The sequence below is a fragment of the Lygodium microphyllum genome, chromosome 19, assembly GCF_053477565.2.
Source record: "Lygodium microphyllum isolate KBCC chromosome 19, Lygodium_microphyllum_v1.1.10, whole genome shotgun sequence".
In the NCBI taxonomy this organism is placed as follows: Eukaryota; Viridiplantae; Streptophyta; class Polypodiopsida; order Schizaeales; family Lygodiaceae; genus Lygodium; species Lygodium microphyllum.
The window spans coordinates 60,228,676-60,300,764 of record NC_141153.1 but is presented as its reverse complement, the minus strand read 5'-3'; the positions used below and the strand labels follow the sequence as shown (position 1 = coordinate 60,300,764).

The following is a 72,089-nucleotide window of genomic DNA, read 5'->3' as shown; positions in this document are numbered from 1 at the left end:
TTGATAATATCCAAAAGTTCCTTATCATGAATTTCATAATTTATTGTAGTTGTTCACAATTTTTTAGAATGAAAAGCCACTGGCACTACAAGGATACGAAGGCATAGCAATGGCGCTTTTTGATGAAAAATAGCGGTGTCGCTATTTGCATCGCTATTAGCGTCGCAAATGTGACGCAAATAGCGATGCAAATAGCGATGGGCTCAGACGAAAAAATGCAGGCCCAAACCCGAGCACATTATTTTGCATGAACAAACGAAAGAGAGAGAAAGGGAGAGCAAACTCCATCTTGCATTTGAGAGGGAGAGGGAGAGAAAGAGAGAAAGAGGGAGAAGGAAAGCTTCTCGCCGCCATCGCCGTTTGCGAAGAAGAGGAGGAAGTGTACGGAGGGCGAAGAGGAGTTGCTATCGCGAAGAGGAGCCGCCGAATCCATCCTCAGGCCTTTACAGTGAGTGCATTGTTCCTTCTTGCTCTATTTTTGTTTTTTCTCTTTTTCTTTTACTTGTTTTTGTTAAAAATCATGTGTATTGAGAGAGGGAGAGGAAATGAGAGAGAGAGAGGAAGAGAGAAAAGGAAAGAAGGAACGAGAGAGAGAGGGAGAAAATATTAAACATAATAGGGAAAGAGGGAAAGAGAGGGAGAGGGAGAGGGAGGGAGAGAGAGAAGGAGGAAGAGGTTGTTGTTATTGTTGTTATTGTTTTATTTCTTCTTCTTCTTTTTTTTGTTATTGTTGTGGTAGTCGTAGTGCTAGTAGCGGTAGCAGTAGCGGTAGTGGTAGTTGTTATTTAATATCTTGTTTTTTTGTTTGTTGTTTTTGTGGTTATCATAGTAGTAGTAGTGGTAGTGATAGTGATAGTGGTAGCGGTAGCTGTAGTAGTTGTTGTTTAATTTCTTATTTTCTTGTTTGTTGTTGTTGTGGTAGTCGAAGTGGTAGTAGTGGTAGTGGTAGTGATAGTAGTAGTTATTATTTAATTTCTTCTCTTCTAGTTTGTTATTGTTGTGGTAGTCATAGTCATGGTCGTAGTTGTTGTAGTTGTGAGTGTAGTAGTAGTACTAATAGTAGTAATAGTAGTTTTCTTGTTCTTGTTGTTGTAGTAGTAGTAGTTTTTTTTCTTTTCTTATTTATTGTTGTTAAGTTTTCTTGTTTCTTCTTGTTGTTGTTGTTGTAGTAGTTTTTTCTTCTTTTCTTATTTGTTGTTATTGTAGTAGTAGTTTTTTTTCTTTTCTTGTTTATTGTTGTTTAGTTTTCTTGTTTGTTGTTGTTGTTGTTGTTGTTGTTGTAGTTTTTTCTTCTTTTCTTGTTTGTTGTTATTGTAGTAGTAATAGTAGTTGTTGTTATTGTTGTTTTTTTTCTTCTTTTCTTCTTTATTGTAGTGGTAGCGGTTTGTTGTTGTCGTAGTCGTAGTCGTACTCGTACTCGTAGTCATAGTCATGGTTGTAGTAGTAGTAGTAGTAGTAGTAGTGGTGGTGGTGGTTTTCTTATTTGTTGTTGTTGTAGTAGTAGTAGTTTATTTTCTTTTCTTGTTTATTGTTGTTTAGTTTTCTTGTTTGTTGTTGTTGTAGTAGTGGTAGTAGTAGTAGTAGTTTTTTTTTCTTTTCTTGTTTGTTGTTGTTGTTGTAGTTGTTATTGTTGTTGTTGTTGTTGTTGTTATTGTTGTTGTTGTTGATTTTGCTTCTATTCTTGTTTACTGTAGTGGTAGTAGTAGATAGAGAAAGTTGTTGTGGTAGTCATAGTCGTGGTCGTAGTTGTCGTAGTCATGATTGTAGTAGTAGTAATAGTAGTTTTCTTATTTGTTGTTGTTATAGTAGCAGTTGTTTTTTTTCTTTTCTTGTTTATTATTGTTTAGTTTTCTTGTTTTTTTTTTAATAGTAGTAGTAGTAGTTTTCTCTTCTTTTTTTGTTTGTTGTTATTGTAGTAGTAGTAGTTGTTGTTGTTTTTTCTTCTTTTCTTATTTATTATAATGGACGTAGTGGTAGTGGTTTGTCGTAGTTGTAGTCATAGTCGTAGTCTAAACGTAGTCGTAGTCATCGTACTCGTGGTTGTAGTAGTATTGGTGGTTTTCTTGTTTGTTGTTGTTGTTGTAGTAATAGTTTTTTTTGTTTTCTTGTTTATTGTTGTTTAGTTTTCTTGTTTGTTATTGTTGTTGTAGTAGTGGTAGTAGTAGTAGTAGTTTTTTCTTCTTTTCTTGTTCCAAGGCACAATTTCTCCATATAAGAATAATTGACTTCATATATCCCCAATTTATGACTAGCAAAGGCAATACCATGAGACGGGAAACACTCCGATATACGTTAATTTGTGGGTGGGTGGAGACTTTACATACGTTAATTTTTACTGAGTTACAAGATAAGAAATCCCTTCTCAAACAATTTAAGAAAGAAAAAAAGAATGATAACAAAAACAAATTATTTGTTGTAACGTAGACAAAATGGAAAAAAATGAAGGTCATGATATTCATGATCGCGAGAGGCGTATCTTAATCAGCGTGTCCCATGTCCTTGCTCTCAATCTAAGCTAGCAATTAGAAGAAAACATTGATTGTCTATAGAACACGTACGACGCTTCGGCGAGTTTCAATATGAGATCATTGATCAAGCGATCTTAGATTTTCAGCAAAACGGTAAGAAAAGTTTATATCAATCATGCATTGTATTTGCAAGCTAATTTACCCAAGGAGGAGTGCACCCTTTCTGGCCAGCTAGAAGAGTTCATGGGCGTGCGATGGATGGAGTGCCTGAGCCAATCCACCACTTGGAAGGTACTACCCAATCTATACTGTTAATACCAGAGGAGATAGGCAGCCTTCGAGACTTACCTACAATCTTGGAGCCTAACATAGAGGCAATGATCGATGCATTGATGCCCATGGATACCAAGACTTCTGATCCACTTAGAGAGAAAGCATTCATACCATTATATGATGGGTGCTGAGTATCTCGCCTAAAGACACTGCTTACGCTCCTAAGTGTGCAAGGCGAGCTTGACAACGTGGCATGTGCAGAATAGGTCCATAGATGGAGTTCAATGAATATCAGTGGATTCATGCACATGGAGCCACATTGACTCTACCTTTCCAGGCTTTGTCGAAGAGCCAAGGAATCTTTGGCTTGGTCTTGCAATGGATGGTGTGAACCCATTCGGTCTACACTCAACTTCTTACAGTGTGGCCTATAGTCCTTGTCAACTTCAATATCCCTGCATGGCTTTCTACGAAGAAAGGACATCTCATCCTTAGCTTACTCATTCCCGGCCGCTACAAAGTCAAAAATATGGACGTGTATCTTTGGCCATTAGTTGATGAGCTTAAGATTTTGTGGGAGGAGGGGGTGACCATACAAATATGAGCAAGCACGATGGTCGACAGTCCGCCAATATTCGAGCCATTCTCATGTGGATGATGCATGACTTTCTAGGATTCAGACAGTGCTCAGGTAAGCAGGCTTCTGTTCTCTTTGGTAATATCTATCATAGCTCATTCAAGTTTGTATTCACTGGATAGAGGTGTTGGGATAGGTCTGGTTACCTCAGGTTATCATGCATGTCGATTATGCGGGCCACAGTTAGACTCCCGAAGGTCACGAACCATGAAGAAGATGGTATATCAAGGATATGCCGCTTTCTTGATAGAGGGTCATGAACTCAAGGAAGGTTTTCTTGGATGACCTCCAACACGTATGAATGCCCAAAGCTAGTGCGAGCTAAAAATGGTCCACATAGAGTCACATCCAAATGGAATGCGATGGTTCTCAGTTTTCTACAAGTTGCCATATTAGACGACCTTACAGATCAACCACTTGTTGGATCCCATGCATATTTTCAAGAACGTGGGTAGTTGCTATGGGACCACATCACAGGAAAGAGAGACATTATAGGGGCACGAATGGATTTAAAGGAGGTAGGCAAGATGGAGGCGCTTTGGCCGCAGTTGAGTGTTGATGGTCGCTTGCAACTAGCTCATGCTCCTTGGGTTTTGTCCACTAAATAAGAGCGCATTGTGAAGCAAATAGTCAAGTCTATCTGCACTCCGATGGGTATGATGCGTTCTATCAGGTCTGCATTTTCCAAAGACAACCAATTATCAGGGATAAAATCCCATGATTGGCATAAGATATGTCAAGTTTGTACTACGAATGGATTGTAAGTGGCTTGCATATTTTGCTATTTAGAGTGTAGTCGTTGTTCATAATGCTTTCTTGTTTGTGGCAGTTTGTACTACCAATCACAATCACAGGATGCCTTACTCCAGAAATACACGGGCCAATTTACAAGTTGTCGACTTTAGTGCAATGGATCTCACAGAAGGAGATTAAGATGTCCTCTATTAAATCTGCGAGGCAGGGAGCAATGGAGACGGTCTGTCTCTTTGAGAAATACCTGCCTACCAGCATGCTCACGATATAAATATGCCTTCTTGTGCATCTTATAGATGAAGTGGAGATTTTTGGACCTATCCATACGCGATGTATGTTCTTCTTGGAGCGCTTCATGAAAACCCTGAAAAGGCTTTGTATGACAATGAGCTCGGCCAGAAGATAGCATAGCTGAAGGTTGGTTGGTGTCTGAGGTGCTAGTGCATATTTCACAATGGCTACCAATGGTGGATTCAGACAACAGTATGCTATGGTCGTTGAAGGACGATGATAGACTGACCGGAGATGTGAAGGTTGGAAATGGAGTAGAAAAAAGAATGGATGCTGCAATGGAGAAGAAAGTGAATCGATTTTGTATGTTGCACCATGCCTCTATGGAGACGTGGCTCGCTAGGTACCAGCAAGCTAGGAAAGATTTAGAAGAAGCGTGATCTGAATTTCGATGTAGTACATGCCATCGACCAATTCAATATCCCGAGGGCATGGAGGAGATGCCGTGGTTTATGTCAATATGATGGTTACATGGAGCTTTGATTCGCAGCATCTCGCGAAGGGGCAGAGGTCTCAACCAAGGAATGGAAATTCTCGAGGGGATGTAGTTCAAAGGTGATGACGTGATTAGGATTTGTTATATCTATATTTTATATAATTGAGTGTTTCAATGTATAGTACAAAATATATACTACAGCATGGTCATGCGGACGACATTTTCGCATGGAGCGTATTAACAAAATGGGCTCCACAACAGATTGTGGTATCATAGCAAGGTTTGAGCAAGAGAGCTGACAATGAGCAACAGATCCAAACATGGTTTTAGATGAGATGGAGTATTTTTGGTGCATAGATCGGATGCCGTATGCGCGCGTACTGAGCGTCAGAAAGTCCCCAAGAACAAAAGAACTCTACTTTTTGCACAAAAAACAATGAAGAAATCTTACACGACATGAACAAGAGACCAATTGGGTGCAATCTCCCCCCATGCCTTGTGTGAGCGCTCCACAAAGCATGTATTTTATATATTATTCATCTTCAAGCTCAAGAAATAGCCCAATTTATAAAATAGCACGCTTTAGCTTTTGTGCCACTAAAGAATTAAAGCTATTGGGCGCCCAAGAAGTCAGGCAATACCCAAATACAATGTCCAATACAAGTATTTAAATCGTGCGCCCATGCGGATACATGTACCCAACCCTAACCATGTACTTGATGACCAACAAATTGTAATGTCTAGTCAAGGAGTCCTTCAACTAAGGCCTGATAGGATCTTAGATGTTAGGAAAGAGACAATTAAGATCTAGAACCTTGAGAGAATGCCTTGTCCAGTGGAAAGATTATCCCGAAGAGGATGCCACTTGGGTAGATGAAGGCACTCTCAACCATCAATATCCCTAGTTTATCTTGAGATGGGGACATCTCGATTCTTCCAAGGGGGAGAGGATGTAATATATCAAATATTCTTCTCCTCTCTCAGCGGCTTTATATGATCAAATATTCTTTTCCTCTCTCGGCGGCGGGTCGTGCTGGAGGGGAGTAAGGATTTAGTAAGGATAGCAAGCTCCTCGTTGGAGCTTGCATATCCAGAACGTCCATGCAGGGCGACACGCCACGAGGGAGGAACTCCTTCCCTCCCCCTATAAAACCCTTCGCCATGAGAGCTAGGGGAGGAGGGAAATGAGCCGTGACGCCGCCAGGATAGAACAAGAGAGGGAATTTTGAAGGCTACATCTGCAACTGCTTCATTGATAGTTGCTGCTCCTTGCCCGCCCATCATCTTTATTATTGCATCCGCATAACACCAATCTTGTCTCGCGGCCTCTAATTCAATACCATATCCTGTCGCATCATATCATCCTAATCGCCAGCGCCATCCTTCTACATCTGCATCAGTCATTCCTCACACACTCCATCAACACGAAACGTAGAGAGAGAGAGAGAGAGAGAGAGAGAGAGAAAGAGAGAGAGAAGAATACACGCTATCCTCCAATGCTTCCCATTGCCACCGCTTCTTGCTCTACACATCAACTGAAGCATTCACAATTGTTAGAAAAATAAAACAATTAAACCGACAAAAGTGAATACCTAGCAATCTTCAGCTACAAAAATAAATTGGTTAAAAATCAATCCTAACCTTAATTTATTACGAGTGCGTACTCTAAACTCATAAACGTTTATTAATTTAAATATGTATCTTGTGGAATCACCCGCTATGGAATCACCCACTTACACATTAAATTAACAAATTGCCCGAAAAGGATAGGCGTTCATCGACTTCTCGCACAAAGAATCTACCTTGTGTATAAGCCCCGGTAATAAAATTTTACGGAATCCACCGCAAAACCTCATGGAATCCACCATGGAATATGCCTCTTAGCATTGGGGAGATTGCACCCAATTGGTCTCTTGTTCATGTCGTGCAAGCTTTCTTCATTGATTTTTGTGCAAAAAGTAGAGTTATTTTGTTCTTGGGGACCTTCTAACGCTCATTACGTGCGCATACGGCGTCCCATCTGTGCAGTAGTGGTATCAAAGCGAAGCTGAGATCGAGAGCTTCCAATCGCTTACCATCTCATGCCAAGGCGGAGCTCCTGGAACAATCGAGCTTTACAGTCAGTCTTGTGGCAAAGAGTCCTCGATACCAGCGTGTTCCTGGTGGTCAAGGACCCCCTGCTGTACACTCAGATCGCGAGGGACCAACCTCTACAAGGTGAAGAACCATGCGGATAGTTCCTTCATCAAGTCGTTGATTACAGATAAGTAATTTCAGCCATAGCTTTTCAAGCTTAAGTAATAAGCTTAGTAAGCTTCAAAACAAGCTTAATAAAAGCTTCATAATCCGTTTTTTAAATGTTGACGGCGGGGCAGGACGAACTGCCCGTCGTCAAATCGGTTAAAAACGTCCTCTGGTCCTCAAAAATCAAGCTTAGTTACCAAAGCTTAAAGCTTTAAGTTCTCCAAGTTTCCCAAGTTACTAAAGTCTAACAAGTTATCTCCAACAACTACTATAGCGGCAGTTCGTATTCAATTATATACGACCCACTTTACTACTCTCTGGAAGCCCCCCTATTCACACCTGTGAATTGACAAAAGCAGATTACAGCAATCAATCATCAACACGTAGTCTATACGCACAATTATTTTTCTTGGGAGACGATTGTGACATCGAATTTCGCAATCATAAAGAAAAAATACTACAAAAGCCAAACTTTAAAAATATATATATACAAGCCTTGTAAACCCGCCTTTGAGCTACGCTCATCCCGCTAACAAGGTTTCGAGTGTGTGAGGTCTTTTGGAATTTTGCAGGATGACTGATCAAAACATGGACGATTTTATGGCTGAAGGTGATCTACCCGAACCAACAATGGAGCAAAAGTTGGATTTGATTATGATGCAGCTGCAAGAGGAACGAAGAGCACGACAAGCTTTGCAAGCTCAATTGGCCAATCTGTAACGATCTACAACCAACCAAGATGGATCGCAATTACCTGAAGATCTTATACGATGTACCATCGGTGCAACACTTGAAGCCCAATCTATTTGCAAAGAAACAAAGATAAGTAAAAGAAGCTTCAAATTTTGTACTTTCAATGGATCATGCAATGGAAAGACCGTACTTGCTTTTATCAGTCAATTTGATGATTACTTCCATGAAGAAACATATGCTGAGAAAGACAAAATTAAATGTGTCACTAACCATTTAGTTGACCGAGCATCCTTATAGTGAACTAGGGTCCGCAAAAGCGTTGATTGTCCCACTACCTAAGAGACTTTCCAAAAGAAATTTTTGCAGAATTTCCTTCCTTCCCAATTCCACGAAAAAGCAATCAAGCAATGGGATCTTCCACAACAAAGGGATCACGAACCTATTTCCCAATACATTGAATGTTTTTGGAATGCTCTATTGCAACTACGAATGCTCGAAGATCTACCTGAAGCAACTCATAAATGCAAGTTTATGTCTAGCCTACTTGGACATTTTCATGCGGAAGTCAATATCTTCAAGCCAACAATCCTTGAAGATGCAATTTCCTTGGCCCATGACACTGAAGACAAAATTCGCGGACGAGACAAGTGACCACAACAATTTCCAACTAATGATAACTTTGGTTCCAAACAATTCAATTCAAATTTTCGAAGATTCAATCAAAGTCATTCTCTTCCATCTTCATTCCATAAATCTTGGACACGACCACCTACCTTGCCATCAAACACAAATCCAAACCCTAAGCCATCCCCACAATCAAATCCCAACATTCCTAAACTTCCTGCCATTACCAATAATGTATCCAAAGCAAAACCTCACAGAATCCACCGTGGAATATGCCTCTTGGCATCAATTTTGGGAACTTGCAAAGTATTGTCATGGTGGATTACCGTAGCTTCTCCATGATCCTATTCGATATGCAGTGGTTCAAAGTGGTACTTTGAAGGAGCTCGAGTAACAGTTCAAAAGGTCCATCTAGATTTCTCGAAACAGATTTGCGTGACATGTTTGTGTTGCCGGCCCATTGTGAATAGGTACATGAACTCGTGTTTTTTAATTGTATTACGACATGGTACATGTCATAATAGTTAAATCTCTCTTATACGTGATTGTGAACATGTAATTTTCTATCCAAACCCCCGACAACCTCGATGGTGGTATATTATACCTTCAGCTCCCCGAAGTGCGAGAGTATATGATCAAATCGATGTTCCAAGCATAGATGAGGACATCATGTAAATAGAGGGGTCGATACTACAAGGAGTGATACTGCAAGGAGTGGAGGCCACCGAAAGCTTGGAGCATGTAGAGGAGCCAGCATCGGGTAACAATGATGGAAATACAAGAGTCCAAGAATTCTTTGAGAACAAGGTGGACTCATCCTTTTGTAGTGATATGTCTATCGACCTTCCAGTGTATGCAAAGTTGTGTCAAGAGATTGACATGGGACCATAAGATACATCATACTTGGAGCATCCACCTACTCAATTCGTTGACGAATCACTTATAAGGGTACATAAGAAATGCATTTTAATTAAGATCATTTTTTAAAGATTTATATTACTGTGCTTTGTATGATTTATATTGATTATGCTAACATCATTTTTTGTTTGTATAGGTGATCTTTGTGGATATTTAGATCATTATAATGAGTCGAGGGATGAGCAATGAGGAGCTGCAGCAAATCTTCACGCGTATGTATCTAGATCAAATGGCGAGATTCAGAGACATGGTGGACTAGGAGCTTTCTCGGACACCATCAGGCCACTCTATTAGATCTATTTCGGCGCGATGTGATGCTTCAGTTTCTAGTAGACGAGGTCGACGCTCAGACTTGGGCCAGATGGAGGGAGTGGTTCAAGGAGATGTTGCTACAGAGATCCGGATGCAGTAAGGCTCGGGATACATGTGCTACTCCTCGCTCTTGTAGCAGTTCGAAAGAGCGCGGCGCAGGTGGTTCCTGTGGAGGCACGAACGTCTACTCCACTCACTCCGGTTTTTGCTCAGCCATCCACAAGTGGCATCGCTATGGGTGCTACTCCGATAGATACTACCCCGGTAGGTACACCAGATGTACAAGAGTCTCTTAGACATGCCCAGGAGCGTAGTCGCAGGTGGGAGAGAACCCATTTTAGGCATACCCCAGAGGGATATGCCTACCTTATAGATGATAGGTCAGGAGCCATCATCATGAATGATGAGGGGAGGAGGGTGATGGCTTGCATGAGAGAGTTATGCCAACAAGTTTCATTGGAAGAACATACTGGAGGGGAGCAAGGACTACATAATAGCATCCTTGCATGAGGAGTTTCTGGTACTAGTCGCAATAGATAGGTTTTCTACGGGCTGGATAATGGAGTGCATGTGTGCATATATGTCACACAGACGATCGGATGCACGCAAGGCACTCAAGAGTGGGGATTCAAAGCCTGAGTGGCTAGATGCAGATGAATGGCGGTGACTCAGGGAGGAGGCTACAGATTCTCCAAGACATTGGAGACAACAGAGCGAGGCAAAAAGGGCACGACTAGAGGCCAAAGTGGTCCATCATCTTGGCAGTGGCAGCCACATGACATATCTGGAGAACTTTGTAAGTTTTTATTTCGTTTTGCTTGCTTTTTTTTTTGCAATATCCTTTGTACTGACAATCGTTTTTCTAACAATTGTATTTTTTTTCTTTGCAGCACTCCATTACAAATTGTGATCCCACTGGCCTTGAGACTCGATATGCAGAGAGGCATGGTCTCACTGCATTGATCAATCGATTGTATGGACGCGGCGGCCCTATAAGTCACTCATCTTTCTTATCCGTAGTTACTATATTTAATTAGAATGCATTATTGTATGGTGGACTAATGTGTAGTTGTTACTTTTTTTGGAGAGTCCATTCAATGCTCCTTTACGGTGGGACGAGGTTTCGGATAGCGATGATCTATAGCTCGTCCTTGGATCCCTGGAGCTCACACATCCTTCTTTTTTGGTCACATGATCTGTGTAGACATTTTCTATATAGTAGTAGTATTTTGCCATGATTGTACCGGTCGTTTTCATTATGTGATCATGTATTTATTTCATGCATCAGTGTTATGATTTAAGTACACTTTATATTTTATTTTTCTTGTTACCGTCACTATTAGCGTTGCAAATTTACTGCACATGTCGCTATTAGCATCGCAAAGCGTGTTATTTGTGCAGATACCGACACAAATAGCGACGCTGATAACGATGTTAATACCGACTATTCTATGGCATCGCCAATAACGACGCTTTTTGTGACGATGGCAGAAATTTTCTTTATGAATATTTTCGTCGCTTTTAACGTCGGTATAAGGCCTATATCTTGTAGTGTGGATGAACTCAACCATCGTTGTTGCCAACTTGGGAAATGATAGCACCAAGAGCAACATCCCATCAATCTCCAAGAAGGCTAGCATTTCGATGTCAATAAAGCAATAGACACTATGCTACGTACATCACCTCTCTCTATAATATCCAGAAGGGCAGTAAAGACTTTATAGGATATTCATGAAGTCTTCTTGCCAAGTATAATCCAATGTATGCACAACGGAATATTGATACATAGTGTGAAAGCCTAGTAAATTATACCAAGGTTCACCTTGAGCCTATTTGTGACAAAGTAGGTTAATTTAACATAATTATATATGTCCTTGGATTCAAAGAACTAAAACATTTCAACCAAGTTAGGTTCCTCAAAAAATTGAGCTCTCAAAATATCATTTTGAATGTTATTCATCTTCTTAGTGTCCACTAGGTAATTTCATTACACAATTTTCAACTTTCCTCTTGAATTGCCTACTAGTTAGATCAAAGGACTGACTTCGAGAGTAGTTAAGACAATGTTATGCCTAAACTAAAAATTACTAGATCCACAAGCTATGCATAGAATGTATTTCTCAAAATATATTCTGGTTAATAAATTCTTAAAAAATAAATTTTAGTTTTACTCCACTAATTACAATGCTGAATAAACATAAAAATACTTATCTAACAATTTTAATATAAACATATTAGTGGAGTCTAGTTAAAATTTAACACTTTGATATCATGTGAGACACACCCAACCCTAAATTCTCTAAGTGAGGGTAGCTCGGTAGTCATCTAGGGACCAATCTTATTCACCACCATCCACGCTAACCTTGAGCATGCAAACCGAGGTGATTGGGCATTCCCTAGGCCTATCTCACAATGAAGCATCCAACCTCATTCTAAGAGGATTGACCTGTGGGTTCCTAAAGACATAACTTTGGTCTCTAGTAGCGATCTAACATTGAGCTTAAAGTGAACAAATTTCAGGATTCGTAAAAGATGGAGGTAGACGAGTACCACACTTTATTCAATGAAAGTGAGAAACAAGGGGGAGCTATGAGTCAACCCCTTTGTGGATAAGGCATAGTCTCACATCGGCCCCCTAAAATGGTGCTTAAGAATTTCTAGGCCTGACTCTTAGGAAGGTTACGCTTGTTAGTCTTTTTCTAAGCTTTGGAAAAAGCCACCTGACTAACTGAGTCCACCCAACCATAGGAAGATTTTACCGAGAAACCCTCCACATAATTCCCATCATATCATGGCATATTTTAGTGTTTTAAACAAGCATGCTACCAAGTTGTAATGACATATTAAAACTACTTCATTAATTAGTATTTGCATAGGATTTATTAGCACACCTTTAAGATATGGAAACATAATAGTTTTTATTTTTACTGTCATATACACAGCCACTTCAAAAGTAAGCAATGTCCTTGCCATATTCATCCTAAGCCTTTGAACACTCAACCATGCTAGGCATGAATATGTTTTTCAGGTCCAAGATCAAGATTACAACTCAAACCATGGTTCTCGAATGCCATACAGGTGACGCTTCCTATAGGAAGGCTGAATGTATCTAAGCAATGGTCAGCCACCTTAAGTAATGTGAATGCACTCTAGGTAAATAGTAGTTGATTCACCCCTATAGGGGATGGCAACATGCCTCATTCCTATCTAGTGCAAATGAAGCCACACTCCTTTCTACTTTTTTAAACAACCATTTCTTTTAAAATAATATTTTGAGTAAATCAAAATTAGCAAGTAGAAAATTTCCTTTGATTTCTCAACCAAAATAAATTCATCTTTGTATATTTGGCTGTCATTTCCTTATGTGCATGTCAATTCACTCTATTCTCTTTCTTTTTCTTTTTACTATGAAAGCATACTGAAATATTTCTGTGTGTGAATGTATTCTAATGAAATAACAAGAAACTAAATTAATTTTTTATGAAAAGAACTATAAATTACAATAATTTGAGAACTTATCTTATTTTATTAAATAAATAAATAATCCTATCTCAAGAAATAAAATTTTTATGTTACATGATTTCTATTTATGAAAAAAATTAAAATTATGACCTAATGATTTAATTTAAAAAAATATCTTCGATTCTTATTACAATTTTTCATCAATATTTTGATAATTTTGAATATCTATAATAATATTTAACTAATATTTTTAAAAAAATTACATATTTAAAAATTTTAACTATAATTAATGAATTTTAAATTTTCTAATCTAGCTTATTTTTAGTTTTACCTTTATAAAAATTTAAATACATTTTGACACTAGTTTTATTATGTTTTTTATTTTAAAAGATAAATAATTTTTTTTAATTACATGAGGATTATAAATATAAGTTTTCATGATAAAAATTAATAATAAGAACATTTTCTATTTAAAAAATTAACAAAAATATTATTTTAAAATACTTTAACTTATAACTTAATTTTTTAGAAAATTTTATATTATTTTAACTATATTCTCAAATTTCAAAGATGGAGAATTTTAAAAAAATAACGTGAGACACTACAACAAAAAGGCTTCATAGACGCGCTTGTAGACGCAATATTTGAACTATGTTTAAAAAAGGCCAGAACGTTTATTACTGCGTCTACTAGCGCGTCTAAAATTTCGTGTCTACAAGTATGCTTATAGGAAAAACTACACGTGTATATAGATGCATCTATTGACGCGCTCCGTAAATATATAATCATATGTATAAAAAAGTAGATATATTCATATTTTGTGTCTATACACGCGTGTAACTGCATGTCTAAAAAGGTGTGTACTTTGCAATTTTTTGAGGATAATAGACACACATTTTTTCTGCAATTTAGACGCGCAAATAGATGCGCAAAACAAAGGTATGAAAAAAAAACCAAAGAGTCTCTGGTTTTTTTTCCCCCATCAACATCAAATTGTATGCTTAGGAAAAACAGAGAAAGATTATTATACTGAAAGCAAAAGAATGTGGAGAGTCAAAGTCCATACATTGATAATAACACATGATGAGCGTACTATGCTGAAATATTTGTATATATTTTGAAGATTTTTACATGACGAGTTCTAGTGCTTGTGACCTCAAGCATGGTCATGGTCGCAAGCACTAGCTGAAAGTAATACATATCAAAAATGAAAACTACAAGCCAAGAGGAGGCATGCATGCATGGGGCTCCTCTACATCTCCTCAAAAGAGGCATCATCGTCGCTACTACCACTGCTGCCGTTGCCGGTGCCGGTGCCGGTGCCGCTGCCCCTGCCACCAACGCTACTGCTAGTCCCCCCTTCGCTATCCTCAACTGCATTAGGGTTCGCCTACACAAAGGATTAAGGTATATAAATACCATTACAAACAATAAATTAGAGTTACCTATACTTTTCATGTAAAAAATAAAACATACCTCTTCTGGTTGTGAAATTCTCATGGCACAATTATATTGCTCCTCTGTGATCAGTCCCTCCTCGTAGAAATGGTGCCAAGTGGACGCCCGGTTATGACCTCCATGGTAGCCTACCTCTCTAGGAGTAGGCATCCTACCAATGATATGATACTACAAAACAATTTTAGCATACAACGTATTAGAACACACTACATAATGAATTGAAACAAATTACAAAATTTAATTTAAAAAAAGAAATCAAATAATACTTACAAACTCAACCTCCCATGACTCCCTGCTACCCGATCCATAATGCGAGGAACCCATGGTTGCCATCTGGATACGTCGCGCCTCTGTATGTTGGCGACTTGTCCTTGTCTCTGCTGCTCTCTTCTTGGCCTCTTTCCACTCCCTATAGTGGCAATTGGGTGGTTGGCCATATCCAGGGCACCCCTGCTCTTGTCTCCGCAGTGACTCCTTGGCACGCGTCATAAGGTGAGACCTCTTGTTATGAAGTGCGTCTCTCACCTTTGATCGTTCCCAATCATCTGAGAATCGTGAATTCTCGGGATTAGGGTACCTTCTATATACTGCCCGCAGCACCTCTTGCCACAAACCATTTTTTTGGTGCTTGAAGGAAATCATACAATCTTTGTATGTGGCATACACGACACTCCTCAAGTAGGCTATCACTTCCCTCCCCTGAGGGTTATGCAAGATATCACCAACATCTGTGACAGAGTAGTACATTTGTGGAGGCTTACCTCTCTCATTTCCCGGTGAGGGTGATCGAGAGCCACCTCCTAGGCAACCCCCACAAAGCCCTCGACCTCATCGTGCTCCCACAGGACTCTCCCTCCTCCCTCGATGGGCACTACCCTCTACCTCACTCGATACACGTGCTTCTGCAGATGCACGTGCTTTGGTCGATCCATGTACTTCAGCTGAACCCTGTGCATCAGCTGATCTGTGTGTATGCATAGTGCATGGAGTACTTGTTAGTAGAGGTGTACCAAGGTTTGGTGTGCCAAGGTTTGGTGTTTATGCAGCAGTGCTAGGCAAAGATGTGATAGGTGTCCCAAACGTGACACTAAAAACCTCCTCTGTAGTGGGAGGGCGACCAAGATAATTGGTCATCTCCCCCATGAATTGCTCCTTGTTTGGAAAACCTCCAAAAAAACCACTAACACCTCTAGAAAACTCCGCTAAGGTGTTGTTCATGCGTTCCAACTCAGGATCAGTACTGGATCCAGGATTCCACATCTACACAAGCAAAAATCCATTACTACCCTGTGCAGATAAAACATATTACATACTATGTCTATACTTGCGTCTATACCTGCATCTGTCAGCGCGTCTATATACGTGTCTAAAAATGTGTCTACATTGTCATCTAGATGCGCCTACAGACGCATAAAGCCGGACAATATTTTGCAAATTGTTATAAAAAATGCGCAAAAAACCTCCATAGATGACAGTCTAAAGCATGTAAAGAGAGAGAGAGAGAGAGAGAGAGAAACAGACAAAGAGAAAGCAAACAAGATTGAGAGAGAGAAGAAGAACTCACCTTCTTTGCTTGTTCCGACGGGTGGTGGCTAGGTTGCAAGCTCCTTGTCCTCCTTCTCCCTTCCCTTGGTAGGTTGCTTGATTCTTCTTCTCTTCCTTGTTGTTTGGCTCTTGTTCTTTACTCTTTGGCTCTTTCTTCCTCCTATCCTCTTTTTACTCTTATTTCCTTCCCTCATTGTCTTCATGAAGTGATAGATAGACATGATTTGTGATGTCGAGCTCAAACTATAGAAAACACGCAAAAAATGCAGGAAAGCACTGGTTTGAAAAGAAAGCCACAATTTTTTCTTTTTAAAAATTATATTTGCAGTGCACATCTGTAAGTGCGTATAATTGCGCGTCTATATGCGCAGATAAAACATATTACACACGCTGATAAACGTGCAATTAGAATTCAACTTATTAAATGCTAGCTTATGGTTGTTTTTGGATCAATATGACTTTCCTAGTCTTTCAATATCAAAATGTTTGTCTTCATGTTGTAAGTATCAAAATATTTAGGGAATATGACATATATACCAAATGAAATCATATATGTCCTTATGATTCAGGTGTAATTATATCGTCATCTTCTACTAGTATGGGACATGCTGAGTCAACAAACAGTACATCCTTCAATGAGGACGGGACATTGCATTGTTGTGCTGCTGCACATCCAAGGTGTGGAATCCACCAAAAAGTTGTGTGTGTGACATTTGTTACTTTGTACATACTTAGTCATCATGTTTGCATTTTGTTCTGCGTGGGCAGTATAGTGGAGAGGGGTTTGGAGCACGAGGAACTTATCTGTAATGCTCTAGTTGGCATGTATGCCAAGTATGGAAACTTATCAGATCCACATGTTATTTTTGATACACTATCCAATCAAGATGTTGTGACATAGAGCTCTTTGATTAGAGGATATACCCAACAAGAACACATTTAGGAGGCTTTGCAACTATTTGATCGCATGAGTGATCTAGGTTGTGAGCTGCTAGCTTCACGTGCATTTGTCTTATTGACTTTCTCATTAAGGCACAAAGATTTGATGATGCATTGGAAATGTACAACAGAATGCAGAAAGTAGAAATGCATCCAGATAGTCTCATTGTGGGTATGGTTACTCTTGGACTATGCAAAGCCAACAGGAAGCTAATTTCATTAAATATGGGGGCTCTCATTGCTGGTGCCAAGTATCAAAGAGAATTTGAGGACCGCTTTAAAGCTGTACTGAAAGCTGTTTCAGGATCTGATGGCAAATTATTCTCTTCATTGATGAGCTTCATACAGTTGTTGGAGCAAGTGCTCAAAGTGGAGCACTTGATGCTGGCAACTTGTTGAAGCCAATGCTTGGACGAGGTGAGTTGTGCTATATTGGAGCAACAACCTTGATTGAGTATCGAAAGTACTTAGAAAAGGATGTTGCTCTAGAAAGATGTTTCCAACAAGTTTATGTGGGCAACCATCTATGGAGGATACTATCTCGATTCTCAGGGGATTAAGGGAGAGATACGAACTACATCATGGTGTGAGGATCACAAATGGTGCCATAATGGAGGCCTTTTTGTGCGGCCTAGGGGCTAGCATCTTCTAGAAGCTCATATTGAAATAGATGGAGAGCCTGCAATGGGCTATCTGGTTGACTTTGGCCTGTATTTTTTCCATAACCATGCAGTATTTAGATCCAAGCATAATGGCTATGGCCCTTCTTTTATCTGCCTAAGATGCAGCATTCAAGGGAAGCAGTAGTTTGGAACTCGGTATTTAAAAGAGCACAAGACTTGCTAGGCATACCTGGGGGTAGCATAAGAGCTACTGTGCTGATTGATACTCTTCCAACAGTTTTTTAGATGAATGAGATTCTGTATGAACTGAAGCAGCACTCTCCAAGGCTAAACTGCAGGGGTTGGGATTACATTTCAGCTATGTGAAGACCTTCCATGGTCATCCAGATAGGCTTCTCCCTGACCATGTCCTGGTAGGCATGAGCCAGCACTTTATGAAGAGCTACACTAGGCTTGCTGATCCGAACCATCCTATCACCTATTTTATGTTCATGGGACCCACTGGAGTGGGCAAAATAGAATTGGCAAAAGCTTTATCTGCTACTATTGTGAGGCACCGATTTTCTGTGTGAAAAGTGGTGTGTTGATGCGGAAGAGCCATATTGGGGGGGAGATGTTTTTTTTAGGAATCGAATGTTGGGGGAGAAAAATACAAACAACACTGGAGCCCAAATTTAGACCGTTTGCACAAGAGAAGAGAGATTTCCGAGAATCAGGTGAAGACAAATCCACTGATTTTGTCTGTGTATCAGCCATGTCATCATACATCTGAAGCATTGAGAACAAATAGACGCTCAAGGTCTCGGAAGAAGACCGGGCTTCAAATACAGAAATGGATCAGTCCATAGAGAGAGAGAGAGAGAGAGAGAGAGAGAAGTGGCTGCCTTTCAATCTTTCGCTTCTTGCTAGCTCCATAGACAGGCATGGGGAAGGCTTCCTCTATGCTCACACAATACGACATTGAAGGCGTCCAAGAACACTGTGGTCGCTTATAATAGTCTCTCAGCGGGAAATTGTCTCCTTCTATGAGAGGTTTCGCGAGCTTGATCACAATGGAAAAGGCCTCATCTCTACTGAGGATTTTCTATCCATTCTAGAGTTTGTTGTTAACCCGTTATCACAGAGAATGCTAAGATGTTGGATGGCTTGAATTTCAAGGATTTTTGTGGCCCTTCTCTTAGTTTTCAGTGCCAAAGCAAGCCTTCAAAAATAAAGTGGAGTTCATTTTTAAAGTCTATGATGCGGATGGCAATGGGAAAGTGGCTCGTGAAGATATTTTGGAGGTTCTCCATGACTTATCAGGCTCTTTCCTTTCAGAAGAACAAGGCCAGCAAGTAGTGGTTCGAGCTCTGGAAGAATCTGGATATGCAAATGACAACTACTTAACTTTACAAGTCTTTTCAAAGTTTTGGGAAAGAACAGGGTGAGAAAGCTTATAGATATTGGTGCTTTTGGATTAGATCGCCTTTCTGTGGTTCTACTTGATATGCAGGAAGATGCTAAAGGGTTTACTCTTTCACTATCCCTCAAGTCAAGTCAGTTTTTTGGAAACTTTATAAGGTTCATTTCCACCAGCAAGTTTTGGACAAAAGGGTTAGAATATGCCTATATTAGCTGCAAAATGTAGCTTATATTCTCGTTCACAAGCCCATGCTTAATGTAGATCTATATTTTTCCAATCTTTTTCACAATTCTTTTGGGAAAATTTCTGATGCAAGATCAGTCCAAATCAACAAAAATCATGAGACTGGTAGTGGAGAACGTGTTGTGGAGGTTGCCACTGTAAGCTAATTTGACTTTCTATTCGTCTTCAGTTATTGGCAGAAATAAAAACAGAGACTTGACATCATTTTCTCATCTTGCTTATTCGCTTGATTGATCTTCTATCTTGGAATTTCTCAAGGACCTGTGTGGTCGCAACTTTCCTTTTGAAAACCCTTTGACATCTTTGGTGAACTCGATGTGAGAGTGTCGCATTTAAAAATTTTTCAGGATGGGAGATATTTCAGCATCAATTTCAGCCTCTTCTACGATTTCTGCTTTGTCCTCTACTTCAGCTTCATCATCAACTTCTGCTTCAAGTACTTCTACGGATGATTTAAAGCAGATTTTGCAGAATATGTCTATGTATATGCAGCTTCAAAATCAGCAGACACAATTGTATATGCAGCAGCAACAGCAGTTACATCAACAACAGTTGTCTCAGGAAAGGAAACTATATTCGGAGCAAGAGAATGCAATTAGCGTGACTAAGGCGATTGAAGCAGTTGAGAATGAAAAGAAGCTATTTGATGGCCGTAATGTATCGGCTTATTTGAAGACGTATGAGATCTGATATTAGTCACATGAAAGTATTTGGTTGTCTTGCTTATGTGCACATCCTTGATGAGGAGAGGAAGAAGTTGTTTTTTGGAGTACCAACAGGACTAATGAGTAAATATTTTCTTCGCCTTGTCACACCCGCCTTGAGGGTAAAAGTGACTGATCTTTTCCTTCAAAATTCGCATTGGCAAGATTTTAAGAAGGCCCTGAAAGAGGAGTATTTTCTTGAGGACTTTGGGATGGCTACATGGCGGTCATTCCGAGAGTGAGTCTACATGCCAAACAAAGGTCTAGCTGCTTCAGAATTGATACGAGAATTTGAAGAGAGGTATAGTTAGCTTGATGCCATTGAACAAAGAGCATTGGATATTGAGAAAGTTGAGCTTTTCTTGCAACCTGCAGATCTTGCTCTTCAGGAAGAATTAGAAGAGCTTCTTGAGGATCGCACGAAGCCTATGGGTAACAACAGATTGGCAAGATGCCCATGATGTGGTCTCGACTTTGACCAAGAGGCGGATATGGAAGATTCGCCTACAGAATGGATCTATGACATCGACGCCGTATTCTGCTCCTATGTCTACTTCTACCCCTATTATTTCTTCTCTTCTCAGCTAGTTACTTGGCCTATGCCAGTGCCTACTATTTCTAATCCTCCTGTTCCAAGACCGATACTAGCTCCTTCTGCTCCAAAATCATCCACTCCTTTGGTTCCTTCCTCTCTTGATGACATAATCAAAGGCATAATGGATTTGACACTGGAGTCAATTAAAGCAGAATTAGTGGGAAAATTGAAAGAGCAATTTGCTTCGACTGTGCCTACTATTTCTTCTAGTGCTCCTAGTGCACCTAAGAGAGATCAAAGATGTATTTGGTGTGATAGTATGGATCATCAGCATTGCAGGGATTGAGAATCTTTTCAAGATGCAAGGAGGAAGAATTTGGTATTTTGGGAACAAGATGGCAAGATCTGGTTGACTGAAACAGGAGCTCCGCTTGCTACCAATTTTGGGAAAGGCAGAATGAAGAAATTAGTAGATGACATGGCTGCGCGTACTTCTTATGTGGCAGCTAGAGGAGATGCTTCTACATATGGAGTCCAGATTGAGAAAGGTTCAGAGAGTCAGTCAGCATTATGGACCTATGCTATGGAGACGGCAAACAAAGGGAAAATTCAGCAGACTGTTTTGACTAGTGCAGGTTCTAGCATCAAATCTGAGACAAGTTGGGATTCGCCTGTTGGCAGATACACTATTTATGCCTACTTGACTAAGTCTCAGGGAGCATATGTACTTGTTGAGGAGAAGCGTAAGAGAGATGAAGAGAATCCAAATGCAGCTAAAAAGACTAGAGGGGGTGAGTTTGTTACTCCACCTACTACAGGGCCGTCTTTGAGACCATGGCCAGAATGACAAATGGAGGATGCTCAAAAGAAAGAAAAGATGCAGGGACCTAGACAGAGAAAGCAACAATGTCCGATATTGAGACATCTACGGACATGTAGAAGATCTTTAATGACAAAATACTTGGCAATGAGGTAACTTTTACTTTTCTGAGGTTTTGGGCATCTCGAAAAGAGAGTTTCAAGATCATTTCCAAGAAGTCTTGAAGAGGAAAAGTCATACATTGCCTACTACTGATACACAAGGAGTTTTGATTAGGGAGTTGGATGAGGATGAGGATGAGGTTTTTGTTGAGAATGCTTCTGTTGTTCCACAGACAGAGAAGAGAGTTTAGCCTATGCATTATGCTGAAATTGATGAGCCTATCTTGGTACCGCATACTCACTTTCCGCAGAGTCATTGGGCTAGGGCAACTACTGAAACAATGGTAAAAATTGAAGAGAAACATGTGCCTTATGTTGCTTTGGTGGATCATGGTTCAGAGATTAATATCATAGTTCGTGGAGTTTATGAAAGTAATAGATGGCCTATGGATGCAAAGCATGGGTGGCGTATGAGAGCCGCCAACAATACTGCAGGTGATTTGTATGCTGCCTGTCCCAGTGTCAGGATTTCTATTGGAGATGTAGAGGAGGATTTCCATTTCTTTGTGCAGGATTCATGCTCTTACCCCTTAATCCTAGGACAGCCATTCATCATAGAGATGCGCATGGAGACGAAAGTAATGGATGATGGATCTGCTTATGCACAGATTTGCAGTAAAGATGGTATGAGAGCAGTCCAGTTTATGACTATGTATGTAAATCATGCTAGAAATAGGGATACTCTTCGAGATGCGCTTTTGCCCACTATGAGGGATTCGGGTTTTCATTAGGTACCGTTGTTCCATGAGACGACGCTGGTACAGAGCAGAGGAGGTTGGAGTTCTCGCCTCTTGGCAGTAGTGTTTTCTCCTCCAATTTTGTTGGAATTTCAGTAAACAGTTCGATGAGTTATCAAAAGATTTCTAAGTTGCCTAGAGCTGCCAGGCAGTACATATGCAGGAAGGAGAAATTTTTGAAAAATGCAGGTATTTTAGAGGATGATGAGCATATAGATGGGATGTATGATAGTATGGTTTGTGCAGATATGATGATAGAGATGGAAAATATGCTGAAAACTGATATGCAGAGTTGTCACAGTAATGTATCAGTGCAGTCCCTGGACATGTTTCATGAAATTTCAAATTTTGTGTCACAGATAGAGTCAGAGACTGAGGTGGCTCAGCAAAAAGTATTGAATGATGAAGAAATTTACCAAACAGAGTTTCCGGCTGATTATGATCAGCCTACAAAGATACAAAGGGCTGAAAACTTTCAGCCAACAGAGTTTACTGTTGAAATATTTCAGCATCTAGAGTTTAGGGATGTCCCTATGCAGTTCATAGAGCAGAGGGCTGAGGATATTTAGCCACCAGAGGGCAGAATTGCTTATTCACAGCAAGATTTAAGTAATGTAGAGGATCATGATGAAGCCAGGGTTGACACGAAATACAAGACTGTGGATAAGAAGGTGAAGCCACCGCTCTCACCTGACAGTGATCAGCAAATAGAGAGGGCTGCCAAGCAGCCAATTTTGAGGAATCCAGAGCATATAGGCCATAAATTTTCAGCAGAGACTCTTGCTGAATTGATAATTGGAAATAGTGATTTCTTGCTATTCTTAGAGAAGCAATGTTTCTAGGATATGCTTGAGCGACATGGAAGGGGGTTTACTTTTTTCTTGCATGAGATTGGATATGTGAATCTGGATATTGTTGCCCCTATGGTGATCTTTACTATTCCTCATATTCCATGGAACCTCCAATCTATTCTAGTGCCTAGGGCACACCTGCCAAAGCTAGTTGACTTGTTGAATGAGAAAATCAGGATGGGAATCCTAGAGCCATCGTCTGCACCATACTCAAATAGGTGGTTTACGGTTCTAAAGAAGAATGGTAGTCTCCGATTTATACAGGACATGCAGCCAGTAAACAGAGTTACTATCAGGAATGTTGGTATAGATCCAGTTGTGGATGAGTTTGCAGAAGCATTTGCTGGACGTGCTATCTATTCTTTAGGTGACTTGTATTCGGGATATGATCAGTTTCAGTTGGCCTTGGAAAGCAGGGATATGACCACTATGAGAACTCCTATTGGGCTTGTCAGGATGTGTACCTTGCCTCAAGGTGCCACTAATTCCATTGCGCATATGATGAATGCCATGCATAAGGTCCTTCGTGAGTACATACCTCAGATTACCATGCCTTTCTTAGATGATGTGCCCATTAAGGGGTGTGTAGAAGAAGAGAAGAATGAGAGTCTAAATGAGCAGGGATGCAAATACTTTGTGGCTGATTATATTGCAGCTTGTGAAAAGATTTTGGCCAGATTAGAAGAAGTGAACTTGACACTATTAGGGCAAAAATCTGTTTTTGGAGTAAATGAGGTTGTCATTATTGGACATATGTGTGGGTATTATGGCAGGAAACCTTCACCTGAGAAGGTGGATGCTATAGGAAAGATTACGGAGTATTGTTCTACCACTTCAGAGGTACAGAGATTCATTGGAGCATGTGTGTTTTACATGATTTGGATACCCCATTTTGCACACGTAGCAGATTGTTTATATCAACTGCTTCGAAAGGGGCAAAAACTTTATTGGGATGAGAGCCACACTAGAGCCATGCATAAATTGAAGAAGTTATTGCAGATTGTTCCTACTCTTAGGAAAGTAGATTATAATTGCGGAAGGCCTATTGTATTGACAGTTTACACTAGTCCAATTGGCATAGGTTGGGCTGTGGGTCAAGATGATGCAGATGGAAACAGGTACGCTATTCGGTTTGGGGTGAAAGACCTAAACGAGAGACAGAGGGTATCCACAAATCAAGATGGACTTATTGGGAATTGTTACGGCTCTCAAATGTGACAAGGAGTACTTTATTGGAGCCCCAGTTGTGGAAGAGACAGATGATATGACAAATAACCTTGCTGATATACTGGAAAAAGATAATGAAGAGATTGATCTGTACGCGGATCTTGATGATAATGATCATGGGTAGTTGGCCCATCTCGAGGATGCGCAGATAGGCTTTTCCTTGGCCGTGTCCTGGTAGGCATGAGCCAGCACTTTATGAAGAGCTACATTGGGCTTGCTAATTCGAACCGTCCTATCGCTAGTTTTATGTTCATGGGACCTACTGGAGTGGGCAAAACAGAATTGGCAAAAGCTTTATCTACTGCTATTGTGAAGGGCCACTTTTCTGTATGAAAAGCGGCGTGTTGATGCTGAAGAGCCATATTGGGGGGGAGATGTTTTTTTTAGGGATCGAATGCTGGGGGAGAAAAATACAAACAACACTGGAGCCCAAATTCAGACCGTCTGCGCAAGAGAAGAGAGATTTTCAAGAATCACGTGAAGACAAATCCACTGATTTTGTCTATGTATCGGCCATGTTGTCATACGTCTGAAGCATCGAGAACAAATAGACGCTCAAGGTCTCAGAAGAAGACTGGGCTTCAAATAGAGAAACGGATTAGTCCTCAAAGAGAGAGAGAGAGAGAGAGAGAAGTGGCTACCTTTCAGTCTTTCGCTTCTTGCTAGCTCCATAGACAAGCATGGGAAACGCCTCCTTTATGCTCACACAATATGACATTGAAGACATCCAAGAACGCTGTGGTCGCTTATAACAGTCTCTCAGCGGGAAATTGTCTCCCTCTATGAGAGGTTTTGCCAGCTTGATCGCAATGGAAAAGGCTTCATCTCTGTTGAGGATTTTCTATCCATTCTAGAGTTTGTTGTTAACCCGTTATCACAGAGAATGCTAAGATGTTGGATGGCTTGAATTTCAAGGATTTTTGTGGCCCTTCTCTTAGTTTTCAGTGCCAAAGCAAGCCTTCAAAAATAAAGTGGAGTTCATTTTTAAAGTCTATGATGCGGATGGCAATGGGAAAGTGGCTCGTGAAGATATTTTGGAGGTTCTCCATGACTTATCAGGCTCTTTCCTTTCTTTCCTTTCAGAAGAACAAGGCCAGCAAGTAGTGGTTCGAGCTGTGGAAGAATCTGGATATGCAAAGGACAGCTACTTAACTTTACAAGACTTTTCAAAGTTTTGGGAAAGAACAGGGTGAGAAAGCTTATAGATATTGGTGCTTTTGGATTAGATCGCCTTTCTGTGGTTCTACTTGATATGCAAGAAGATGCTAAAGGATTTACTCTTTCACTATCCCTCAAGTCAAGTGAGATTTTTGGGAACTTTATAAGGTTCATTTCCACCAGCAAGTTTTGGACAAAAGGGTTAGAATATGCCTATATTAGCTGCAGAATGCAACTTATATTCTCGTTCTCAGGCCCATGCTTAATGTAGATCTATATTTTTCCAATCTTTTTCGCAATTCTTTTGGGAAAAATTATGATGCAGGATCAATCCAAATCAGCAGAAATCATGAGACTGGTAGTGGAGAACATGTTGTGGAGGTTGCCACTATTATCTAATTTGACTTTCTATTCGTCTTCAGTTATTGGCAGAAATAAAAACAGAGACTTGACATCATTTTCTCATCTTTCTTATTTGCTTGATTGATCTTCTATCTTGGAATTTCTCAAGGACCTCTGTGGTTGCGACTTTGCTTTCGAAAACCTTTCGACAGCGTCTTCACAATCGAGACGCTTGGCTACAACGGAAAATGAAATGTATGTGTGATCGTTGTCGAGGATGTTTTTTTTTAGCACATCGAATCACAATGTCACACCTCAGCATGTACAGAGAGTGAGACCAAGAAAAAGACCTAGTAATTTTTACCACTTTATTTGCACAAATATTATTAGTCTATGTTGTGTCTTCACCATTGAATAAATCCTCCTTTTTTTTATTGAGCAGGATGCGGTACCACATCCTCAAATGGTCCCTCCAGGGCATCGAGAGGCTGCAAAGCATCGACGCGAGGAGGCAGAGTCCTCAAGAAGAGTAGAGACTGATGACGAGGATAGCAGCCCTCTTCAAATGCCGCATCAAGTTTTGGAGGAAGAGATTTTGGACAACATGGTGCACGATTTATTTTCCCATGAGGTTCGGGGGGAGGGCGCCACTAGAGAGACAGATGACCCGCTACATATAGCGTCGAAAACTCCATTGTACGAAGGTTGCACATACTTCGTTCTACGTGCATCTCTCGATATACTGAACTTACAATGGATGGAGTAGTGCTAGCTTGAATGCATTATTGAAGTATGTATCATTTAATATTAATTCATAAATGCTTCTAGACAATATTCGCGATTTCTTAACTCTGTTTGCATAATATATGCAAGTTATTGTTACAAATACTTCCAAATGAAAATAAATTACCAACTAGAAGGGAGCAAGCAAGGCATTTCTTGACATCTCTTAGAGGTATCGATTATGTTAAAATCTATGCATGTGTTAATGATTGCATCTATTTTCATGGGGATCATGCATCTACACTACAGTGTCCTATTTGTGGTGAACCAAGATACAACCAGGAGATGAAATCAATGGATGTGCCTCGTAAGGTTTTGCAAGATTTTCCTATTATTCCACGTATTCAACTTATGTTTAAGTGTGAATCTATTGCGAGACTCATGTCATGGCATAGTAGTCACCATTCAAGTGATGGAAAGTGGAGAATTCCTTCAGACACACCAGCTTGGCAACATGTAGACAATTTGTGGCCTACTTTCAAAGAAGAGCCCAGAAATTTGAGATTTGGTCTAGGATTAGATGGAATAAATCCATTTGGTATCAAAAGCACCTCATATAGTGTATGGCCAGTGGTATTGGTGAACTATAATATCCCACCATCCATGGCAATAAAAAAAGGACATGTAATGTTGTCCCTTTTGATTCTTGGAAAATACAAAGTAAAAAACATGGATGTTTACTTAGAGCCTTTGATCGAGAACCTAGAAATGTTATGGAGAGGTATTGAGGTGCAAGATGTGAGTGCATCATTGTCCTCTAGAGATTTCACTTTAAAGGGCATGTTGTTGTGAACCATGCATGACTTTCCAGGCTATGGAGAGTGTTCAGGTAGTTGTGTACTCTATTTTATTCATTTTTACCCTTAATCAAATTTATGTCATCATTAATCCACTTGTTTTTACAGGTTTAACTACATCAAGATATGATGCATGTCCAATTTGCGGTCCCTCTCTGGTTTCTTCTAGACCGACATGCTTGAAGAAGGTTATCTATGACAATCATCATCGTTTTCTTCCTATTGACCACCCCAAATATGCACCCCCCACTAATGGAAGAACTCCACAATCTCTGACCATTCAAGATTGGAAGGACACTTGGACACATGCCAATGATCATCCTCCACTCGGCATGAGTGAGTAACTAGTTTACTTCTTTTGTTTCTCTTTAAAGTACACTCCATTATGAGAATGAGAAATAATATATTGTTTGTGCCTTAGATTCTCTATATTTTTTCGTCTCCCATATTGGACTGAACTCAAGATCAATCACCTATTGGACCCCATGCATATATTCAAGAATGTTGTCTCTACATTATGGGATCACTTAATCGGGGCTCGTGATTCTGTCAATATAAGGGAGGATTTACATAGCATTGGACGTATGAGATGAGCTTGGCCATGCATTGGACCCAGAGGAAAGATCGAGTTATCGTGTCGTGCACCTTGGATGTTGTCGAAGACCGAAGAAAAGATGGTGAAGCAGCAATTATGTAGCTTTCAAACTCCCACAGGATATATGAGATGCGTCAAGGGAGCCTTCATAAAGAAAAATAAAAGAGGTGTGGAGCAACTATCTAGTTTGAAGTCTCACGATTGGCACAAAATGATTCAGGTAAGGATTTTCATGGCCATAAATATATTAATTAGTGGAATAACTATGTAGACTAATTAACAATGTATGAATATTTGCATACAGTTCATCCTTCCTACTAGCATATTCCATTGTGTTTCGAAAGATATGTGTAATATCATTTACAAGATGGGTGAGCTCGCGAGATATGTATACATTATACTTATTTTTTAGTTTACATATTACGTACATCACATAGCAAACCCGCTTGAATTTATGGACAAAACCAATCATCGTTCTCAATTGCATGTTGGTAGATTTGTGAGTTTGAAGGAAATCAATCCAAATACGTTGCAAGAGGCTCGAGTATTGTCCATTGAGGTGGTTTGTTTGTGGAGGAAACTTTTCCTTGCTCCATTTTGACTACTCAACTACACTTACTCGTACATCTGATTGATGAGATCACAATTCGTGGGGTAGTTCATGCAAGGTGGATGCTTTTTCTAGAGCGCTTTATGAAAACCCTAAAAGATTTTGTAAGGCAAAATGCACGGCCCGAGGGAAGCATGGCTGAGGGTTGGTTAGTGCAATCATCCCTTGTACAAATCTCTGAATATCTTACTAAAGTGGACCCCTCTTTACCACGATTATGGAAAGATGATGAAGATTTGAGGATGACCTCCATAATACCTCAAGGAAAAGGAAGGAGCAAAGTGCTAATGAAAGAGGAACTTCGTAAGTTAAATGTATTTTGTGTGCTTAACAGCGAAGTAATGAGCAAATGGGTGACACTATATAAAGAAGCAAGGGCAAGAAGAGTAAGCGAAAGGCAAGCATTTCGTGCTAGACATGGATGTAATGTCCTATATCCAGAACATTTAAGTACACTTCCACGTCATATTGATATAGATTGGCTACATGAAGAAATGGAGAAGATGGAAAAAGAGGAGGCCATGGATATATCGCAAGAGGAGTGGGAATACGCACGAGGTTGCTTATCAAAGGTGAGACATACTTATAATTAAATTATCTTTAGTTATATATGATATAATAATTTCACATGTTTCATCTTTAACTAAATCATTAATATGATCTCAACAATGTACTACTAGTGCACATTGTTCAATGCTATTTGGTGTGAAGGCAAACATTTTCAAACTCAATGTATAGATGATAAATACCCAAGATTGTGGTATCCTTGCAAACTTCCAGGATACCAATGGCACCATGGAAGGTTATTGTGGCTTGATCCAAGATATTTTGAAGCTTGACTTTAGGCAATTTTTTATATGTACTAGATGTGAAGTGGTTTAAAGAAGTAGTAACAACGGGTGAGCATTGCACAATTAGACGTCATCCAAGTGGTTTTGTAGTGATTGACTCTACAAAATTTCACCAAGGCAAGAATGTCACATTTGTACTACCTCAACAATGCGAGCAGGTATATTAGAAGCTATTTATTTTCATATATATTACTTCTTGATACATTCTCAAAATACAATAAATATCTAAGTTTCTTACTTTTGTTTTTTAAATGCAAGTTGTGTATCACCCCATGGTAAACAATAACCGATGGTGGCACGTCATCCCCATGTCTAATCGTTCAAAACCAATATATCGCAATGCTACCAACATAGAGATAGTTGATGAAAATCCAATAATCAATGATGATGCACATGATGATACCATGATTGATGATATACATGATGCAGTGGAAAATGATCCCCGCGAGGATGTTCAAGGAAGTGCAGAAGAGGATAACAATATGGTTGTAGATGATGATGAAGAAATTGAGCATAGCAATACATCTGAAAGTGGGATAGACTTATTTGTTTCATTGCCTATTGGTAACATAGACCTAGAGGTCGATAGTCCAGCAAGGGCTGATCTCATTGAAGATGAGATTGATCATTCATTGTAGCATATAATTAGCTTTGAATGATTGGATGTATATTTGTAATACTGAGAAAGAAATAAAGTTGGTAATGTATTCTAAAAAATACTAGCTGTTAAGATGTTTGGTCATATTTAGGGACTTTATGAGAAATGAAAAATATGTGCGTTTATTTTCGCATCTATAAGCACGTTTAAAAACGTGGGTATATAGACATGTTTTTTGCGTCTATATACTAGCGCCAATAGATGTGTTGGTAAACGTGCCTGCTATCTCGCGTGTACAGTGCGCGTCTATAGGGCCTTTCTCTTGTAGTGAGAATTATTTTGTTATTTAAAAAATAAATCATATGATTAAAACTAATAATAATATAATAAAAATAAAATAATATACATGGACTATGTTAATGATCATATTTGTGGTATCATGTCTGTTTGAGGATCCTTTGACGTTGTATGCTTGTGAGAGGCTATTGTTGATGCCAAGGGACAGAAAAGAAAGGCTTTTTGAATAGGGGGTCATTATACGAACTACTGTTGCTAACTCCTTCTTGTAGAATTTTCTCATCTTTAACTCATTTACTTTTCACACACACACACACTCTCTCTCTCTCTCTCTCTCTCTCTCTCTCTCAAGCATAGACTTGTTACCGCTCTCCTTCAAATAATTTCTAAGGGGGAGGGGAGGGGGGTTCATCTTCTAATGAGGGTTTAGGAATGAAAAGCTATTGTTGTCTTATTACCTAAGGTGTTTTTTTGTTTTTTATGGAAGAAAGGAATTTTTATCTCATTTAGTGGAAAATTATACCCTTGTTATTATTTCATTTGTTTTTTTGCCAAAGTATGAATATTTGAGCACATCATACATTTCCAAAGCATATTTTTGCTAGATGTGCCAACGTAAGGAGGCTTAAAACAAGACAAACAATTTCTCAAAGACTGAGGGGAAGCCTAGGACATGATTATGCCCTTCTCATAGGATTTTGTATCTTTGGTATCAACAATTCACATTAGTATAGTTGAAGAGCTTTAACAACCATGGAATGGGCAACGTGTAGAGGGTGAAGCCCAATTGGCATCGGATGAAGAGTGGATAAAAAATTCTTAGTGGATGACTACTTCAAACACATATTGAAGGGTGTTGAAGAATGTTAGGTACCATAACACACCCAAAAATACTTATCTAACAATTTTAACATCAGCATAGTGGTGGAGTCTAGTTGAAATTTAACACTTTGATATCATGTGAGACATACCCAACCCTCAATTCTCTAAGCGAGGGTGGTTTGGTAGTCATCTAGGGAGAGGAATCCTATTCACCACCATCTAGGGTAACCTTGAGCATGCAGACTTAGGTGATTGGGTGTTCCCTAGGTCTACCCCACAGTGAAGCATCAAGCCTCATTCCATGAGATCGTTTCCTAAAGACACAACTATGGTCTCTAGTAGTGATCTAACATTGAGCTTAAAATGAACACATTTTGCGATTCATAAAAGATGGAGGTATTCGAGTACCCCACTTGATTCAATGAGAGTGAGAAATAAGGGGAGCTGAGTGTCAATGCCTCTGCCCATAACTAAGTCTTTCTCTAATATTTGGGAAAATCCACTTGACTAACTGAGTCAATCCAACCAAAGGACAATTTCTTTTGGAAACCCTCCACCTGCTTCACATGATATCATGGCATATTTTAGTATTTTAAACAAGTATGTTGCTAGATTATGATGCCATATAAAAACTACCTCATTAATTAGTGTTTGCATGGGGTTCATTAGAACACCTTTAAGATACAAACAACAAGATTATGATGACATATAAAAACTACTTCATTAATTAGTGTTTGCATAGGGTTCATTAATTCACCTTTAAGATACTAACAGCAAGCAATCCATTTGAGAGGTTCTCAAATACATACTCACTTCAAAAGTGAACAATGTCCTTGCCCCATTCATCCTCGATCTTTTAGCGCTCAATCATGCTTGGCACAAGTAGGTTTCCAACCCTATTTGAGGTCCAAGATCAAGATTACAACTCAAACTAGAGCCTTGCCAGTTCTCGCACACCATAACAGGGAAGCTTCCTATACGGGAGACCAAACATGCCTAAGCAATGGTTGGTTGCCTTCTTAAGTAGTGTACATGTATTCTAGGTAGAGAGTAGCTGATGCATCCCTGGCGATGACATCATGCCTCATTCTCATCCGGCTTTGTTGGAGCCACATTCCATTTCTACTATTTTTAGCAATCATTTATTTCAAAATAATATTTCAAGTAAATCAAAATTAACAAGTACAAAATATTCTCTAATTTCTCAACCAAATGAAGTTCATCTTTGTATATTGTTAAGACTTCAGGCTCTTTGATCTTTAGTATGTGTGTAACAGACACTCTGTCTCTATGTCGTCATATGTCCAGCTGCATCAACAAGTGTGGGATATTAAATAAGTTAGTGACTTTAGGCTATGTGTGAATTGTCTATAGACCTTAGAGTGTTGTATTCACTTCAGTTATATGTGTTTGTGAATAAAAAAGGAAATGAGATTAGATCACACTACTCCTTGATAACAAGAAGCAGCCAATGATTGCATTGTCTAGCACTAAGGCAGAGTACAGGGGTGTTGCATTGGCAGCATAATGCTACTCAAGCTTATGGATGATTTGGACATACAAGTGGATGCTCCAGTGACGTTGTTATGCGACAGTCTCAGTAGTGTACTCCTGGCAACGAATCCACTATACCATGCCAAGACTAAACACATTGAGGTACACTACCATTTTATCAAAGAGATGGTTCTTGCACGGAAAGTAGATCTTATGCATGTGAAGATTGATGAACATGTTGTAGATATCTTTACCAAGTCTTTGGATAAAGATAAGTTCAGTGTTTTCTGATAGATACTTGGTGTACAAAGGTTGTCTTGAGGTTGACGGGGAGTGTTAAGACTTCAAGCTCTTTTATCTTTAGAATGTGTGTAACTGACACTCTGTCTCTCTGTCATATGTCTAGCTATATCAACAAGTGTGGGACATTAAATAAGCTAGTGACTTTAAGCTGTGTGTGGATGGTTTGTAGACCTTAGAGTGTTGTATTCACTTTAGTCATATGTGTTAGGGAATAATGAGGAAAATGAGATGAGAGCACACAGCTCCTCTCTATCGCTCCAATCCTTCTCTTTGTCTCTCAACATATATTTGCTCGTACTTTCCTTGTGTGCATATAACTGCACTCTATTTTCTTTCTTTTTATTTTTATGAAAGCATACTTAAATATTTCTATGTGTATGAATGTATTCTAATCAAATAACAACAAACTAAATTAATTTTTGATAAAAAGAACCATAAATTAAAATAATTTGAGCATTTATCTTATTTTATTGGATAATTAAATAAATAATCTTATCTCAAAAAAAATTATATTGTATGCTTTCTATTTATGAAAATAAATTAAAATTATGAACTAATGATTTAATTAAAAAATATCCTAGATTATTATTAAGATTTTTTAAAGAATCTTTCAATAATTCTATATATTAATAAGAATATTTAAATAAAATTTTAATTAAAAACTCTACAAAATCAACATTTCTAGTTATACTTCAAGAATTTTAATTTTTTAAGGTTGGTTTATTTTGAAAAAGAAGATAAGGATTATTTCATTTCTTAAAAAAGATTTCATATGATTGAAATTAACAATAATATAACAAAAATCAAATTTAAAAATATAATAATATACATGAAGTGTGTTAATGATCATATTTTTGGTATCATGGCTATTTAAGGATCCTCCCACATCGATATGCTTGCGAGAGGCCATTCCGATATAAAGGGAGAGGAAAGAAAGGATTTTTGGGTGGGGGGTCATTACCCGAGCGTGAACTACTGCTAACTTCTTCTTACAAAATTTCATCACCTCTAACTCGTTTACTGTCCACACACACACACACACACACACACACACATCTCTCTCTCTCTCTCTCTCTCTCTCTCTCTCTCTCTCTCTCTCTCTCTCTCTCTCTCTCTCAAAAGTAAACTTGTTGCCATTGTGTGTTGAAAATGAGAAGAAGGGCCCTCCTTTAAATAGTTTCTAAGGGAGCGGGGGGCGAGGAGGGTTCCATCTTTTAGTGAGGTTTTAGGAATGAGAAGCTATTGTTGTTTTATTAACTAAGGGATTTTTTTTTCTATGGAAGAAATGAATTTTTATTTCATTTAATATAGAAAAATTTACTTTAGCTTTTATTTTATATGAAAAAATGAGAGTTTTTTTTTTCAAAAAAAGAGGGTGAGGGGACTCATTGATTTCAACCTCAAATGCCCAATTCTTTCATGGGCGATGTGAGTTTGGGAAGATAGAGTGGAGTAATATTTTTCTTCATTGGTCGAGAGGTGTGACTGAGAGTAAATGACATGAATATTAAATCAAGGAGAATGTGTTGTATTGTTATAGATAACATGGGTACTTGAGCTAGGCTAGGTATGACCTTTGGTGCATCCATCCTTTTATGAGCCACATTTGTGAATGAGTTGCACCACATAATATTCTAGAAATTTTTTTTGCCAAAGTATGAATATGTGAGTATATCATACATTTTCAAAGCATATTTTTGCTAGATGTGCCATGTAAGGAGGCTTAAAACAAGTCGAAGAATCTCTCAAAGATCGAGGGTGGCCTAGGACATGATTATGCCCTTCTCATAGGATTTTGTATCTTTGGCATCACATTAGTATGGTTCAAGAGCTTTAACAACCATATAATGGGCTCAACATGCAGAGAATGAAACTGAAATGGCATATGATGAAGAAGATAAAAAATTATTCGTGGCTGACTACTTCAAACACATATTGAAGAGTGTTGAAGAATGTTAGGTACCACAACACACCAAGGTTATTTTTTTTATGAAAGGAAAAACTTTTCTTCTCTATGAATATATTAGTATTTGTTTAAAAAGTCATTTTTTATTTATTTCAAAAATATCAAAGCATAGAGAAAAAGTAAAGCTAAGCCAACAAGCTAAGGTGGCATAATTAAGTGGGGTGGTGGGTTCTAATAAAAGAGTACACTTGTGATCATGAAGGGAGATTACATTTTGAAGGAGTGGACGCTAGTAAGGAGTTATATAGTTTATTATGGAAAAACTTGTCATCTTTATGTGTTAGGTCCTAGTGATGGGCAAGTGATTCTTTGGTACTTTAGTGTGGCAACAAAAAGGGAGGCAATAGTACCTTAGAAAGGGGCCTATTTTTTATATCGCACTGGTTGAGTGAGCAATGAAAAGAGCCGTCGGGTTGCTAGAGCCAGAAGAAGGTGGTTGTAGTACTATAGTTTAGAAAGGAGCACGTTATATTTAGGCCATCCAAAGAGCTAGCATGATAGAAAACATCATCCATAACATGTTAAAAGGAATAATTATATACAATAGCTCATCAACAGATTCATGAAGAGTCAGCATAGGATATCGTGTGCAATGTTGAGATGGCAAGCTCAACAAGTACATATATTGATGATGGACCAACTGGTTAGATGGGTCTACACATCTACAGTTAGCATGTCACTAGTCATTATAATCCTCACATGGCCACTAACTTATTACTTATTATATTCAATTTGTTAGTCAATTACTATACTTAGTTATACACTTCTTGAATTAGTACGAAACTTTCATTTATATTGTATTTTATCTATACTTTGTGTACATCATTGTGTGAAAAAAGAACAATAAGAAAACATTTTAGCCTCCATCTCTCTTCTTGTGTCCTTGAGTGAGCTTCCTCTTGTGTGTATTGTGTGCGTTCTATGCATTAGCTCAAGCAAGTCGCCCCACCACGTGATTCGTGGCATGTAGTCTATGTCTTGATTGTGAGGGTAGCTAACTAGGGGGTGACATTTATGATTGAAGATAGTGGTTAGGTCATATTGCTGAAGGTGGAGGCCACTATCTTCAATCATAGAGATCTACTAATAGCAAAGGTGATATATTTTGAAAAGGGTAGTGATGTTGATTCCTTGAAGCTCACAAGGTTGTGAACTTGATCAATTGAAGATTAGGAAGCCAAATCTAATTTTGTGTTGTGTTATTCAACTTTCTACTATAGGATTACTATGAATTGAAAAATAATTTATTTCTCTTGCCTTTGAGGGACTCACTATAAGTATATTGTGAAGATGTTAGTTTGAGAATAACAAGCCATCCCATAAGCTTTTCTTATTTGTTAGCTTGTGTCAATCTAAGGTTGAGCATCAAATATACACACATCATAAGTTTTTTATGATACTATGTTATTATGAAAATATCCTATTTAGGGAAGGTTGTGTTGTTAAATTTTTACTATAGCATTCAATAGTGGATCTTTTGAAAACTAGCTAAACATGACTAGCATAGTTATCGTCACACAAAGGATAATAACTCATAAAGTGTTTCACTCAATAACATCATGGTTCACTCAATTTTCCTCTTAGTTTGGTGTATATGGTAACTTGATGCAATCTCATTTTTCATTTGTTAAGTTGTAAATGCAAACAAGTACTTGCTCTTTTCCTAGCCTAGATGATTGTATAGTGATTTGTTTTGTTTGTTTTTGAGTGTTAGCTATTGAAAGGACATTAAGAGGCTATTTGGTTCTTGTGTTGGTTTTATTTCGTTGATTAGTGCTTGTGTGTTTTTTAAATTGGCTATGACAAGAAATATCTAGACTTTGTTGTAAGAGTGTATGCAATTGTTTGTGTTAAACTAAGAGTTGCGAACATCGAAAGAGATGTTGGGCTTGTGCATGCATTAATGGTGGGGTGGGAGAAGAGAAAACATTCTTAGAGCTATACCCTAGGCTTCTATAGGCATAGATTCATTGTCATGTTTGCTTGTTGCTAGGTTTTTGCTTGATTTTTTCTATCGAATTCAATCGTTAGTCAAGGTCTTTTATTGTAATTGACACCTCAATGATCTTTGACATTAGGTTTTGAGTAGGAATTTCACTATTTCATCACTTGCACATCAATGTTAATAGTTTGGATCTAGTTCTTTCTTTCTTACTTTGTTGATGGTAGAGAGGAGAAAAAATGCATTACATAAATACCACTTTCACACTTATTTGAATAACTGAGCTTAGAACTTCATTTTTCTACCCAAAGCATTTATTAAATTTAAGTATAGAATATAGATATAGATATAGCTTTTATCTCTTAATTACTTGATATTTAACCTTAAAATTAAACTAATTTATTTTTGACTACTCTTTTCACTAGCCTCATTAGTGTTACATTAGCCTCAAAGTTTATTTGGTAGCAAATACAGTGAAAATGCATCATATTCTAATTTTGTGTTAGTGAGATCAACAACCCTAGTAAGGGAAAACTATATCCAAGAGGTGATATAGTTATGATGGCTACAAGGATAATAAGAAACTCAATGGTATCTAAACTAAGTGGTTATGCCATTCAATACCTAATTTAGATCCTTATTTAGTTATATAGAGCTGATATTTGTGGGCTAACATGATTGTTGCTCAATATGTAATGCTTATTAAATAATTGACTATGATTGCTAAATCTGATTATACATGAGTAGATGACATCATTAACAATAGATGGAATGCTTAACTTGACTTGCAAGTCTACCTAGTAGATTGTTGGATTTCATGATATGTGCTATAAAACCTTTTTTTGTTAGATCATACATGGGGTTGTTACATTATTAACTTGGGACACGGTTTTCTTAGGTAAATAGGGGTATAGTGATGAGTCATTCTAAGTATATAAATCCCTTTAGAAATATTTTCAATTTGATGTTTGTAACCTAGTTGCAAACCTTTGGAGGTAGTGTTTATGTCTCATGAGAGGATGATAAATATGATCCTTTTGATTACACTTTGTATTGACAAGTAGTCAGATGTGTGATCTATTTGTGCCATATTCATCTTGATGTTGAACATGTCAATAGTCAATTGAGAAAATCCATGGATAGACCCAAATATGCCTAGTATCAAAACATGTGTTGATATCTCACTTATCATGCATACTTTCTTTATGAGATTGAATGGCTGGAATGCTACGATACATCCTGCAAGGTTGTCTTATAGTAACAATTATTTTATGATTTGAATTTCATAAATATTTCAACTAAATAAAGACACAACCCATACATGTTTGCTTTATCCAATATTGAGGTTGAGTATAGAGCATATTTTGTAGTTTAACATGGGTGTTTCATGCTTAAATAGCTCCTTGCTAGTATTCTAATGATCAATTGTATCCAAAATATTATGTAGTTATGATAGTTGCAAAAAATCTAATGTTTTATTCTCACAAAAGAATTGAGGTGCAATATCATAACATGAAGAAGCCACTCCATTTTCAGAAATGACTTCATATATGTGCCTACCCAAGGCAATACTGAAGTCTTAAGTGTTAAATTTGTACCATTGATATTATATTTTTAAAGAGATTGATGTTCTACTCCCTATATCCTTCACATCATTAAATGTGCTTGCTTAGCTACACCAATGTATTGTATCGGTTAATGCAATGCATCTCTTCTACTCATTCTAATGTGGACAACTATAAAGCATGATTGTTTTTCACCTTCTTCTTAGAGTGTTGCTTCTTCTCATGTGACGAAACCTCTCTCTCTCTCTCTCTCTCTCTCTCTCATGTAACATTTGTTTCATAGGACAATTTGGCCTTTTGTAGACATCAATATAACTCTCCCCCTCCTCTGTGTGTCTCCTACATATGTAAGATGTCATGTAGTGTTGAAAGCTCGGCACTCCCAACAATATTCAATCATGAAGAAAAAGAAGTTCTCTAGGAGAAGATACACATTGGTGGAAAAATAGTGACCTAAACACAATAATTTTTTTTGTTTGCTTGTAGAAAAATTTCACCACACACCTCCTACTTTTTTGTGTTTCGATTTCTAAAAGATTCAATTAAAAAACAAAATTTGTGATTGAATTGCAAGAGTACAAAATTGTCACATTTCATGTTCAAAGCATTAACTCTGCCAGATGTAGGTGATGATGTATGTAGGCAACATTCATCAGCATTCCTATAGACATCAAGTGCATGAAGGGGATTGTTCTTATGATGATAGATCTCATAGGTATTCTCCTTATGGTTAGTAGGGAATTACCATATGGGGCAGCATTCATATGATCATAATCATGGTTATTTTCATGAGACTGATGGGGCAGCATCAACCTTATGCAAATGAGCAAAATATGGGAGCAAATGATGTGTATGGAATACACTATGCAGAGTACCATCAGCCATGTTATGGATAGTCATTTTGAAGAAGAAGAACCCATCCATCCTTTCTCATTCAACAATGTACATGGTACCTATGTGTCAAGTCTCATGTTTGAGGATATCACTTCAAAAGGGTTTTGTTATAAATGCGGTGAGAAGGATATTTGTGGTCACATAAATGTATGCAGGGCAAAGCATGTTAAAGTATCGGCTGTCCTAGAATTTCCTACTCCCTATGGCATTCAACAAAGGCTTATACCTCACCAATAGCTAAAGGAAATGTGTTGACAATTCATAGGATTACTGTGGCAAAAAAAAAGGCAAAGTATGGCCGAATGCCAACTGGTATGATATCTTATTTGCTAGGCCATGCATTGCCATTCATCAATCCAAGACAACTAATCAAATCGTTGCTACATGGCAAGACATGGGCTCTCAATTCACATGGAAGGGTGGGGACAAAGGTAGAGAAGATGCATAAATAGCCCTAAACATCTGGATAGCACCACCTCCCGATGATGATGGATTCATCCCAGCCATGCAAAATGCAGTACAAGGGACTTGAATGCAGGTATGACATTTGGGACTACAACTCAGGTGCCTTCGTGTCTCATGATTAGGCTCTGTAGCAACTTAGTTTGGGCTGAATTAGAAAGAAGCTACTTGGCTACAAGAGGTGCTAGCTAAAAAGAAAGAAGGTTGGCTCACTTCCACTTGCATGACCAATCAGGCCGTGTGAAGGTATTTGATCAAATCTTGTGGTAAATCTCTATTTGCTACCAAGGGTAGGGATGACTTGAGGGATCCAAATGCAAGATGGTTGCTAAAGGAGTACGGAATCTTGGCGAAAGGAGGACTCATGAGGTGGCTTTAGGAGTTGGAAAAGGGGGCTCAAGAAGGCGTGGAAGGCTACCCCTTTTGACGAGACAGAGTTAATGCTTTGCTATGGAGAATTATAGCAAACAAGTTGGCCACAAAGGACAAGCTAGCTAAGTTTTGTTGTGTTTCATCGATGTGTGTCTTTATCAAAAGGAAAGAGGAAATAGTCAAAGCACATGTTTTGGGATTGCCATGAGATACAAGCCCTATGGAGGAAGGCCAGGAAGGCGATGAAGAGATAAAACTGCATCATGTAATTGGGTGGAAGCAGAGGGCACTAGGTGACCGAGGCAATCCGAATGAGGTTTTTGAAAGAATATCGAATGCCCTTAGAGGAACCATATTGCTTAATGTGTGGAGCCTTAGAAATAATATTATATTTGCTCGAACCAAACAAATGTATCCCCACCACCACCAGGAGTAATTTAGATAGTTTACTGAACTCGGTATAAAACTCGCATTATGTATTTTAGAAAAAAGGTTCACATGGTAGCAGCAGCGAGGGAGGCGCATATAATAAGTATCCTTCCTATTTATTATGAGTATGAGATTCATGGTGCATTAGATACGAAGTCACACCCATCACACGAGAGCACTGCACGGAAGTACCGCGCGTCGTCTTATTCCTACAACAACATTCATTTTACGCCAAGCCAAGCCTCGTGAGGTTGATTTTCAGTTGAAGTCGCCGGGGCCTTGGGAGGGTACCAGCTTGGAGGACGGGGCGAAGCGGCCCGCCCACCGGCCCGTGGCATCCTTCTTGTGGGCGTTCGTGTAGAAGGTGATAATGCCGAAGCGAGTAAGAGGGACGGGGTCGAAGGTATAGAAATGGGTCTCATGGATGAGGCGGTCGTAGTAGCCGGGGCCGGGCAGTATTGTGGAGCTGTGGGGCGGCGGCAGCGGCGTCGCAGCGCCTGTGCCAACACCTTCGCCTTTTGCTTCGAGACCCGTGAAGGTGTGCCTCTTCCCTTTGGAGTCGTCTAAGGTCGGGCCAGTAACCAAGCCCTCGTGGATGCGTGCCTTGCTCAGGTACAGCTTTGCCTTGTCCGCATCCAAAGCACCCGCCGCCGACAGCGTCGCCAACACCTCCTTCACAAGCCCCTCATCCTCCGGAAACGATGCTCGCAGCGCCTTCTCTGTCGCCGCCTCTTCCTCCTTGCTGAGCTTCACGAAGGCAGGCGCCTCCTCCTGCACTGCCGCCATCTGATCTACTCGCTCGCTCTTCACTTATAATAGCTCTGGCCGACGATAGCTAGTACTACGTATTGTAAAATGAACAAGCATATATCACTTTGGAAGTCATATCAATATGAATAAGGGACAAATACTAATATCCCAAAAATCATAGAGTATAGCGTACACAATACAAGCTGCTAGATTTTTTATACATAGAAGGTCTTTAGAGGGATTGGGATGGGTGCATAAAGTTACAAGTGTAAACATTGTCATAGTGCGATATATCCACCTATGAAAAATCGAAGAAAGCTCAAAAGCATGCCAAGGATGAGTTGTCTATTGATTGGGTATTACTAGGGTAAAAAGGATACAAGTATTGATGACTTCCATCTTGGAGAGTGGTCTACTGACGTGATAGAATGCGAGTTTCCTTGTGGCTAGTGTATTTTGATGTTCGGGAATATGTGCTACAAAAATAAGTCAATACACCCTTAGCTTTGTAAGCTAATGCTAATCATAACCTTTTGGAAGCTATTTGTGGATGCCTTTTAACTAAAGAGGAGTCATGCATGCAAGAAAAGATAGCTTTAATGACCAAAGGAGGGAAGAGAGATGATGAGCAAGCTAGGAGATGCATACATGGAGAAAATAAGGGGGAAAAAGAGGAATGATGCTAGTCTTTTGCTGTGTGATGGTTGTGGGAAGGGTGATGATACAAACTGTTTTGCATCCTTCTCCCTAAGCAATCATGGTTAGCCACCTTTTGTATCTTTGCTTAAAGTGATTGCTTGCAGTAGAGCAAGAAAGCAATGCTCCTTTTATAGCATGGGAAGGGAGTTGGGTGCCATCATCGCATGTAGGACTATGAGGTATGCGAGCTACTCATGATGTTGGGGTGGTGAAGTGCAATCGAATTAGGAGGAAGAATATGACTTGGAAGCCGCTTCAAACTAGTAATCGAGAGTGAAGATCAACGAGTTGGCAATTTAGAGAAGGCACTCCATAGTCGAGTGAATTCACACACAATGAACTTTTAATCATTTCCTACATATGAAATAAAAGGGAATTTCTATGTGTGATTCCCTTTTAGTTTCTCTAACTAGGAAATGTTCTATTTGCCCTATTATTTACTTTCTCTACTTATGTGTATTTTTAACTAGGGAATTGATAGGGAATTCCCTTTTTTTTCTTTTGTAAGTAGGATTCATATGCTTCCCTACACAGGGAAATTTCCTTACATATGAAAGTTTTCCTATATTGAAAATATCATATGTGATTCTAATTTTTCTCTAATTTGAAAATATTGCATTTTTCCTAGTTTGTTGATTTTTACTTATGTGAATTTCTAGGTAGGAAATTATATAGCAAATTTTCAACTAGAAAATTATATAGAGATTATTTTACACAACAAGAGGCTTCACCCCATCAAGCTAGGCATATTGCAACAAAAATGTTCCAACTGTTAGTGCACCTCCAAAGGCATAATCAGAGTTGCTTGAGATTTTTCTTATGTTGTATTCTGATCATGGTGTAAATAGAGGGTGGATAATGCTTCAACAAATACAATACTAGTACTAAATTCCAACAATAGCTTGTCACAAAAAACCATGCTTGGCTGTTGAAAATCACTTTCAAACTCTAGAGTTTGGTTTAAGTATCATTCACCCTTCCTACAAAACAATAAAAGAAACTATCATTCTTGTCCCATTTCTCATGTTCTAGAGTTGACAATAAGTAATTACTTTTTCTATATGTCCACAACAATAGTCACCAGCTATGTCATCAAAGTAGCTTTATGAGCTTGTTCTTGACCATTAGAAGGGACATATACCATATTAAATGTCCTCATCTTCTTGCTGTAGCTCCTTGCACTCATTGGCATACTTATCAACATTTCAAGATCCATTTCAGAAATGAGCTCAAATTGCCAAATATTATTAAATGCTACCTAGTCTCCAAACATTACACATGAAATTGAGTAAATAGAATAAAAATATGTATGTTAACATATGAAAGCTAAATAAACTATTGCTACTAGGTTCAATTACCTTCAAAACTGGAAAAGGACCTATGGCCATTAGTAGTACAAGAGTCTTCCTTAGAATTGAAAGCTGCATGTACTTGATAAGTTGCTATTGTCTAGTAATCCATAGTGGTAGTTGCCAAATATGTTATCTAGATTAGATTTAGGAGCTTTCTCTTGACCTTTAGAATCGAAACATGCATGACATCTTGGACGTCTTCATCTTCTTGCTCCAACTGCTTGCACTCATGGGCATACTTCATCAATGTTTCAAGATCCATTTGAGGAGCTCAAAAGGTTGAACCTTATTGAGTACATGCTACCTAGATCCCACACTTTGCACAGGAAAATGAGTAAACATACTAAACATAAGTATCTTAGCATAGGAAAGATAATAAACCAGTATTGCTAGGTACATTCACCTTCAAAACTAGAAAAGGAATTTGGATCCAAGCACCATCATGTCTTAACTTTTGTAAGGTAAACAACCTATCCAATCTACTAATATAGTCCTTCACTATCCAAGAAGTGATTAAGGCCCAACTCATCCTCTTCTCTAATGGTTAAGAATCCCACCATTGTCTTATGTGCCTACCATGAGCAAGCCCATCAATTTGAGCTTGTCTACATCACTATCCTTGCCATTAAGACAAGTTTCAAGCTCTAATCCCCTATGAAATTGTCTAGCGTCTTGACCTTCAAGGCCTTAGTACTTACAATATAACCAAATATCTTACCAAGTCACCATCTTACCAAATCTCTCTACTCACATGTTATGTTCCTTGGTGATCAATGTACCCTGCAACTTGCTTTTGATACCCATCTTTTTTGAATGAGGTTTTTCTTATGCTTTAGTCTATCCCAAATATATATCTAGAGTCAAACTCATTTTTCTTTTGAATTTGGGGTTTTATCCTCTTCATTGGTTTACTATAGATTCTCTCTAAGTACACACTCTAAGGCTTGTTTCCACTTTTACACAATGACTTCTTAAACTAACGTTTGTTGAGTTTTCCCTTTTAATGAACATTGTGTTTATTTATTTGCACAAAATTCTAAGTGAAAATAAGAGCTTAGAATTGAGTTAGAATCTAGCATCATTGTTGAGAGTGTGGCACATAAACTTTCTTAGAACTTTAGAGATTTCACATATACATAGCCAAAGATCACCAATTCAATATAAAAACACATTAGAATGTGAAGAATACACTACCATAGCTCTAGTAGGCCCTCATATTGGCAAACCTACTATTGGAGGAACATGGGGATATTCGTGCTGCCAATGGTGACTTTTGTTAGTTTGCAACAATGGAAGTATTTATAGGGGGTTAAGTTAGTTGAGAGGTCATCAAGATGCTACCAAGTCCACAGAGTTCCCCATCACTCTCTTTTGACTCCAGTGGACTTTATAAGATAGGGATGAACTCTTTAATAAATCCTCATAAATGTAATTATTGGGGTCTCTTCAAGTAGATGAGAGAAGACAACCCTATTGGACACAGAGACATACACACACACAAACATGCACATCCAAGAAAAATCATAGGATTTTCCTTGTCAATAGAGGAGTGATCCATCAATGATTCCCTAATGATGGATAGGTTTGAAAGAACAAAAACTTATCTATCCTAATACCAAACTCAACTTCCAACATTAGCACCACTACTAGAATGTCACGTAATTGAAATAGGTGATCTCACTACAATCATCTAGCCTCTATTAACACTCATCTAGCAGTTTGGACTTAATGGAGATGTGGAAGTCAAATCTAATACAGTAGAGTAATGAAGATGAGGAGAGGAATAGATCCCTTGCTAAAGCATACATATTCAAAAAGAATTTTCATTAATGGAAGTGGATAACCCCTTGTAGATGTATAAAAAATCATGAGACATAACCATCCTTGCTAGTACTGTCAATCAAATAACAATGCAATTTATGTCAATAACAAAGTGGATAATCTCTTCAAATATAGAATAGAAGAAAAATTTTACACACAGCTCCCACTTTCAATATGAATGCTAAAAAAATATTTAGTTTCTTAATCGTAAATTAACTCCTCATTTTGAATATGAATACCAAAGATGGTTTAAAGACTTCACCCTCCAAAAAAAGAACATATAAATACTGAAAATGCATGAAATATTTATTCACAAATCACATTATTGTTGAAAAATTGAGTGTTTACTAAAATTTTAAGAAGACATGAGTTTTCTTAAATAGGCAATAATCAAAATTATCTTATGTGTATTGCATGCCCCCTATTGCAAGAGAAGAAAGGTACACCCTTCTTGCTCCTTAAGTAAAACTTTCTTTTTGACTAAACCACATAAAAAGTAATGATTTTTTAAACTCTCTCTATTTCGATACCACATGCTGATATAGTAGTAGTGAAGCACTTTTGGCTACAGTGCACTAACATGTACAATAAAGAACCATACATGTATTTACTAGCCTATAGTAAGAAAAACAATATGCATTTAATCCTCATTAAAAGTTGATTGTTCCTCCTAGTAATAGTCAAATTATCATGTCACCAAGTTTTTATGTATATTGAACTATGCCAATTTCAACTTAGTAATAGCAAGAAAAACAATGTGCCACTAATCCTTGCTGTTGTAAGTTGATTGTCCCTTCCTACTAATAGTTAGAATATCATGTCATCTATCTTTTATATGTATTGAACTACGTCCAATGTTGGTTAAAATTTAGTTATAATGCATCATAGGTTTCTTTTGGAGCTTGATGCACCATTAAAGCCATGTTTTAAAGGAGTAAGGAGAATAAATCTTCAAACACTACAAGGATACGGAGGCATAGTGATGCCGCTTTCTGAGGAAAAATAACGGCGTCACTATTTGCGTTGCTATTAGTGTCGCAAATGCGACGCTAATAGCGAGGATGCTCAGACGAAAAAATGGGAGCCGAAACCCAAGCACGTTATTTTGTGCGAACAAACAAAAGAGAGAGTGAACTCCATCTTGAATTTGAGAGGGAGAGGGAGAGAAAGAGAGAAAGAGGGAGAAGGAAAACTTCTCATTGCTGTCGTTGCTGTTCACGAAGAAGAGGAGGAAGTGTACAGAGGGTAAAGAGGAGCCGCCGTCACGAAGAGGAGTCGCCGAATCCATCCTTGGGCCTTAACGGTGAGTGTATTGTTTCTTCTTGCTTTGTTTTTGTTTTTTCACCTTTTCTTTTACTTGTTAAAAATCATGTGTATTGAGAGAGGGAGAGGAAGAGAGAAATAGAAAGAAGGAACGAGAGAGAGAGGGAGAAAACATTAAACATAATAGGGAAAGAGAGAAAGAGAGGGAGAGGGAGAGGGAGGGAGAGAGGGAGAGGGAGAGAGAGGTTGTTGTTATTGTTGTTGTTGTTTTATTTCTTCTTTTTTTTTTTAATTGTTTGTTGTTGTTGTGGTAGTGGTAGTGGTAGTGGTAGTGGTAGTGGTAGTGGTAGTGGTAGTGGTAGTGGTAGTGGTAGTGGTAGTGGTAGTGGTAGGGGTAGGGGTAGTGCTAGCGCTAGCAGTAGGAGTAGCGGTAGGGGTAGGGGTAGGGGCAGCGCTAGCGCTAGCGGTAACGGTAGCGGTAGCGGTAGTGGTAGTGGTACCGGTAGCGGTAGTGGTAGTTGTTGTTTAATTTCTTATTTTCTTGTTTATTTTTTTTGTGGTTGTCGTAGTAGTAGTAGTCGTAGTGGTAGTGGTAGCAGTAGCAGCAGCGGTAGTGGTAGTTGTTGTTTAATTTCTTATTTTCTTGTTTGTTGTTGTTGTGGTTGTCATAGTAGTAGTAGTGGTAGTGGTAGTGATAGTAGTAGTTGTTGTTTAATTTCTTCTCTTCTAGTTTGTTATTGTTGTGGTAGTCATAGTTGTGGTCGTAGTCGTGATTGTAGTAGTAGTAGTAGTAGTAGTAGTAATAGTAGTTTTCTTGTTTGTTGTTGTTGTTGTAGTAGTGGTAGTAGTAGTATTTATTTGTTCTTTTCTTGTTTGTAGTAGTAGTAGTTGTTGTTGTTGTTATTGTTGTGGTTTTTTTTCATCTTTTCTTGTTTATTGTAGTGGTATTGGTAGTGGTAGTGGCATAAAGAGATAGATGTTTTGTTAAAGGAAATTGGTAGTAGAGAGAGATATATGTTTTGTTAAAGGAAATGAGAGAGGGAGAGGAAGAGAAAAAGGAAGAAGGAACGAGAGAGAGGGAATAAACATACAACATAATAAAGAAAGAGAAAAAGAGAGAGGGATGGAAGGAGAGGAGAGAATGAATGGATAAAAAACAAAGAGAGAGTGGTGGCGAGGTTCGGTAAGGTCCGGTGTAATATCACAAGACGGGAAACACTCCGACATACGTTAATTTGTGGGTGGGTGGAGACTTTACATACGTTAATTTTTGCTGAGTTACAAGAGAAGAAATCCCTTCTCAAACAATTTAAGAAAGAAAAAAAGAATGATAACAAAAATAAATTGTTTGTCGTAACGTAGACAAAATGGAAAACGATGAAGGTCGTGATGTTCAAGATCGCGAGGCGTATCCTAATCAGTGTGTCCCATGTCCTTGCTCTCAATGTAAGCTGGCAATTAGCCGAAAACATCGATTGTCTATAGAACATGTACGACGCTTTGACGAGTTTCAATCTGAGATCATTGATCAGGAAATCTTAGATTTTGAGCAAACGGTAAGAAAAGTTTATATCAATCATGCATTGTATTTGCAAGCTAATTAAATACCATATACAAAAAGATTAGGTGTGGTTGGCAAATTTTCTATCCAGGGAGGTGATGTCTCGTCCCAAGGAGGAGTGCACCCTTTGCGGCCAGTTAGAAGATTCCGTGGCTGTGTGATGGATGGAGTACCTGAGCCAATCCACCACTTAGAGGGTACTACCCAATCTATACCGTCAATACCAGAGAGACATGCAACCTTCGAGACTTACCTACAATCTTGGAGCCTGAGATGGAGGCAATAATCGATGCATTGATGCCTATGGATGTCGAGACTTCTGATCCGCTTCATTAGAGAGGAACCATCCATACCATTATATGATGGGTGCCGAGTATCTCACCTGAAGACACTGCTTATACTCCTAAGTGTGCAAGAAAAATACAGGTGGAGAGATGTGAGTGTGACCGAGATGATCAGGTACCTTGTACGTACGCTTCGTTGATTTCTTTTCGGCACTATCATTAAAAACATTTGTGCTTTTTCAAGGTGTTTTACGATTTTTTGCAAGTTACTGAAGTATCATATATTACCACTTACAAATACCATGCCTGAGTCTCGTGATGATGCACCATATGTTTTACGAAAGCTTGGCATGGACTACAACAACATCCATGCATGTATCAACGATTGCATACTGTTTCGAGGAGAATACAAGACTATGGAGACATGTCCAAAGTGTGGTGCTCACAGGTATCGACAGGACTTGCAAGGGTAAACCATCCCTCAAAAAGTTATTAGACACTTTTCGCTTATCCCCTGCATAAACCACATGTTTCGTACATCCAGCATGGTGAGCTTGACAACGTGGCATGCGCAAAATAGGTCCACAGATGGAGTTCAACAGATATCAGGGATTCACGCGCATGGAGCTACATTGACTCTACCTTCCCAAGCTTTGCCCGAGAGCCAAGGAATCTTCAGCTCGGTCTTGCAATGGATGGCATGAAGCTATTCAGTCTACGGTCAACTTCTTACAGTGTGTGGCCTATATTCCTTGTCAACTACAATATCCCTCCATGGCTTTCTATGGACATCTCATCCTTAGCTTACTCGTTCTCAGCCGCTACAAAGTCAAAAATATGGATATGTATCTTCGTCCATTAGTCGATGAGCTTAAGATTTTGTGGGAGGAGGGTGTCACCGTGCAAGATATGAGCAAGTGCAATGGTCGACGGTCTGCCAATATTTGAGCCATTCTCACGATGCATGACTTTTCGGGATTCAGAGAGTGCTCAGGTAAGTAGGCTTCCGTTCTCATTGATAATATCTATCATAGCTCGTTCAAGTTTGTATTCACTGGATAGAGGTGTTGGCACAGGTCTGATTACCTCATGCTATCATGCATGTCCATTGTGCGAGCCACAGTTAGACTCCCAAAGGTCACCAACCATGAAGAAGATGGTATATCAAGGACACGCCACTTTCTTGCCAGAGGGTCATGAACTCAGGGAAGGTTTTCTTGGATGACCTCCAACACATATGAATGACCAAAGCTGGTACGAGTTGAAAATGGTCCACACAGAGTCACATCCAAATGGAATGCGATGGTTCTCAGTTTTCTACGAGTTGCCATATTGGACCCACTTACAGATCAATTGCTTGTTGGATCTCATGCATATTTTCAAAAATGTGGGCAACTTGCTATGGAACCACATCACAGGAAAGAGACACACTATAGGGGCATGAATGGATTTGAAGGAGGTAGGCAAGATGGAGGCGCTTTGGCTGCAGTCGAGTGTTGATGGTCACTTGCAGCTACCTCATGCTCCTTGGGTCTTATCCACTAAAGAAGAGCATATTTTCAAGCAAATATTCAAGTCTATCCGCACTCCGACGGGTATGATACGTTCTCTTAGGTCTACATTTTCTAAAGACGACCAATTATCAGGGCTAAAATCCCATGATTGGCATAAGATATGTCAGGTTTGTAATACGAATGCATTGTAAGTGGCTTGCGTATTTTGCTATTTGGAGTGTAGTCGTTGTTCATAATGCTTTCTCATTTGTGGCAGTTTCTACTATCGATCATATCCTCTGATGTCTTACTCAGAAATACGTGCGGCAATTCACAAGTTGTCGACTTTAGTGCAATGGATCTCATAGAAGGAGACTAAGACGTCCTCTATTGAATCCGCGAGGCGAGGAGTAGCGGAGATGGTCTGTCTCTTTGAGAAATACCTGCCTACCAGCATGCTCACGATACAAATCCACCTTCTTGTGCATCTTGTAGATGAAGTGTAGATTGCTAGACCTATCCATACACGATGGATGTTCTTCTTAGAGCGCTTCATGAAAACCGTGAAAGGCTTTGTGCGACAACAAGCTCAGCCAGAAGGTAGCATGGCTGAAGGTTGGTTGGTGTCTGAGGTACTAGTGCATATTTCACAATGGCTACTAATAGTGGATTCAAACAACAGCTAAGGACGATGATAGACTGATCGGAGATGTGGTGGTTGGAAATGGGGTAGAAAAAAGAAGACATGCTGCAATGGAGGAGAAAGTGAATGGGTTTTGTATGTTGCACCATGCCTCTATGGAGACATGGCTCACTAGGTACTAGCAAGCTAGGAAAGATCGAGAGGAAGCACGATCTGAATTTCGACATAGTACGCACCATCAACCGATTTGATATCCCGAGGGCATGGAGGAGATGCCGCGGTTTATGTCAACATGATGGTTGTATGGAGCTTTGACCACAGTATCTTGCAAAGGGGCGAAGGTCTCAACGGAGGAGTGGGAATTCTCGAGGGGATGTAGTCCAAAGGTGACGATGTGTTTAGGGTTAGTATTGTCACGGTGGATTATCGTAGCTTCTCCATGATCCTATTTGATGTGTAGTGGTTCAAAGCGGTACTTGAAGGAGTTGGAGCAACAGTTCGACGAGGTCCATCTAGATTTCTCGAAATAGATTCTAAAAAAAAGAACGGATTTGCACGACACGTTTGTGTTGTCGGCCCATTGTGAACATGTGCATGAAATCATGTGTTTTTTAATTGTATTACAACATGGTACATGTCACAATAGTTAAATCTCTCTTGCACGTGATTGTGAATATGTAATTTTCTATCCAAACCCCCGATAACCTCGATGGTGGTATGTTATACCTTCAGCTCCCTGAAGTGTGAGAGTATATGATCAAAGCGATGTTCCGAGCATAGATGAGGAAATATGCAAATAGAGGGGTCGATATTGCAAAGGGTGGAGGCCACGGAAAGCTTGGAGCATGTAGAGGAGCCAACATCGGGTAACAATGATGGAAATACAGGAATCCAATAAAGAATGAGGTGAACTCGTCCTTTTCTGGTGACATGTCTATCAACCTTTCAGTGTATGCGGAGTTGTGTCAGGAGATTGACATGGGGCCATAGGATACTTTATACTTGGAGCATCCACCTACTCAATTTATTGACGAATCGCTTATAAGGGTGCATAAGATATGCATTTTAAGTTAGATCATTTTTTAAAGATTTATATTACCGTGCTTCAGATTATTTATATTGATTATGCTAACATCTTTTTTTAAATGTGCAGGTGACCTTTGTGGATATTTAAATCATTAGGATGAGTCGACGGATGAGCGATGAGGAGCTACAGGAGATCTTTACGCGTATGTCTCTAGATTAGATGGCGAGATTCAGAGACATAGCGGACCAGGAGCTGTCTCAGACACCATCAGGCTGCTCTATTAGATCTAATTCAATGCGATTTGATGCTTTAATTTCTAGCAGACGAGATCGACGCTCCAGACTTGGGCCAGACGGAGGGAGTGGTTCAGGGGGATGCTGTAGAGATCCGGATGCAATGAGCCCATGGTCGGCTCTACATACAGGTGCTACTCCTCCCTCTTGTGGCGGTTTGAGAGACCGTGGCTCAGGTGGTTGCTATGGAGACACGAACGCGGTGTCTCTATCTCTTCGTTCTGCTGGAGTTGCGTCACCTCCGGGATTTGTCACATCTGTGGGGAAATCTACTCCACTTACTCTCACTTTTTCTCAGCCATCCATAGGTGGCACACCTGTGGGGACATCTACTTCACTTACTCTGGCTTTTTCTCAGCCATCCATAGGTGGCACACCTGTGGGGACATCTACTCCACTTACTCCGGCTTTTGCTCAGTCATCCACAGGTGGCACCTCTATGGGTGCTACTCCAATAGATACTACCCTGGTGGGTACACCAGATGTACAGGGGTCTCTTGGATATGCCCAAGAGTGTGGTCGGAGGTGGGAGAGGACCCATCTTAGGCATACCCCAGAGGGGTATGCCTACCTTGTACATGATAGATTAGGAGCCATCATCATGAATGATGAAGGGAGGAGGGTGATGGCTCGCATGAGAGAGTTGTGCCAACAAGTTTTTCGGCACAATGATTTGACATCGGATGTGTCAAGAAATACAAGTGCTAAGAAGCACTAAAATGAGTATCAAGAGATACTATGATTTGAAAAACTTGATGTTGATGTCAAATATTCTTGTTGAGCATGAATCTTCCCCTTCTTATTTTGTTGATTTGATTGTTAAAAGGTGAGTAGTACAGTAGATCAAAGTGGCAGTAGCAAGTTTGAGCTCAGAGAAATGAGAAAGTGAAGATGATTGAAGCTCAAAAGCTATGGAGTTTGAGATTAGGGTTTAGCAAGCTACCTAATCTTTTGGTCATGGCAGTAGAGCATAGGGTGGACCATTTGAGCTAAGGTTTGAATGGGAGATAGCTTAAATAGTAGTCCGTTTGATCTTTTGTTCGTGGTAGTGCGTAGAGTGGACCATTCAAGCTAAGATTTGAATGGGAGGTAGTTTAAATAGCAAGCTTTCAAAGCTCCGTGTGACCATAGTGAAGATTTTGAAGTGTGGAGTGAGAACCAACCATACGGCCCACACTACACCTATTTGGGACAACGAAGACAAATTTTGGCAATTCTAGGCCTTTCCACACATAATTTCAAGATGCAAAGTAATAGGATGGTGCATCCTCACTCTAGAGAGAAGTCTCCAAAAGGAATCTTGTTGAGATATACTTTGGTTGAGGAGATCTAAGCACTCCAAGGTGGGTAGGTGCTGTTGGCTATGGCACACACATAGCATAGAGTGGAGTGGACTGAGGTTATGGAAAGCTAAAGGAAGGATTCTTAGAGCTAGGCCATGCTCACCATGGCTCTGATACCATGCTGAGAAACACTATTTTGAGCATAATTGGCTATAGAGGTCAAAAAGCATGGACTAAAAACATTATGACATAGACAAGAGAAAAGATTAAGTGCTTGAACTTATAAACACAATCTTGAGTAGAATATGACAATGACTAAAACGATAAAGTACAATAGCATTCATTCATAGAAAGTGATATCAAGTATGTTCTTTTATAGAGCAGGATTACCACTTTTCTCCACTATGCCTATGGGATTGAGTATCTCTTCCTACATGATTCACCTACATGTTGCTTAGTTGTTCCATACAAAGAGGCATACATGGATGTGATTGTACAAGTCTCAACATCTTTATATTTTTGTTTACTGCAGAATAGAGAAAGCAGAAAAAGAGACATCAACATGAAAAGCGCAAGGTGGAAAAAAGAAACATGTATCTTGCAAGAGAATGGGCCTGGAAAAAATCTAAAAGCATAGAAAAAATCACCAAGAGTCCAAGGTGCAACCATGGAAGCTGCAAAAAAGCCAAAAACAAGAAGGTGCACCTTTAAATATAAATGCACGGCCAAAATCTTTGTAAAAGAGCACTAGGCTCCCTCCTGTGGAATTTTTAACCAAGGAGAGGTGGTAGGACTAAGCTAGGAAGTTAGGGCAAAGGAAAAAGGACCGGCCATGTACAAAGGGGATGATCGCCCAAGGGAAAGCGTGCATGTATATAAGATCATATTATATACCAAGTTTTATACTATTCAAACAATTGGCATGATCATATTATAACAAGATTGTAATATAATGCCACATATCTCTCTACCTCCAATAATTTATTTAGCCATCTTGATTTAAAAAAACTTGTGTGCTGTGCAAGACCAAGCATCTCTACCACCATGACTTAATTTGTTGGCACTAGTTCTTCACAACTTGGTCAAGGAGCTTCACAATGGAGGGTGTTGTGACAATGAAAATTAATGCCATATGTCTTTGAGCAAGAGATCGGCTAGATCTATCAAGTTGACTGGCTCCACCTCATTGTGGGTGTTCCATGATGGAATTCAATTCCCCAATATACACGATACTATTCTTCATCAACCTTGATCATTTTGTGTTGATTAAACTCCTCCAATGCCTCCACCAATTAGGACAACACCTCACTTGATTGATCACTTCTTACATCATTTTCTATTTCAAATGGGTCATAGAGAATGATTTGCCACTCCTTTCTCATCGTTGAATGGTGGGAGACAAAGTCTTATGGATGATGCTTCCACAAGAATGCTAGTATGTCCGACCTCTACAAATAGAGCTAAACATTAGTTATATATTGCTTTTTATTGGCATTGCCATATTAAAAATTCATGATTCATGTCTGCTTTCTTGTACAAATATGTAAGCGTTATCTCATCTAGCATTGTTAGTTCTTAATGCTCTTGAATTCATTCCTTTTTTGCGCATGTCACAACATTATTGTTGATTTAGAAAAAAAGAACTAGATTTCAACGGTCACACATCATGTGATTATGACGCTTTCAACCTTACCATGTACATGTTCTAGATTTTGTGTTTGAGTGGGGTGTAATCTTATGTCATTAGCACTTCACTTTGTGCTCCCCACCATTTTTGCACCTCTTCAATGCGAGAGTTGGGAGAAATTCCTCTGTCTTGCTTTCCATACCAAGGATATGCACTATATCGCATGTTCAATTTAAAACAAGTATTAATACGGAACATCAAGAACCTCTAACATTGCAAGGATGAATATGCGAAATGTGGTATATTTTCATTGTATAGCCTCCATACATCTATTTTCTTTTGCCCTATTTGTTGCATTGGTGGAATACAACAAAACATGGCTAAGATATCTAGGGGCTATTACAAGGCCTCACTAAGTGTGTAGAGGCTGTAGTGCAAAAATGTTAAATGAGGATTACAAGGCTTATGATAAGAATATTAAGGAAGGTACATACAAGGCTTAAAAGAGTCAATCAGAATAGTGAGAATAAAAGGTTTGGTGAGGCTTGTCCTTCTGCTCTTGAATGTCTTCTTCTTCTTCTTCTTCTTCTTCTTCTTCTTCTTCATGGTCGTCTCCTTCTTTGACAACTACAAGGTAGGCCTTCTATGATCTCTTCGTGGCATGACAAAACTTTTCCATGTGTCTAGTTCTTTTGCAAAAGTCATAAACCAAGTGGTGTTTCTTTCCTTTGTACTTGTTATTGACATACATCACTTGTTCTTCCTTTGAAGTACTTAGTTCTTCTTTGTTTTTTATCTTCCTTTCTTTTTCCAATAAGGAGGCATACCACAAAACATGGCTAAGATATCTAGGGGCTATTACAAGGCCTTACTAAGTGTGTAGAGGCTGTAGTGCAAAAATGTTAAATGAGGATTACAAGACTTATGATAAGAACATTAAGGCAAGTACATACAAGGCTTAAAAGAGTCTATCATAATAGTGAGAATAAAAGGTTTGGTGAGGCTTGTCCTTCTGCTCTTGAATGTCTTCTTCTTCTTCTTCTTCTTCATGGTCTTCTCCTTCTTTGACAACTACAAGGTAGGCCTTCTATGATCTCTTCATGGCATGACAAAAATTTTCCATGCGTCTAGTTCTTTTGCAAAATTCATAAACCAAGTGGTGTTTCTTTCCTTTGTACTTGTTGTTGACATACATCACTTCTTCATCTGAAGTACTTAGTTCTTCTTTGTTTTGATCTTCTTTTCTTCTTCTAATAAGGAGGCTTTAATGTTGACTAGCTTAGGATTTGGCCTGATAATTAGTGTAGTAGAGACATTACCAAATTCAAGAGGAAAAATTTTCAACAAAACACCAATGCAAGCCAAGTTAAAAGACTTTTCAACATCTTCATCTATTTTTATGTTAATCCTTGCAAGCTGAGTTAAAAGAGTTTCCATATAGTTGAGGTGGGTTGCAAGGAATGTGTTAGCCTTCATGTCCAATCTAAAAAAATTCAATTAATAATCCATATTTAGAAGACTTTGATTGGGCACCAAACAATGTGTCCAAGGGATGTATCATATGCATCTGCATGGTGGATATATCTATCATCCAACTCAAGCTTGATGATGGCTTGGGCTTTGTCGTCTCTCTTTTGCTAAGCTACTACAAGAGTAGCAGCATGAGGCTTTTTCTCCTAACCATTGGTGATTTCCCATAAGCCCTTCCTCATCAAGATCAACTTGATCCTTGTTTGCCAAGTGTGAAAGACAACTCCCTTGAAGTGGCATGATGAGGAATCTTTGCCCATTCAAGATGGTAGAAGTAGCATCAAATAAGCACCAAAATTCTTAGATCCAAGGACCAACAAATGATTTGACATCGGATGTGTCAAGAAATACAAGTGCTAAGAAGCACTAAAATGAGTATCAAGAGATACTATGATTTGAAAAACTTGATGTTGATGTCAAATATTCTTGTTGAGCATGAATCTTCCCCTTCTTATTTTGTTGATTTGATTGTTAAAAGGTGAGTAGTACAGTAGATCAAAGTGGCAGTAGCAAGTTTGAGCTCAGAGAAACGAGAAAGTGAAGATGATTGAAGCTCAAAAGCTATGGAGTTTGAGATTAGGGTTTAGCAAGCTACCTAATCTTTTGGTCATGGCAGTAGAGCATAGGGTGGACCATTTGAGCTAAGGTTTGAATGGGAGATAGCTTAAATAGTAGTTCGTTTGATCTTTTGTTCATGGTAGTGCGTAGAGTGGACCATTCAAGCTAAGATTTGAATGGGAGGTAGTTTAAATAGGAAGCTTTCAAAGCTCCGTGTGACCATAGTGAAGATTGTGAAGTGTGGAGTGAGAACCAACCATACGGCCCACACTGCACCTATTTGGGACAACGAAGGCAAATTTTGGCAATTCTAGCCTTGCCACACATAATTTCAAGATGCAAAGTAATAGGATGGTGCATCCTCACTCTAGAGAGAAGTCTCCAAAAGGAATCTTGTTGAGATATACTTTGGTTGAGGAGATCTAAGCACTCCAAGGTGGGTAGGTGCTGTTGGCTATGGCACACACATAGCATAGAGTGGAGTGGACTGAGGTTATGGAAAGCTAAAGGAAGGATTTTTAGAGCTAGGCCATGCTCACCATGGCTCTGATACCATGCTGAGAAACACTATTTTGAGCATAATTGGCTATAGAGGTCAAAAAGCATGGACTAAAAACATTATGACATAGACAAGAGAAAAGATTAAGTGCTTGAACTTATAAACACAATCTTGAGTAGAATATGACAATGACTAAAACGATAAAGTACAATAGCATTCATTCATAGAAAGTGATATCAAGTATGTTCTTTTATAGAGCAGGATTACCACTTTTCTCCACTATGCCTATGGGATTGAGTATCTCTTCCTACATGATTCACCTACATGTTGCTTAGTTGTTCCATACAAAGAGGCATACATGGATGTGATTGTACAAGTCTCAACATCTTTATATTTTTGTTTACTGCAGAACAGAGAAAGCAGAAAAAGAGACATCAACATGAAAAGCACAAGGTGGAAAAAAGAAAAAGGTATCTTGCAAGAGAATGGGTCTGGAAAAAATCTAAAAGCATAGAAAAAATCACCAAGAGTCCAAGGTGCAACCATGGAAGCTGCAAAAAAGCCAAAAACAAGAAGGTGCACCTTTAAATATAAATGCACGGCCAAAATCTTTGTAAAAGAGCACTAGGCTCCCTCCTGTGGAATTTGTAACCAAGGAGAGGTGGTAGGACTAAGCTAGGAAGTTAGGGCAAAGGAAAAAGGACCAGCCATGTACAAAGGGGATGATCCCCCAAGGGAAAGAGTGCATGTTTATAAGCCAAAAAGTTAATGGAAAATCTCCTTCTTGGTGTGTGGCAAAAATATTATTATTCTTCTTCTCTTTTTCTTCTTGCCTTCTCGTGTGTGCTTGAGTGAGGGAGCGTGAGAGAGTGAGGGATTGAGGAGAAGAAGCTCCCCATCTCCTCTCTTCATCTTCTCCTCTTCTCTTCTCTTCTCTTGTCTCACGTGACTATGGATAATGGAGCTTGACGGAGAGGGATTGAGGTTGCTTGAGCTTGCCTCAAGGATCGTGGAGCTACTAGTGTGCAAGAAAGAGGAGGGTACTCGATCGAGCATCAATGTAAGCTCACTACACCCCATAGGTAGGGAGAGCGCATCAGTTATGTGAGAGGTAGCCATGGCCGCTTGGCTTGAAATGCTTGACCAATAAGTGGTCCGTTGGTCTTGGGGGTTGAGTGAGAGAGCTCTCTTCATTTTGGTTCCTTTGCCGGGACCAATAGATTCGAGCCTTGAGCACTGCACGCTTCGAATCAAGCACGGAAGTAGGGTTTCATCTCCAAACCAGTGCTTGAGGGGTAGATAGGAGATTTAGGAGTGTTAATCTTTGAAATAAGTAAGTATTTTTGGCTTCTAATGTGTAGATGAGTAGGTTCAGTCAGCCCAAGCATTGTCTTGTGATTTTTGTTTGAATTAAGGTAGGATACGACCAAAAGATTGTGAGAAAACAATAGGGTTTTGCTGTTATAAACAAGGCACACAACTAGGAAAAGAGCTAGAAAAAGATGGGCTTCCATGCCTAATGACTAAGGAGGGTGAGTTTGGAGGTAAGACTGAGTAAGGCAGGACCCTAAAACCCTAAGGATAGGGGAAAAGAGCTCATTTTTGCACACTGAGAGTGAAAGAGAGAGAGCTTGAGAGAGAGAGAGAGAGTTGCACGTCAAAGAAAAGATCATGCCCATTGACTCGGAGTTTTCTAACCACCCCAAGTAGATACAAACTTTCCTTGATGTGTATTTGCTCGATTTGGAAAGTCTTGTAGGCAGTCACAACCATTATGTGGAGAAAGCGGTCACAACGCATCATGGCACACCATTGGGCTCGTGGACCACTATGTCCTAGTCTGTCGACTCCCAGAATATCATAGAGTCAGACCATCTGACTATCGGAGTCGGACCATCTAACTAGTCCAATCGGACCACCAATCAGTCAGACCACATGGTCTGATCGGACCACGTGGTCCAATCAGACACAGACCTTGCATCCAATCAGACAACCACCTCAATCGGACCACCCGTTCACTCAGCCCAATCAAACCAGCGAACAATCGGACCAAACTGTGAGTCTTCCAATCGGACCATCCGATTAGACACTCCAGTCGGACCGTCTGACTCCTAGAGTCAGACCACCAAGAATCAGATAGTCTAATTTTGGGAATCCGATTAGTTGGACAGAAGACAAAAAACTAGGAATACGACCACCTCCCAAGGTTAAGAGTGATTGAGACACACTCCCGAACATCCTTAGATGCCCGATCAAGCTTGCCGAAGCCAAAAACCAGAGAAAACCATGACTATACAGTCTAGAAGTGGCCTCTAGCAGGGTGGCCAAGAGACCTAACTTAGAGCCAAAAATCAACCTTTATATGGTAAACCCACCTTGATAAAGCATAGAGGGAGCAACATAGACTGCGGACAATCCTTAGGAGCGACCAGAGATCGTGCTTAGAGTCATACTAGATCATAGACAAGCCAAGGGGGTAGCCATACATGTATGATTGTTTTGTTTTTCTTGTGTACCCCACAGTGATTTCTTTCATAGAAGTGCACCAAAAGAATGGAAAGCTTGATCTTGTGTAGTGCACAACAAAGTGCCCAGAGCATTGAGTGTACATAAGTTGAGGACTGTTGTCAATAACAAGGAACACACTCAAACATAATAACTCGAAGGAACCCACCAATAGGAGGAGACCCCATAACATAGTTGGGTGCCCTAGAGCCCCACTGATAGGACCCTCTAAGACAGCAGAAGGACTGAAAGGACAACAAGATTGAGGGCAAAACGCTACCAGGACTGATCGATAACCTTGTGGAGTGGAAAGCAAGAATGATGTCACGACCAAACACAGACCAAGGAAATGATAAGCTAGACTTGGGTGAATTCCCAATCGTGGTTCAGGACATGGTCCAAGAGTACGACCTGCTAACTAGGATGGTAATTCATGGTAGGCTAGTTGAGGAGGTAGTGGCAAGCCTAGAGAAAGAGAGGAAAGCCGTTAAGAAAGCATTGCAAGGCGTAACTGCCTACAATCGCAAGCAGAGAGGTAGGAAGCTATAATAGGACATAAATGTGCACGAAGCTTGACATGTGCTAGCCTTAGTCCGCAAAAGCAAGGCAAGACCAAACCCGGAGAGAGAGAGAGAGTGGCTCATGGACAACATGGCTGCCAAAGAGAGTGTAGTAGTACTAGTGACCTCACTACTCTCAAGCCTAGGAATTACTCAGGGGGCAAAGAGCTAATCGAAAATCCCTACAGCAGCTAAGCAACTAAACAAGTACAAGCCTAGTAGCAACCCGTATAGTTTTGTAGAGCAGTTTGAGCAAGTTTGCGAGGCCAATGGTCTCATGGACCTTGCATAACACTCCTAGGCATTTGGGCTCTGCTTAGGCGATAAAGGTAGAATATGGTACACCAGCTTAGACGTGGCGGAGCAAGAAAACTTTTCCCGTGACTAAAATATCTCTTCATTAAGAGATTCTGGAAGCAGGATACTCTGATCGAGTAATGCTCCAGTCCATTACGTGATCCATCGATCGAGTGATGCTCCAATCCATTACATTGAGGAGCCTAATGAAGACGAAGCCTATGTGAACCCTTACGTCTCCTATGAGGAAGAGGGCAATCTAGTTCTGATGGACTATCGACCCATACCGTTGATGGTGTTAGGTAGAGGTAGGGGCAGAGGATTTGCAGGGCCAATCTAAGATCCAATCTCGTGCTGGACTTGCAGTCACTCGGGTCATATCTCATCACACTGTCTAGAGAGAGAACAAGTCAATAGGGAAAAAGCCGACCTCAGATGTGTCGAGTGCAGCATCACTCATCTCTTTTCCAATTTCTCTAGACGAAAGCCATCCCCTAGCTTGACAATCGTGTCATCAGTGCCCTTGGGATTGTCTGGAGTCGAGACATTCGACAGCGAGGATACACCCATCATGTTGCATGTCAGGACAAGAGCACAGCTGAAGCAGGCATGCATATCACTGCCAGGGCCCAACAATTTAGATGCAACCTCAATAAGAAAGAGGAGTCGAAGGAGAAGGAAGAAAAAGGCTGACACGTAAAGGTCACATTTAAGACTGAGGGTGTGACAATGCTAGTGACTGGCAAGAAGGTCACACATACAAAGGCAAAGACTATTGCCAAAGACGATAGAGAAAAGGAGTGCCAAGGTGGGGGAGTATCCTCACCCTAGGTGCCAACTCGAGGCAATAGCCAAAATCAAGGAGTGGATAAAGGAAGCCTAGGAGCACCTCAAGGACACTAAGCCTATCTTAGAGGATGAGATCGAGGATCTCTCTACTTGGCCCTGGATGAGAAACACTCGAGTCATTGAAGATTGGGGCAACTGTCTAATCTTCCTAGGAAACCGAACAGAAGTAGTAAAGGTGGAGATGGAAACTTGGAAGACAACCCCTATCAACCTGGATGCCATCTTTGCCATGATTAGGGGTGACACACCACTAAGGAAGTCTTATGGGCCATTGACCAAGTACATCCCTTGCCCTGAAGATGAGCGAGATTGGATGCTCATCCTAGCGACCATCAATCTCCCATTATCAAACAAAGAGGAGACGTACAAACAAGCTACAACAATTGTGAGCATGTCGAAGGAGCCCATAGTGCTACTCTGCATGATGGCTAGGAGCTCAAGCAGCCAACCAAGGGCGATCTCTTTCCGTGTTCCTAGCAACATGCTCGAACTTCACAAGATCCTTGAGTATCTGACAAGCAAATTGATCGGCAAACCCACTGCTAATCTCAAGCCTCTCAAAGACCTCATGGACAAACCTAAGTAGAGATGGACTAAGGTGCATGATCTGAACTTAATGTATTATTGGGCCTTAATCACCATTAGTAGGACGGGCAATGTAGAACTTACCCTTGAAGGCGAGGGCATAGGCTTCTTTAATGGCAGTCGCATGAAGAAGTACTACTATCCCACAGCATGATCCCACCATACTAGAAGCCCCTCTGAATGTCCGTGTAGTCACCATCACCAAACTGGAAGATGAGGATGAGGAGGTAGTAGCACCAGCATACCTACACATCATGGCCATTGCCCGTCACACACACACTTTTGATGCCTTGATTGACGAGGGAGCTGACTTCAATGTCTTGAATCATGCTCTTTGGATCCACATTGGTCAACCACAGTTACAGCCCACCAATGCTAAACTCAGCCCATTTCGGGGCAAGCCATATGCACTCCTAGGGAACTGCAAGATCACAATCTCTTTAGATTCTGAGAGCCTATCAATCATCTTCTATGTATTGCCAAATATGAAGGATTTGCAGGTCAAGAATCATTGTTAGGATGCACTTTCAAGAAGCAAGTACATTGCAATGTAGATTACGATCTACAGTGTATTCACCTTACTATTGGCAATGTTCAAATCGGGACACCTTTCAGTAAGGGCACTGAGGCTCTACCCAAGCCTACCATGCCACCAATAGAGCTACCTGGGACCAAGCCTAAGGAGGGGGTCATGAGTCATCACAACCCACACAGACTACAAAACCACCGCCAACTAAGGCCATCCCCAAAGCCACAGAACCCATGCTTAAATGGGTGCCAAAGCACCAAAAGTGACCTACTCGTAACCAACAAACATAGCCCCACCAGGCTAATGACTATCACTCAAAACGTAAGAAACTGACTCGATGCTATCAACGTAGGGGCACAATTAAGCCGTGATGGATCCCCAAAGATCTATTTTGAGCCCAAGGATACTACAAAGGCAACACCTGGATATGGGTGCCCAAGAAGGGAAATCCTAGAGGCATAGCCCAACCACAACCATCACTTGCTACCCCATCTCCAAGAAGCCACACTCCTGCTAAGGCAGTCAACACCTAAGAAACCCAAGTTGCAAAGCCTATAGAGCCTGTGACGGTTGTGGTCAAAAAACCCCAACCAATCTATTGACCCAAACAGTAGCTTGATACCTTGGAATCATCTAGGTCTAGAGAGCTTGGCACCCGAGTGACTGCGCAAGAAGAGGGCAATGCACCATCTATTCCATTGGAGCCACCCTCAGTACCCCAAAGTAGCACTGGACACACGAATCAAGACTATAGAGCTACCCTTAGACACACCCCTATCAAGTCCATTGCCACTAGAACCATCACTCTCTAGCCCAATTCTACCACAACCACTAGTAGGTTTTAGGACTTTCTATGAGCGACATTCATTCGTAACGGTCGCCACCAAGGACCTTGCTGAGAATATAGGACATGACTTGGTGATGTGCATCAAGCTCTTGGACAACACTTTCACCACGTTTGCTAGGAGCTATGAAAGACTTGACCTCGGCCTGTGATCTCGGCCTGCTTGATGAACCCCTTGCTAACTCTAACTCATCTTTCCTACAAAAATGGTGTAACCTATGTCTCTAATGGGAGAAATGGGGTTGCCAAGTAATGACTAATGTTGAGCAGCGACGTGCGATTAAAACAACTGAGTATGACCCAACTTATATAGCACCAACCTCTTTCAAGGTCTTGCCCATCACTCAAAACAAACACCTAGATGACTAGGTCTTGACCCACCCTTACATTGATTGCATATCCTTATGGAATAGGAGCTACATGTGGCTAGCCACATTAACTCGGGTGATTTTCTAATCGATGTCATAACTTCATTACCCAAGTATGTGTTAGCCCTTGTAATATCGATCGTTATGTCCCTTGGAATACAACCCTAATCTCTATGATTGGCTTATGCCAAAATAGATAGCACCATACTGTGCTCAAATGCCTTGGTGGTGTCCCATGTCCAATCCTAGGAAGGATTCTCATCATTTGCCGCGGAGGGAGGAGGTAAGGTGATTAGATGATTAAGGGGGGGTAAGGTGATAGGAAAAAATAAGGAAACAAAAATCCTTAATTAAATTTAAAAGTAGGAAAGAATAGAAAGGGTTGGAAAGAAAATGTCGAAAATGTTTTGGAATGAGATTCAGGTTGCTGTTGAAAAATTTCATGTCTTTAATTCAGCTTGTTCATTCTCTTCATGAAAGAAACATATATTTCTTGCTTACCAAAAAGTCATATGAGGAATACTAATGTGGGATTACGATTAATGATAGGTACCCACAATGGCGAGGCAAGATAAAGGTGGCACGCTGCCTTTCACGGAAGAAGAGTAGACTAGGTACGACCTAAGTATCAAGACAAGGGGCTTTAGCCATTTCACCTTCAAACATACACTGAACTTTGGATGAAGCCATCTTGGAGGAGTCGGTTGTAAAGAAATTGGTGGACAAATGTGCCCTTTGAAAGTACATGGAGAAAGTAGGGCAAACAATTTACTACATCATATGTGCAAAGATCCCGAGAAGCTTTGGTGATGCAAGAGATTGCGGCATAGTAACAATCAAAACAGGAGAAAAAGAACGCCAAGTGGAGGTGTCCCTAAGTATTGCAATGGTGGAGAAGGCCCTAGGTTTGGTCTCCTAAGAAAGAAAAACACCATCGAAGAGATGTGTATGCAATGCTGGGTGTGAATAAGAATGATGTGCACATGGTGGGCCGGATAAGCCTATCAGACATCCCAAACCCAAAGCAAGCAAAGATGGCCCATGCCCTCTTCTTAGGACATAGGTAAATGCATTGATGAATATGATTGGCATGCCACTACTGGAGATCATTCCCGAAGGGTCCCTTGAAGAAGTGGATTGGAATGGGTTAGTCTTTAAAAGCATCAAGACCTCAGCCACCATCCTAGCCACAAGCGCAACACTAGGAGGGGAGTCCCCAGCCTCAACAACTTGATCATCGTGTAAGAAGCCTGCCTACAAGGCCTTCACAATCAGATTCAGTGGAGTCTTAATAATGATTGTCATCCAAGAGGCCATAAAGGAGGCAAAAGGAGTTGAAGAGTAGATAGGAGAGACACCCAGCAGTCACTGCACCTTTGATGTAGAGAAATCTAGTGAGATAACAATTAGCGATGGGGGAGAGCAAGAAGTGCAGGCTACCTAGAAAGGAGGCCAAGGCACAAGAGATGAAGAAGGCCACAAAGCCCCAACAATAAACTTGGAGAGAGGAGATTACGAAGGAAGAACGGGCGGAGCTGAAAAGAGCCCAAAAAGAATCCAAAAGGGCGGAAGAAGAATGAAGGAGAAAAGAGGAGGAAGAAATGAAGAAAGTGAGAGAAGAATCACAAAGAGTCGAGGGAGAGCGGAAGAAGAGGCTGAGGAACTAAGAAGAAAGCGGAAAAGATTGGAAGCATCCACTACTACAGCATTGCCAACAATGCCCCGACTGCGGACTATGATGCCTATGTAGCTAAACTCCTAGCCTAGCGAGACAAGGCTAAAGAAGGGAAGGAGGCCGCGATTGCAGAATTAGAGGCCGAAAGAGAAGTTGCCATGGCTCTAAGTCTAGAGATAACACGGCAAGTCATGGAGCATCAAAAAGAAATTCGAAACATGAAATAGCAACTCAGTGGCAAAGAAAATGAGGCACAAGAGAATGAAGATCACCTAAGTCAAAGGCTAGAGGATGAAGGCCAAGACCTACTAGCGGAGAAACATGGCTACAAGTTGCTCATCCAACAATACGCTAAGCTCCATCAATGAATGGCATGGGTGGAAGTGATGAATGCAAAACTACGGGAGAGCCAGTGAGAAGGAGACCAAGCATCAGAAGAACAACACCAAGAATAGGAGGATGCCCTAGTATTTGGGATATGGTTAGCAATGGAGGAGCAAGGAAGGCTAGAGAGAGAGATAGGAGTTATGTCAAAGGAGAACCTGTGAAATGCCCAACAGGAAGTAGAGGGACTAATTGCCATGGCCATGATCAAAAGAAAACTACACCTAGCGGAGCTAGAAAGCCACGTGCAAATTCCTAAAGATCTATCAGAAAGGCTCACAGAGGCCCACCATCATTTCTCCGGGGCTAATCAAGGTAGAAAAATAGCCGACTGAACTGCTAGGATAAAGAGAAGACATGCTGGAAGTGTGGGATGAGCAATAGTAAGTGGTAATGATGTTGTCTTAGGAGAGATGGAAAGGGGTAAGGGAGATCTGGAAGAGAAGACACAACACTCAGAGAGGCACAACTTTGAAAGATTGTGAGGGTTGACAGAGCACTTGGCAGTGGCGAAGTGCAAGAGGGTGTTCGCAGAATCTAGAGCTAAGGCTGCTGAAGAGTGCTCCAATATGCAGAGGCAAGCTTTTTTTAGCACAGTGCTTCATGTCACACAAGTTGAAGGTGAGGATTTGATGGAGAGAATGAAAAGAAAGCTGGAGTTAACAAGCAGAGCTTTAAGGTATGGCCTGCAACAACGTTGTCGTATTGCTGCGCATTCGAGGTGTGAAAACCACCCAAAAGTTGTGTGTGTGATTTGATATTTTGTACATACTTAGTCATTATGTTTGCTCTTTTATTTTACGTGGGTAATATAGTGAAGAGGGGTTTGAAGTAAGAGGAAGAAATAAGTCATGATGAGCAAACATACACGATTGCCCTTCAAGCCTGTGGTGCAATTGAAGATAAGAGATCAGCTACTCTAGCCATGTCTAAAGAAATTGGTCAGGCATTACAGGTAGATGCCTGGAGCAAGGGCTTCACTTCAGATGCCTTTCTTGGTGATACAATCCTGAATGTCTATAGCAACTGTGGAGCAATTGCAGAAGCTGAGTGTGTATTTGTTAGCTTAACTTCTCACAATGTTGTTTCATGGACAACACTGCTTTCGGCATATGTCAAGGAGGGCCAAGTTGAGAAGGCCTTGATGTTGTATAGGCAGATGCACGAATTTGGTGTGAATTCAGACAAGCAGGCCCTAACTGTTGCTATTCAAGCATGTTGTGATATTGCAGTGATTGTGACATTTAAAGACAGTTTTTTACTAGAAAGATCCTTGCAAATCAGTCGAACGTTGCATGCTGATGCTTGGCGAAAGCAATTCCTGTCAGATGTGTTTGTTAGTAGTTCCCTTGTCACTCTGTACAGTAAGCATGGTTGTCTTCTGGAAGCTGAAAACATCTTTTCCAAAATCCCCAAGTCTGATAATCTTTTGTGGACTGTAATGCTATCTGCCTATGCTGAGGAGGGCTTAGGAGAAAGAGCTCTACAACTGTACAACCAAATGCAAGTGGAAGGCTTTGTTGCAGACCAATATTCATTGTCAATGGCCATCCAGGCATGTGGTGCACTTACAGATGCAGAAGCTATTGTTTGGGTTTCTAGAAATTGGCCAGACATTGCATCATGATGCTTGTATGAGGGGTTATACTTCAGATGTCTTTGTTGGCAGTGGCCTTGTGAGTATGTATGGAGCACATGGGACCATACAAGAAGCAGAGAGTGTTTATTGGCTTACCGTTTCGAAATGTTGTATCATGGAGTGCAATGCTATCATTGTTTGTTGAACGAGGTCAAGGAGAGAAGGCATTGAATTTGTACTGGTAGATGCTAGAAGAGGGTGTTGATCCAGACAGACAGGCATTTGTAATAGCCCTTTAGGCATGCATAGTAGTAACATGAAAGGGAATTCACTACCAAAGAGGATTTCCTAGAACCTTGAGAATATATGATTTGCAGGTTCAAAGCTGAGGCTTTAATGGACCATCAACCCATTGAAGCGAATAATGAAATGAATGTTCTAGAAATAGGGAATTCAATAGCAGCAGAGCTTTTGGAAGGAGCCTTTATTCTCAGATTAGTGCTTGCAAGATGGCTGTTAACCTTAAAAGTCAGTGTCACATGAGCAGTTCTTAGAGGTCATACTCATTAATCATTCAATACATCAGCTCATCTCATCCATATGGGCCCAGGCAATGCTTAAATTATGCTTATTTGTTTACCGAGTTCTCTGAGTATATTGGTTATATTTTCAGCCGAGGTAGACCTGATCGTGGTATAATCAGGCACTCTGTTATAGTGGGGAATGTTTTCAGAATTATAAAAAAGCAGGAACCTGTGGAACAAGAGCTAAAAAAGGGAGGACGCAAGCAACGGTAGAGGAAAAAGAGATTTCAGAGGAGAAAAAGCAAAGGGAGACGGAGATCAATGTCGATTTTTTTTAGAGGAGAATTATGAAGGAGGAAAACGAGGTTTTTTGTGCTCTGAAAAAGGGAAGCTACGGAGGGGGTTTTGATACATGGCAGCAGAAGCTTTGATTTTCGGATTACAGGGGTTTCGATACATTGCCGCAGAAGCTTTCGCTCCCTCGACAGTGATTGAAGTAAGGATTGAAGCTTTCGCTCCCTCGACAGTGATTGAAGTAAGGATTGAAGCTTTCACTCCATCGACAGTGATTAAAGTAAGGATTGAAGCTTTTGCTCCATCGACAGTGATTGAAACAAGGATGGAAGCTTTCTCAGAGGCACAGGGTAATTTGGCAATTCTGGAATCCTCAATTAGCTTTCGAAAGTTGCCGAAGAGACCAGCATACCAGAGATTATGATTAGAGGGAATCAAGCAGAGAGGAGGGGATATGATTGGTGCTTCAAGCCTATTATGTGTAAGTGCACAGGCCATGAACAAGGCATTACTACTCTCCAATCTATTGGGACATGCATTGTCTTCTCCATATTCACAATCGCACTTGCTAGATTCGTGGAATTGAAGCATATCCGAACTGCCAAGGAGCACAGAGATATTCATGCAATTTGGGCAGCTTGAAATCTTCTACAATAAAGCTTTCTCTGGGGGCGCACAAAAATCACATGGCTTATTAGACCAATCAGCTCCAACTAGCGTGTCTTTGAGAAACTGCCTAATTCAACAAGCTCCATTACTTCAGCAACAAACACATGTAAACATCATAGTACCCAAAGATCTATCAGCATCAAATTAACATTTTGCAGCTGGAAGGTTATTGCTTTACATTACCTTCTTATCAGTAGCAGTGACGCCAAGAGAGAGACGTAACCATGCAGAAAATACCAGTGACTTGAAAACTGTTGGGAAGAGTGAATGTCATTCTGCTCACAATATCCTGAAATCTTGATGCTAAAAAGGAAATTTTAGCATAAAGGGTGAAAAAGAGAGAAGGATCATGAAGCACTTACTAGCATGGGTGTCCTTGATGATGAAACAAATGAGCATATTTGCAAAATCTGTTATGAAGAGCCAACGGTTGCTGTTTTGCTACCTTGTAGACATTTCTGTTTGTGCAAACCCTGTGCTACACCATGTAAAGAATGTCCACTTTTTTGGAATGCAATCATTGATCGGATAATAGCTTTGACAGCTTGATAAAAGCTAGAGAGTCCTGTAGTGTCAAGTTTTGGTCCTTAAGGACTGGCTGAAGTATTTCATGGTTACTAGAATGAGAAGAAGCTATTTGATGGCCGTAATGTTTCAGCATATTTGAAGACATATGAGATCAAGATGGGGGTTTTTGGAGTTCCAGCTGGACTTATGAGTAAGTACTTCCTTCGTCTTGTCACACCCGCCTTGAGGGCAAAAGTGACTGATCTTTTTATTCAAAATACACATTGGCAAGATTTTAAGAAGGCCCTGAAAGAAGAATATTTCCTTGAGGACTTTGGTATGGCTACTTGGCGGTCATTCCGAGAGTGGGTCTACATGCCAAACAAAGGTCTAGCTGCTTCAGACTTGATTCGGGAATTTGAAGAGAGGTATAGTCAGCTTGATGCCATTGAACAAAGAGCATTGGATGTTGAAAAAGTTGAGCTTTTCTTGCAAGCTGCAGATTCTGCTCTTCAGGAAGAATTGGGAGAGCTTCTTGAGGATCGCACGAAGCCTATGGGACTTAAAACGGATTGGCAGGATGCCCAGGATACACTCTCGACTTTGACCAAGAGGAGGATATGAAAGACCCACTTACAGAATGGTTCGATGACACCGACACCATCATCTGCTCCTATGTCTGCTTCTATTCCTGTTATTTCTTCTCCTCCTCAGCCAGTTTCTTGGCCTATGTCAGTGCCTACTGTTTGTACTCCTCCAATTCCTCCTATTCCACGACCGATGCCTACACCTTCTGCTCCAAAACCATCCGCTCCATCGATGCCTACCTCTCTTGATGACATAATCAAAGGCATAATGGATTTGACACTGGAGTCAGTTAAAGCGAAGTTGGTGGGAAAATTGAAAGAGCAGTTTGCTTTGTGACTGCACCTACTACTTCTTCTAGTACTCCTACTGCACCTAGGAGAGATCGGAGATGTATTTGGTGCGATAGTACGGACCATCAGCATTGCAGGGATTGTGAATCTTTTCAGGATGCAAGGAGGAAGAATTTGGTATTTTGGGGACAAGATGGTAAGATTTGGTTGACTGAGACAGGAGCTCCACTTGCTACCAACTTTGGTAAAGGTGGAATGAAGAAGTTAGTGGATGACATGGCTGCGCGTACTTCTTATGTGACAGCTAGAGGTGATGCTTCTGCATATGGAGTCCAGATTGAGAAGGGATCAGAGACTCAGTCAGCACTATGGACTTATGCTATGGAGACTGCAAACAAGGGAAAAATTCAGCAAACTGTTTTGACTAGTGCAGGCTCTAGCATCAGATCAGAGACAGGTTGGGATTCGCCTGTTGATAGGTACTCTATTTATGCTTATTTGGCTAAGTCTCAGGGAGCAGATGTACTTGTTGAGGAGAAGCGTAAGAGGGATGAAGAAAATCCAAGTGCAGCTAAAAAGACTAGAGGGGGTGAGTTTGTTACTCCACCTACTGCAGGACCGTCTTCAAGACCAAAGCCAGATCGACAGATGGAAGATGCTCAAAACAGAGAAAAGAGGCAAGAGCCTAGAGAGAGAAAGCAGCCAGGGTTTAGATTGATGTCTGATATTGAGACATCTATGGACATGAAGAAAATCTTTAATGACAAGATACTTGGCAGTGAGGTGACTTTCACTATTTCTGAGGTTTTGGGCATCTCGAAAAGAGAGTTTCAAGATCAGTTTCAGGAGGTCCTGAAGAGGAAAAGACATGCATTGCCTACCACTGATACACAGGGAGTTTTGATTGGGGAATTGGATGAGGATGAGGATGAGGTTATGGTTGAGAATGCTTCTGTTTTTCCGTAGGTAGAGAAGAGGGTTCAACCTATGCATTATGCTGAAACTGATGAGCCTATCTTGATACCGCGTAGTCACTTTTCGCGGAGTCATTGGGCTAGGGCAACTACAGAGACGATGATAAAAATTGGAGAGAAACATGTGCCTTATGTTGCATTGGTGGATCATGGTTCAGAGATTAATCTCATAGTTCGTGGAGTTTATGAGAGTAACAGATGGCCTATGGATGTAGAGCATGGGTGGCGTATGAGAGCTGCCAATAACACTGCAGGTGATTTGTATGCTGCCTATCCCAGTGTCAGGGTTTCTATTGGAGATGTAGAGGAGGATTTTCATTTCTTTGTGCAGGATTCATACTCTTATCCCATAATTCTTGGACAGCCATTCATCACAGAGATGCGCATGGAAACAAAGGTAATGGATGCTGGATCTGCTTATGCACGGATTCGCAGTAAAGATGGTATGAGAGCAGTTCAGTTTATGACTGTGTGTGTGAACCATGTTAGAAACAGGGATACTCTCAAAGATGCACCTTTTCCCACTGTGAGGGATTCGGGTTTTCATTAGGTACCGCCGTTTCGCGAGACGACGGTGGTACAGAGCATAGGAGATTGGAGTTCTCACCTCCTGGCAGCAGTGTTTTCTCCTCCGGTTTTGTTGGGATTTCAGCAAATAGTTCAATGAGCTATCAGAAGATTTCTAGGTTGCCTAGAGCTGCCAGGCAGTACATATGCAGGAAGGAGAAAAATTTGAAAAATGCAGGAAT

The 72,089-nt window shown here is 40.0% G+C and overlaps 1 protein-coding gene and 2 pseudogenes across 1 annotated transcript; all 3 read left to right on the top strand.

The window, feature by feature from the left end:
- The first annotated feature begins 18,372 nt into the window (after positions 1 to 18,372).
- On the top strand, positions 18,373 to 19,103 carry LOC148019933 (uncharacterized; annotated as a pseudogene).
- Positions 19,104 to 25,036: 5,933 nt separating this feature from the next.
- Positions 25,037 to 25,549, top strand: LOC148019932 (uncharacterized; annotated as a pseudogene).
- A 41,291-nt stretch (positions 25,550 to 66,840) lies between these two features.
- On the top strand, positions 66,841 to 67,542 carry LOC148019931 (pentatricopeptide repeat-containing protein At1g03540-like). Its single transcript, XM_087699637.1, has one exon. The coding sequence runs from the start codon at positions 66,841 to 66,843 to the stop codon at positions 67,540 to 67,542; it is 702 nt and encodes a 233-aa protein (XP_087555763.1).
- The last annotated feature ends 4,547 nt before the right edge of the window (positions 67,543 to 72,089 follow it).

Bases quoted from the DNA above. Each gene is read 5' to 3' on its own strand.
- LOC148019931 (XM_087699637.1), top strand. From the start codon at position 66,841: ATGTCTAAAGAAATTGGTCAGGCATTACAGGTAGATGCCTGGAGCAAG.